Source organism: Xenopus tropicalis, chromosome 4, assembly GCF_000004195.4.
Source record: "Xenopus tropicalis strain Nigerian chromosome 4, UCB_Xtro_10.0, whole genome shotgun sequence".
Lineage (NCBI taxonomy): Eukaryota > Metazoa > Chordata > Amphibia > Anura > Pipidae > Xenopus > Xenopus tropicalis.
This window is the reverse complement of record NC_030680.2, coordinates 49,084,516-49,145,463: the sequence shown is the minus strand read 5'-3', so window position 1 is coordinate 49,145,463 and position 60,948 is coordinate 49,084,516. Positions and strand designations below refer to the sequence as shown.

Below are 60,948 nucleotides of genomic sequence, written 5' to 3'. Positions count from 1 at the left end.
CAGAGCAGCACAGAGTTATTTTTCATTTGTATTTCTATTCCCTTAACATTTTAGCAACTATCTCTAACTTCTGAATACTTGCACTAACCCAAATAAAAGTCTATATGAATGTTCATTTTAACTTTACATCCTGCACCAAACTGAGCTTATAACGACTACTTACCACTTTATACAGGCAGCAACATTTCTCAAAAGGCATTCTGGGATAATAACTTAGGGAAAAAGAGGAACAACAATAAAAATATTTCTTACTATAGTATTTTTTAGTATAAAAAATTATAACAGTTTTGCCCAGTTTTTCCATTTTATTAGAAAAATAAATACAATTTAAACAGACATAGTGTAATGCAAGATGATGTTTAGAAAGAATTTAAAAGACAAAATCCTGATTTTCTTTACCTCTGACTATTTCATTTGAATCAGATCTGTGTCACAGTCATGACACTTTATAGTTACAATATTTATTTATTGAGAAATGCTTCATAGAAAGTTATTTGTACCACAGATTTTGCTATTGCAGATCCATTCAACAGCCTTGTGTGTGAGAGTGATAAGTATACACAGGCATGTTCATTCAAGTTGCTGGAAACCTGACAACTTTGTAGCTCACAAGAATTCAGATAATTGGAAAACTCAAATTGCTGCCCATTATTGCACCCCCGTGTAGATGTGATGATCCATAAGCAAAGGTCTGGATAATATCCTGGGGAAAATAGCTCCTTTTAAACTAGATCCCCTTCCTGGTATAACTGATAACAGCTGTGTGCCACTGTCACAAACATCTATGCCAATGCCATCCTGACATGGCAGGACAGGCAATTGGAATGTGCTCATTGTGCTGTGAAAGGGCTGGCACCTATACATGCACAACTGGTTTGTGTGATGAAAAAATGAATTAAGCATCAGCTGGATTCTGGCACATTATTTCATGAATGCAGAGAATAAATGCAGCCAGACAGAAATGGCATTCTACAGCAAGTACATTTAAGCTACATTATTATGTAGCTTAAATGTACTTGCTGTAGAATGCCATTTCTGTCTGGCTGCATTTATTCTCTGCATTCATGAAATAATGTGCCAGAATCCAGCTGATTAACAGACCCAAGGAATGACTTTTAAAACATTATTCAAGCGTCAGAACCAGAGAACAGAAACTGCAATTACATTTACAAATAATTTTTAAATCTTTGAAAAATGAATGAATGTATTTTGAAAAGTTGCTTAGAATTTAATGATCTTTTCTTGTACAAAAAACGTTTGGGCGCCAAATCTCATTTCAGGGACTTTTTCAAGGTCGCAATTTTTTTTTTTACTCAATAGAAAACAAACCATGCTTTTCTCCCACTTTGTTTAATTTATCAACATTTCTCACAACGTCTTGCCAATGTTTTATCACTCCACTTACAAAAGAATTCTCGAGCTGCTTTACCAGTAAAGGCTATGAAAACTTTAAAGATCTGTATAAATGTCGATTTTGAGGAGTGTTTCTTTATTGAGACACTCCTCCCTTTCTCTGTGCCACCATATCATGCCAGTCACAAACAAACTTTGTCTTTGCTGCTTTCCAAAATCTTCTAGTCAGTCTACTAATTCAGTTCCAGAAAACTATGGGAAGAGGCGAAGGCCTCACGTCACTGTTGGCAAGTGCAGCCAAAACCCAATGTTAATGGATTTTCTCTAAGTGTGCCCATATGGTTTTTCTCTGCACAGTCTACATTATGTTTTGCTTTGTAGTAAGTATGATGTTATATTACTAATGGTCAAGATTTTTTTTGCATTTAAAGTGCCTGTAAACACCACAAGATGGTGGTATTTTATTGCGATTGTGGCACATGCCATTGCCAAAGCAAGCTGCTGATGGAAATCTGCCACATACAGATGAAGCACTGTTAGTTACAGCACAATGGCCATTTTACTGTGTGGCAACAGTGAAGCCAAATATGATTTTCCTTTGTTTAATACACATGCCACATTGGAAATGGAATGGCATGATCCAACCGATTATGACTCTCCATTTCACAGTGCTTGATCTTGAGCCAAAACAATATACCTATGTCTATGAGATATAAATAAAATAAATAAGAGAAAGGATTATGCCTTTCTATGTTTGGTAGCAACAAGACTTCAACAATCTTTAAATGTTGATCCAAAAGAAGACTGGCATGCCTAGGAAAGTCAAGAGGCACATGGAACAAAAAATAATTATTATTTTAAAGATATTAATAATTTATTTTTATATCAAATATCAAGTGATCTCTTTATTCATTGGTAACATGTGTGTGCATAAATGTAATTGTAAACAAAGGGGGCCCATGTACTAAGGTTTTGTGAGAAAAGATAGAATTGTTTTTTATGATTTATAGATTTGCATATGTTGTTTTGTTTTTTTCTCGAAAAGTTCGAGAAACAAATAAGCATTCTGGTTTTATAAAACTTTATTAGACTGGTTTTTTAGTCTGCTAAAAAGCAGGCCAGGTTTAAGCTGCTAAGAGCCATTGAGTCCTAAGGAGGTTTAGAAGAGTAGAGGAGTAGAATAGTCCTTGATAGTGCTTGATGCCTGTCCTTGACACATTTTCAAGGGGAAGTTAATCCCATCATTGTTTTCTATTTCACACATTTTCAAGGGGAAGCTAATCCCATCATTGTTTTCTATTTCACACATTTTCAAGGGGAAGCTAATCTCATCATTGTTTTCTATTTCACACATTTTCAAGGGGAAGTTAATCCCATCATTGTTTTCTATTTCACACATTTTCAAGGGGAAGCTAATCTCATCATTGTTTTCTATTTCACACATTTTCAAGCTAAAAACATACAAAAACACCCTTTGCTGAAACCAAGGTTTTTGTGGATACACACAATCCCAGTAGAACTTTTCAGTTAAAGACAGGAAAAGTCTTTACTTGTGTAAGATACAGTGGCTTTTATGAGACTATGACTCTAACTCACTAAAATTTGTAAGTGCTTTAAACTGGCTTTGTTCTTCAATTAAAAAAAAGTTTGACATGTATTCATATTATGTATTCTTTGTCTAGAACCGCTAGATAACTGGAACAGAGAGCTGAGACAGATGCACAAGAGATATTATATTAGTTATCCCTTTTAGGTCAGCAAATAAATCTGGACATTTGCAAGTAAAGGTGGGACATTTGCAAGTAAAGGTGGGACATTTGCAAGTAAAGGTGGGACATTTGCAAGTAAAGGTGGGACATTTGCAAGTAAAGGTGGGACATTTGCTAAACCAATCGTGTTTTCTTTTACACAAATGTAACATCTATGTTTTAATGCGGGTAAGATCGTATCTTGCTTTTTTCTTCCTTGGGGAGATTGTTTTTTGATTGTTTACTTTCTTTCAAACTTTTTTTGTTTTGCTTAAAACATAGCCATTTTGTTTTCCATTGACTTGAAAAAACAGGTAATTATACTGGCTTCCCATTATTCCTATTCATTGGTCTTCTGTTTTCTGAGAGACCTTGGAAGAACATTATTTTTTAGGAACAGACATTTGCAGAAGTTGTCGCTTACAGAATGGGGCAAATAAATTCCAATGAGGTAGAGAATCCATAAGTTTTTTCCCGCGTAATATTTTACTTTAGGATTCTCAGATATTATGGCATCTGTAATGCTGTCTATGACTGGGCTAAAGTCAGAACAGGCTGTGTCTCCATATTTCAGGAACCGATTTTGGGTTTCTGTGATGTATTCCTCCCCGTATTCCTGGAGTAGTTCAATGGGCAGATTGGCCAACAGCTTTTTGTGCTGGTTCTCCCAATGGATATGATTATCATGAGCACCTAGAAATTGTTAGAAAGTCATAAAAGAGACAAAACTATTAAACAGGTAACATTAAGCATAAAACATTAAATATAACAGTAAACAGTAGAGTCAATAGAAGTAATATTCAGTTGTCTGACATTACAGGAACAGGCTAACATTCAGGTACCTACAGCAGGGAAAATAAGTATTGAACATGTTAACGTTTTTTCAGTAAATATATTTCTAATGGGTCTATTGACATGAAATTTACACCAGATGTTGATAACAACCCAAGTAATCCACACATAAAAGAAATCAAAACAAATAAGTCCATAAATTAAGTTATTTGAATGTCATTACACAGGGAATAAGTATTGAACACGCTTACTAAAATGTATTTAATACTTGGTAGAAAAGCCTTTTTTTGGTAATGACAGCTTCAAGGCGCCTCCTTTATTAAGAAACTAGCCGCATGCATTACTCAGGTGTGATTTTTGCCCATTATTTGATACAAATTTGATTGAACTCTATGAACTCTGATCTTTAATTCTTTCCATAGATTTAAATTAGATTCAAGTCAGGTGATTGACTGGGCAATTCTAGCAGCTTTATTTTCTTTCTCTGAATCCAATTGAAAGTTTCCTTGGCTGTGTGTTTGGAATCATTGTCTTGCTTAAATGTTCACCCTCATTTCATCTTCAGCATCCTGGTTGATGGCAGCAGAATCAAGAATGTCCCAGTACATTTCTCCATTCATTCTTCCTTCAATTATATGAAGTCTGCCAGTACCATATGCTAAAAAAACAGCCCCACACCATGATGTTCCCACCTTCCAACTTCACTGTTGGTATGGTGTTTTTGGGCTAATGTGTAGTGCCATTTCTCCTCCAAACATGGTGTGTGCAATGACATCCAAAGAGTTCAATTTTGATCTCATCTGACCAGACTATATTTTCCCAGAAATTGGCTTGTCCAAATGTTGTGCATCAGTGGAGTCTTGCATCATGAACGTGCATAAAGGCCATGTCGGTTGGGTGCATTACTTATTGTTTTCTTTGAAACAACTGTACCTGCTAATTCAAGGTCTTTCTGAAGCTCTCTGCAATCCTTGGCTCTTGGACAACTCTTCTGATTATTCTTTTGACTCTTCTGTCAGAAATCTTGGAAGGAGCACCTGGTTGTGGGCAGTTTATGGTGAAATTATGTTCTTTCCACTTCCGGATTATGGCCCCAGTGCTCACTGGAACATTCAGAAGCGTAGAAATGCATCTGTAACCAATGCCATCAGTATGTTTTGCAACAATAATGTTGCAAAGGTCTTTAAAGAGCTCTTTGCTATTACCTATCCTGAGATGCTTCTTGTGTGATACCTTGGTAATGAGAAACCTTTATACAGGCCAATTAGGACTAAACCAGCTGATATTAATTTACACTTTTACACTGATAGGGGGCAGGATTGCTTTCTTAATACTGGCAGATTTCAGCAGGTTACTTGGGTTGTTAACAACATCTGGTGTAAATTTCACGTCAATAGCCCCATTTGAAATATATTTACTGAGAAAAACATTGACGTGTTCAATACTTGCTTTCCCCACTGTATATATACTTTACAAAATGTTTAATTGCATTAATGCCATATAATACACATGCACCAAGCAAGGTCTGTAGGAGCGAAGGCCTGCGAATAACACTTAGTTGCCTATTGAGGAAGCTCACTAAAGCCATGTACCTCCAAAAAGTTCAAAAGTGTAATGGATATAATAAAAAGTAAGAAACACTGAATTCTGCAAATAAGAGCTAAAGAAAAAAAAAAAATAGGATGCTCATATTGTCATCATAAGTTAAGCTACACCCTAACCCTACATGCTTACTTTGTCTGCTCCTTGTTTAAGTACTGGGACAGAAAATACAGTATTTATCCTGGTCTGACCAAATAATTGTTTTCTGCACAATAAGCAAATATTGTTTTTTCAATCCTTGGTGAACATAAATAACAAGAAAAAATACACGAAATATGTAGAAAATGATTTTACTGATGAAATAGGTTTAAAAGGCTGCACTTACTGCCAGCAGTGGAGAATAGCTAAAGGTCAATTGTGTTACGGTTACAAAAAAATTGTATGAGTTATTGAATGATGGGTAAAATAACAACTTTTAAATGCTGGTGCAGTGAGTCAGAAGTACCCCCAACCCCCTTGGCAACAAGCCAAGGGGGCTGCCATGTTAGTCCTGCAACGCGATTGTTGCAGGACCTGACTTCTAACAGCAGACACGATCACACTTTACCCAGTAACTTGGTTGGAAACTTGAAGTAGAAAGACAGTGCCTATTCTGGATTCAAAAAATAGTTCATAAAAAGTGAAATATTTGGCCTTGAAATCTAAAGTATGCCGATTTCTGGAGCAGTGCTTTGGAAAGTTAGTAGTGTACTGCCGGGAGTTTTTGACTCCAAGAGACACTGGATTTCAAAATCAGTTGTATTTTTGTGCATAAAATAAATAAATTTTTCTGATATATGTGTTTTTATTATGGAAAATATTATTTTTCTTCATTTATAGACATTTAGAAGCCTATATCTTGTTACACAAAACATCTAGCATATTTTGAAAGTTTAGGTTGTCCCGAAAAAAATATTGTCTATCTAAACTACTTCCTAGAAAGGGCCCTAAAGTGAAAGAGTGCAAAATGTTCAAAAGCGGTCTGGCAATAAAAATTCCGCTTTCACCAAATCGTCTGGAAGTGAAAGGGTTAAACATTAAACTCACTAGGTTTGATTTGCCACCAATATAATAAATCCTGATAATTACATCTTAGTTAGGATCAAGTACAAGGTACAGGTATAGGACCTGTTATCCAGAATGCTCGGGACCAAGGGTATTCCGGATAAGGGGTCTTTCCGTAATTTGGATCTCCATACCCTTAAGTCTACAAAAAAATCAATAAAACATTAATTAAACCCAATAGAATTGTTTTGCATCCAATAAGGATTAATTATATCTTAGTTTGGATCAATTACAAGGTACTGCTTTATTAATACAGAGAAAAAGGAAATCAGTTTTAAAATTCTGAATGATTTGATTAAAATGGAGTCTATGGGAGATGGGCTTTCCGTAATTCGGAGCTTTCTGGATAATGGGTTTCCGGATAAGGGATCCTATACCTGTACTATTTTATAAAAAAAAAAGGTTTTTAGGATCAAGTACAAGGTACTATTTTATATAAAAAAAAAAAAAAAATTTTTTTTTTTTTTTTTTTTTAAAAACAGAATTATTTGCTTGGGTTTTCAGAATAAAGGAATACCTGTATTATTTACTGTCAAACTGGGTTGTTACAAACCTGTTTTGTATGATGCTGGTAGTATCAAAATGACTTTCACTCCCCATGGCATTAGTTCATGGCGAAATATGTCCATAACTCTATTCAGTGCAGCCTTTGATGATCCATATGCAGCCAGATATGGAAAGGAATGTTCTCCTATAAAAGGAAAAAGTTCTATTCAGCCTTGAGTTCAAAGCCCATCACATAACATTAGCTTAACATGAGCTCCGGCATTTCAAGAACACAAAAAAAAGGCTTCCCTCTTTTAAGTTTTAGCAAAATGGAAGCTTTCCTCTCTTAGGTTTTATAGCTACAGTATTTCCTTTAAAGGCATAACATCGAACATTATTCTAATCAGTGTGGGTAACCATTATTATAGGGGAAGTGTCATTGCTATAAACATGCTTCTTTACATAGCCAAGTTGGCTTTCAGTTCTAGCTGTGTTATCACTGCCAGAGAGCTTGGGACTGGAAAGAATGTGCCAAGCATGGTGGCCACCAACCCTGTTGCATTGTTCTGCATTGTGCCCACCAGATACATGGGAAAAGATCAATTTTTGGGAATCGGGTTGGTGGTTGGAGAGGGAGAACAGGGGCCTGTGCAGTAGGGGAGTTAATGGGTAAAAAGCAATAAGGGGGTCAACTTCCCTTTTAAATATAACCTTCAAAAGTCTAATGTAAACACTTCTAGAGCTGTCTAACCTTTAACAAAAACATCTACTTTCAGATAGTGTCATCACCAATTTATCCTCATTTTATAAATTTTGTTGTTAAACGTGCTATATTAAGTGTAGGGCAGGGTGCCAAGTGCACAAAACAGACACAATCTTTTGTACTTTTTTGTGACCAGCACGTTGAAGAATTGCTGCAGGTCAATGTTTTCCAAAACAGAGTGCACAGTCTTGTGTTGCCTCATCAATACAGAACAGAGCAGTCTGTGTCAGTGGCAGTGCTGTATTTATGAGTGGAGAGAGGCACACTGGCATTCCCAATTCTGCCCCTTGGCTTAAAGAGGACCTGTCACCCTAAGAAATAATTCTAAATTGTTTTCTATTGTGTTTGTCAAGTAAAATAAACTTCACATACACTATAAAAAAAAAAAAAAATTTGTAACATCTATTAAACATAATCAGTAATGACAGTTTACATAGTTTCAGTAAAAAAAAACATGTAATATTGCTGTCTTTGATTCATGTATTATTGATAAAGAGGGATACATAGGGATAGGTTAGATGGTTTATCTTTATTTATAAAAATTATTTTAATCTTATTTTCTTTAGCCTTGGAACTCACAATTGCAGCAAGAAGACAGTCGCCATTTTGTGGACACTGTTATTAAGGCAAGCTTTGTATCCTGCCAAAATCTTGTTTCTGTGCCAGTATGGGGGGACCTGATGCTCATGCCTATGCACTGGTTACAAAATTAGATGGTAAGGAGGGAGGGGGAATGTGAGGAGAGCAGCAACATGTAAGAAGTTCTGAATTCAAAGTGAAAGTAAGTGTCTGCCCCGCCTCTATGCCTTAGGCATAGAGGCGGGGCAGGCAATATGAGATTGACAGCTGGGATTTTTAAATGCTTTTATAATGGGTATAGATGTGTTAATAAAATAATGAGTTTGGGTTTCATGTTTAATTTGAAAAGGACTGTTCTTATACAGCTTTTTATGCCTGGGTGACAAGTGTCATTTATATGCGCAAGCTAGGGAGTGCTGGTGGCCGCAGCCCACAGTAGAGCCCATCTGACAATTAACAGATTGTAGAAGCAGTGCTGCCTTGCACCTACCAGTGCTGCACTCTGCATCTAAATGTGAACTTTAAATGAGCGTGATGCATTTTATGCCCTTTAGTGCTCTTGCACTTACACCTGTGATCATGTAAGTGAGCATGTTTTGTTCTGTGCATTTACCTGCTGGACTGCCCACTGTAACAATTCTTCCTTTGGCATAACGGATAAAAGGCAATAAAGCCTGGGTTAGCTCCAGAGTACCAAAAAAATTTACATCCATACAGGCTTTGTAGGTGGACATCAGGGTCAACTCAGCATCTCCAAAGTGAGCACAGTATCCAGCATTGTTAATTAATGCCCAGAGACCTAATAAACCAAGAGAAAGCTTTAGAGCTCAGTTAACAACAATATACCACAATTTGGCAAAACATAATAAAAAAGACATAACCTTAAGTTGCTGCAAAACATTTTTAACATGGCCAGATGGGCTTCCAATACAGTACTGCAATGCCATTGTTTTTTTATACTCCAGTCATTAAGGAAGTTACAGATTTAAAAAGTATTAATTTTAAACAAATAGGCAAGCGCTATTGCTTCTCTTGGGTCCTTATTCCCGCGTGGGCTAGCAACTACAATCAGTAATTTTCTGGGCAGACAAAAAGCATTGATATAAAGTAATTAAAATAATAATTAAATCATCCAATTTCAAGTCTTGTAGGTCCATCTTATAAATTATAGCAGGAGCTTATATTTGGAATTTTTGATGTTTATGTTGTAACATTCAAAGTTTTTTCAGTATTGGTAGCCTGGACCGGGGAAAACGTTGACATTATTCCTACACCATGCTTATATTGCTACTGTGCACCCTTGATGTGTCGATACACTCAAATGCATTCGATACACACATAATTTAGAATCTCATCCACCACAATTGTCTGTTAATAGCACCACTTGTTAGCTATCCACAGATTCCATAGCATATACCTGAAGTAACTTAATTGCTTAGTTCTATGACCGTTTATCTGGGGAGAGGGGGTTAAATAGTCAGAAACCCAGTAAAGCCTAATGGGCATAACATTTTATTGACGGATTCTTCTCACGAAGGTAGCCAAATAAAAAGACGACAATAGCTAATGAATGTAACATATATATGTGCACTCAGTAACAGTATCCTGTGTGCAGGATAAAGACCGGCTGTACATTCACCCTGCTCCATAACTTCACACTCTTTGACACTCACGTATCTAAAGAGAAATCTTATTAAGTTTTGAACTGTTGCCAGGTTTGCCACAGAAAAAGCTGGCAATAATCACATGCATGCTGGCTCACATAAAAAAGGCATTGTACTGTTTATTCCAGGAAATGTTCTGTTATCTGATTTTGGCTTACGTGTTTATTACAGGTTAAGGCTCATGAATCTCCTTTAGAGGAATGCAGTTCTTGTGTGGGAGAGGTGGTAAAATATAAACACACAAGTGAATGTCAAAGATTAATATCTAAAAATAAAAGAAAACACAACAGCAATTTGGCACGTAAAGGGAAACTAGTAAATTATTATGGATATTCTGGACAAAAGTTACTGGACAAAGGACTGGATGTAATCACTGTCTGTTTAATAGAAAAAGGACCAAGCTACTCATATGAAAGACAACCTTTCATATGCACCAGGTATAAATAAGGCATGCCTTGACAGAAAAAAAATGGACATTATCTTGTCCTTCCATAAGGAATAATGAATCGGTTTTACAGTAATAACTGCAGATTTCACACAGCCCGTACTGGCCTGCTCTTCTGTGTCTCCAAAGAGCCAATCCAGGACAATTCCCAGAGGTTTTACTAATGGCATCAAAGCAAAAATCCACCAATGGTATTTTAAAATTATTAGTAAATTCCACAAGTTTTGATGGCATCAATAACGGTGCAACTGTGTTATTTGCTTTGTGGCAATGCATGCAGAGCAGGAAACACGTTAGTGTCCAGTTTATTAAGGGTAAGACAACTACTTGTGTAGGTGAAACATTCAAAGGGAAATAATGCCTTTGTATTGCAAACCATCTGTGTGAACAGTGTTTAAATGTGTTCCTTTTTTCACTTTTCATTTGTGCTTGTAAATAAGCCTTAGGTTTGCACACAGATGCAATGGTTTTTGCCGGATAATGTTATTTATATTGTGAACTTATTAGCAATGTCATATTTCTATTTCTGAATCTAGATCTACGCTTGCAAGTGTGCTGTTAGTCAGCTGGAAGCAGATGCTTTTGCAGTGTCATTACCTGTATCACACGACTATGTCATTGATTTACTCATCTTGGTAACTCTAAAACACCCTGTTCAAAGGTAAACTATTCCTTTATATATTTATTTAGGTTTTGTTTATCACTCTTCCTGTTCACAGGAGAAAGCTTGATACAGTGCATCTCATCGGACAGGGAGCTAAAGTTAAAACCACTAAGAATTATCTCACCCCTTCCAGCTGTGTGCAACTTTGTCGTCTGCTGAGCCTTTTGGATGTCCTCTTGTTTGGTTAGGTCCATTTGTATGATTGTTAGGTTATCTGAACATATTTTTCTAAGTTTCCTGGCTCCTGGGCTTTCGAGATTCAATACAGTAGCAATGACTTTAAATCCCATAGAGTCCAGTTTATGAGCGGCAACGTTTCCAAATCCTGAATCACAGCCTGGAAATAAGCAGATTTGATCATTTGTAGATAAGGAAATCTTCATGTATAGTTTTTAATACCATTTACAGTTTAGGAGAAAAAAACAACTCCCATGAATTTCCATGTCGTTCAATTTACCCCTCGGTTATGCTGGCCCAAAGTAGTTGGAAATCTTTTTCCTGACCATTCATTAAATATCAAACTGGAGAGTCCTGAAGAATTAAACTGCCAATGTCATCATTACCACTCACTTAAAATACTTAGGCATCATAAATCTGTTCCTTAATTTGAATTCCTGGTTCCACCTAAGAACCCCAATGCATGAAGCCATTCTTTTATGTTTCTCTGAACTATTCCAGTTATTCTGTGTCTTTCTCCTTAATTGTCTATTTAGCATACATTAGACATTATTAATAATAATAATAATAATAATAATAATAGTACATTTATTTTGTGCTGTACAAAAAAAAAAATGGGTGTATGCAAGGAACGTAAAGATTGCATAAAAAAAGCAATCCATAACTGATACAAGAAGTAAAGAGGGGATTCTCCAAAAGAGTTGACTTCAAATGTGTGGTCATTATACATATAAAGATAAATGCTTGCATTCTTTGAATTTGGTCTCTTCACTAAACTGGTAGCAGGTCAGGCCATGTGGGGAACCAGAACTATCACTTTCCATATGTGGAACCATAACAGTCACTCTCCAAATGAGAATCTGATCTATCTATAAAATCAGGCCACTGGATGGTCTATGTGTTCTGATCTTTGGTCCAGGAGTCAATATTTTAGATGGGCCTTAGTTGGATTTAATTTAGACCTGAAAGTAAATATGCATGTTCATTGGGTACAGTGGCACACCTCGCAGTGCTAGCTGCTACACTACGGTATAAAGAGGATAGCTGAAGATAGAGTCTATGCTGGGCTCGGAGAGGTAGTGGCCTGAAAATGTGGAAGGCTATTATGCCAGACAGCAACATCCATTACTGGGGCCCCCTCAAAATGATCCAAACTGGGCCCCACACTTGGTAAGATTGGCCCTGTGCAGGTGATCATTGTTCAGTTTAGTCTTTATAAGGGTAGTTAATCTTAAAATTAACTTTTAGTATAGTGTAAACTAGTGATGCACCAAATCCACTTTTTCGGATTTGGCTGAATACCATACCAAATCCGAATCTTAATTACCATGTGGTAATTAGTTTACAGAAGGGTTAAACCTTCATTAGCATATGCTAATTAGGGTACGGAAAGAGCATGTCAGTTGGGGGAATTAAGGTTATTGCCGTCTATTTTAGACACTTAAAATATATTCTTAGTTCTTTCCTTTAACAAAGGGCAGACTTTGCCTGACAAATCTGGCTCTTTGCCACAGCAGAACTGGTTAGCAACCATGCTTTAAGTAAGCTTTGGCATGCCTGTAGAAAAATCTATATCCCTGAGGCATATATTATATATATATATATATACACATACATATATTCATACACACACACACACAGGTATTGGACCCCTTATCCAGAAACTCATTATGCAGAAAATTCCAAATTACGGAAAGGCCATCTCCCATAGACTCCATTTTAATTAAATAATTCACATTTTGTTTCCTTTTTCTCTGTTTTAATAAAACAGAACCTTGTACTTGATCCCAACTAAGATATAACTAATCATTATTGGAGGCAAAACAATCCTGTTGGGTTTAATTACTGTTTAAATATTGTTTTTAGCAGACTTTAGGTAGGAGTCTTATTCGGAAAACCCCAGGTCCCGAGTATTCCGGATAATGGGTCCCATACCTGTATATATATATATATATATATACACAGTATATATATATATATTATATATATATATATATATATTTATAAATATATATTTATTAAACTGAGTTAAAACAGTTGGCTCAGTTATATAAGCATATATATTTACATATTTAAAACATATATGGTGTTGAGATTTTTCTATTTGTGGTGCTGTGTTTTGAGGGACAGCAATGAAAACTTGTTAATTTTATGCTAGGGGTGTGTGGAAAGCCTTATCTTGTCTATTATGGTATTGAAATGACAACCCTCTTCTTCTATCTAGTAGCCCAACTCAGAACTTGATGCAGATTCTGTCACAGACTATTGGTGGTATGTGATTAAACCTGAGAAAAACTGAAATACTATTTGTATAGAAAAATACTACTTTTAAATAAACAAACTGTACATCTAGCCAATAATAACAAAATCTGCTGATGCAAATACAATCTGTTCTGTGCACTGGAAATATGCTGCTGAAATATGTATTAGCTTTGGCAAAAGATGCCACCATTGCAGAAAAAAAGGAATATTTTCAATATTGATTTTAAACTGGAAAAATCATTAGGCTACGGTGAGACAAGGCTGTTTCTAGGCCTACAGATAAACGCAGGCCGACAAACAGTCTGAACACTAACCTCTGCTCCTTGTTTTTTGCACTTTCAGCCACTGCTTTGGCCTGGGTGCAGACACACAAAGCAGATTTCAGGCAAAAATACATTTCTCTAGCAATTCTGCTCTGTTTCCCTGCCTGCATTTCTCCGCAGGCCAACAAACAGGCTGGTCTGACTTTATATGTTCCTATGCTGACCAATGAAACAGTTCCACTATTAGTTGTAAATCTGTATCTTGAATGCAGACATGGCTACAGGTCTGATAGGGAAATGTTACCTTGATGTGTCTAAATGAAATGAAATGTGATAGTTATCTCCTAATTCAATTTCAGATTTTCCACAGAGCTAAATTCCATTCAATGAGAAAAACGTATCTCACTGGTTATGGGAAGTCTATAGGAAAAAGTTTAAAACTGAATTAGAAAAGTTATTTTTCCTTAAATTGAATCTTGTCCATATGTTTTAATGCAATAAACCATAAAATGTTGTCTTATGGAATTGAATCAGGCCCATTGAGCAAATGTGTATTTACATCACCTACATTTTGTTGGATAAAGGGGCTGATTTACTACTAGTTTTTTTTGGCCTTCAAATCGACATGGTATAAATCTGAATTAAACTTGATCATTGTTGTATTTATAAAATGTCACAATAATGCTGTTATCAGTGGTATGAAAATTCCATGTTTACATTAGAAAATCACAAATTATTTTAGCAGAATGTATAGTTAGCATTCAAAAATTTCAAATTTGATGTAATTGCAGCTGGGCGTTTTAAGCAGTTTCCACAATTACAGACAGAATTTGGCCTGCACAACCATATGCTGTTTAGGTTCCTACAATTACGACATGCACTTAACGCACAATTCTCAGGTAATGTCCCAGATATAACGGTAACGTCACTAGAGCGATACCGGAGGCGCCTTGACCTCACTAAACAAGTGAGCTGGTTCTACACTATTCTCTTGCAAGATGACTTTGACCCACACAAGTATTTCGCCCGCAAGTGGCAACAGGACCTCCCACACTTAGAGAAGGACTCCTGGAAAGAAATCCTAAACCAAATACCAGATACCAATATCTCCTCCAGGGATAGATATATACACACTAAGTTTCTCAATCGAGTCTACCTGACCCCTCACAGGCTGGCCCAAATTTACCCGGGCTACCCAGATATATGCCCTAAATATAACTTCGAACAAGGCACATACATGCACGTCTTCTGGGACTGTACTGAGATCCAAACATTCTGGTCTGAGATACTGAACTACAGTACTGCAGTTTTAGGACTCCCACATATCCGCTCCCCCACTTTATGCTTACTCGGATGCACGGAAGGACCATCAATTAACAGATATGAGGAACTATGCCTCCTCCAAATCCTACACTTTGCCAAAAAAGCAATCCTAATGACCTGGAAGGTGACAGTCCCCCCAACTTTGGGCTTCTGGAAAAAACTCATCAACGACACGCTTCCCAGTCAAAAGCTAACATACTTGGCCAGAGGATGCCCAGATAAATTTAACAAGATATGGGGCAACTGGATTAAGGACATACACCAACCCGGATTGCAGCCATAAACTACACACGGGACAAAACGAAGAAACACAGAATCACAGATCCAAGACAGAGGAACAAACAAACGGACGCAAAAATAAAAAGCGGACACTTGATTAGTGGACTAAATATTAAGACTCTTTATTGAAACAAAATATCGGGCCATGGTGCAAATACCAAACATAGACAGAATGGAAGCCCAAAACCCTCCCCCCCACCTACACCTCCCTCTCTTCTTACCCCCTTTCTCTCATTGTTATATGTAACTAATTGGAAAATGCAATAAAGAAAATCTTTTAAAAAAAAAATGTCAACGTCAAACGGACATTCATTTCAATGAATCCTCTTTATTTTTCCCAAATAGGAATTGCTCCAGCAGCCATTTTAGATGCATTGCCACTTGGAAAACAATAATGTGTTTAAGTTTCACTTGAAACTGGGTGAAAGAGAAAACAATGATGGGATTATCTTCCCCTTGAAAATGTCAAGGACAAGCTGTCACTGACTATTCTATTCCTCTACTATACTAAAGGTGGCCATACACGCACCGATATTATCGTACGAAACCTCGTTTCGTACGATAATCGGTGCGTGTATGGCATGTCGGCGAGTCGACCGATATCGCAGGAAGCTGCCGATATCGGACGACTCGCCGATCGGACAAGTTTGAAAATTTTGATCGGGCGCCATAGAAGGCGCCTGACCAAAATTCTCCCTTCAGAGCTGAATCGGCAGAAGGAGGTAGAAATCCTATTGTTTCTACCTCCTTACCTGCCGATTCAGCCCTGAATGGTGTGTGGCGGATCTTACGATGTTTCGTGCGACCGATGGTCGTACGAAACATCGTCAGATCGCCACGTGTATGGCCACCTTTAGCCTCCATAGGACTTAATGGTACTCGACAATTTTATATTTTTTTTGCACAAATTGTCGCGCTTTTTGTCGCAAAGTACAAAAAAGTCGCACAATTTAACGAATAAGTCGCAAAAATACGCACAGTGTGAAAATTTCTAAAAAATACAATTTTTTTTGTATTCAGAAGCGATCATACTTTGATAAATGGGCCCCTTAGTGTATCCATGAAGGTTTAGATGAGCTACATTACATTGTAAAAATAAACTGTTGAAGAAGAGCTGGCATCTTGAGGGTTGACAGATGATAGTGGTTATGCAAACTTTAGGATAAAGCCACTAAACCTGGGTGCCACAAACTGGCCCTTATTGTGCTTGGTGCTGCCAGAAGATGTGTATGTTCAAAATTCAGGAAAAGACAGCTGGTTATACAAACAAATGATTTTTGCATGTATGTATTGGAAGGCAGAGCTAACAATCTCTGCATGCTAAAACCACTGTTTTAATTTCCCTATTTTGAATATTGGCAAGTGGCACAGAATAATATTATGTATAATATTATGAAACATCCGACCTAGATGGAATTCAGCCAAAGAATTCAGAACAGTTGCAGCCACAAGCTTATATTTAGTTTTAGACTTCAGGAAAATGAAACACAAATAAATTCCTCCTAACTCTATAAATATGAGACTGAACTTTTAATGCATTGTGGTCGCTACAGCACATCTACAACAAAACGGGTTCCATCCATGTATCAATTAATGACAACCTAGTTTTGGTCTACACCTGCACACTCTAAACAAAGAAAAGGAGAAGAGTCAGACTTTAGTTGCTGGGCAGCTGGTCTACACATAATCTTCCAATGAATAAATTATACTTGCAGTGTCTCGCAAAAAAACTATGCAGACTCCTGACAAATTCTCACATTTTATTGAATAGCAAATCATAAACTAAGGGGGACATTTATTAAGGCACGAATGCTCCGAGCGTATTTTGCACAACAATATCGTACCTTGTGCAACAATTTTGTACGACAAAATCTTATTGCCGCGCAGAGTACGAAAGTTTCGGATTCATTCAAGCTTCATTATCGTGATGTTCCTTGGACCAGGTTGGAGCTGCAGAGTGCCATTGATTCCTATGGGAGGCTTTCAAAATCATGCACAGAAGGATCAAAGTCAGAAAGGTTTTCCCGCTGTTTACAATCGCTCGGTACGAAAATTTTGGATCGCCAATACGATATTATCGTGACTAATACGATTTTTTCATAAGCATTTTCGTGATATTTGCGATCTTCAGAAATTGTATCCAATCTGAATTTTTCCCATTCGGGATTCAAACTCGTGATTTGATGAATGTAGCCCTTAATGTTGTTTTTATACAAAGCATTACATAATAAACATAGTAAGTGTTAAACAAAGATCTGACCCGGCAAGCAAGCTATGCAAGATCCCTCACTGGAGTACTGCAAATCCCATTAGCAAATGGACCCTAGTAGAAGTCTTCTATTTGTGTCAGATATAAAGAGAACATTTATATACAGTGGTGTGAAAAACTATTTGCCCCCTTCCTGATTTCTTATTCTTTTGCATGTTTGTCACACTTAAATGTTTCTGCTCATCAAAAACCGTTAACTATTAGTCAAAGATAACGTAATTGAACACAAAATGCAGTTTTTAAATGAAGGTTTACGTTATTAAGGGAGAAAAAAAACTCCAAATCTACATGGCCCTGTGTGAAAAAGTGATTGCCCCCCTTGTTAAAAAATAACTTAACTGTGGTTTATCACACCTGAGTTCAATTTCTGTAGTCACCCCCAGGCCTGATTACTGTCACACTTGTTTCAATCAAGAAATCACTTAAATAGGAGCTACCTGACACAGAGAAGTAGACCAAAAGCACCTCAAAAGCTAGACATCATTCCAAGATCCAAAGAAATTCAGGAACAAATGAGAACAAAAGTAATTGAGATCTATGAGTCTGGTAAAGGTTATAAAGCCATTTCTAAAGCTTTGGGACTCCAGCGAACCACAGTGAGAGCCATTATCCACAAATGGCAAAAACATGGAACAGTGGTGAACCTTCCCAGGAGTAGCCGGTCGACCAAAATTACCCCAAGAGCGCAGAGACAACTCATCCGAGAGGCCACAAAAGGACAACATCTAAAGAACTGCAGGCCTCACTTGCCTCAATTAAGGTCAGTGTTCATGGCAGATTTCCAAGGCGCAAACCACTTTTAAGCAAAAAGAACATTATGGCTCGTCTCAATTTTGCTAAAAAACATCTCAATGATTGCCAAGACTTTTGGGAAAATACCTTGTGGACCGACGAGACAAAAGTTGAACTTTTTGGAAGGTGCGTGTCCCGTTACATCTGGCGTAAAAGTAACACAGCATTTCAGAAAAAGAACATCATACCAACAGTAAAATATGGTGGTGGTAGTGTGATGGTCTGGGGTTGTTTTGCTGCTTCAGGACCTGGAAGGCTTGCTGTGATAGATGTAACCATGAATTCTACTGTCTACCAAAAAATCCTGAAGGAGAATGTCCGGCCATCTGTTCGTCAACTCAAGCTGAAGCGATCTTGGGTGCTGCAGCAGGACAATGACCCAAAACACACCAGCAAATCCACCTCTGAATGGCTGAAGAAAAACAAAATGGAGACTTTGGAGTGGCCTAGTCAAAGTCCTGACCTGAATCCTATTGAGATGTTGTGGCATGACCTTAAAAAGGCGGTTCATGCTAGAAAACCCTCAAATAAAGCTGAATTACAACAATTCTGCAAAGATAAGTGGGCCAAAATTCCTCCAGAGCGCTGTAAAAGACTCCTTGCAAGTTATTGCAAACGCTTGATTGCAGTTATTGCTGCTAAGGGTGGCCCAACCAGTTATTAGGTTCAGGGGGTAATTACTTTTTCACACAGGGCCATGTAGGTTTGGATTTTTTTTCTCCCTAAATAATAAAAACCCTCATTTAAAAACTGCATTTTGTGTTTACTTGTGTTATCTTTGACTAATAGTTAAATGTGTTTGATGATCAGAAACATTTTGTGTGACAAACATGCAAAAGAATAAGAAATCAGGAAGGGGGCAAATAGTTTTTCACACCACTGTAATTCAATTAAAATGGTGTTACACCCCAGACAACCTGTTCCACTTGTATCAGACAAGTGAGGGAGGAACTGTAGGGAATGGGGGTCACTCACCCATCTTATGGCACTGTCCTAAAATCACCCCCTACTGGCAAATGGTACATAGACTACTACAAAGGGTACACTATTGTAAACAATATTGAACTAAACCCATGGATTTATCTTCTGGGGAACCTTTTCCCACAAGAGATGGTTAGCAGCTACTCAACCACATCCTCTCAGCAGCCTAGAGACTTATAAGTCTCAACTGGAAACAGCAAGGGATTCTCTCTGAAGCCAAACTACAGGACAAAGCCAGGAAATAGAACGGATGAAGCACCTATAGGCCTTTCACAATAACACAAAGCCTAAATTCAACAATGTCTAGAATAATTGGACATACACCTTTCCCACAACTCTCTAGACCTATTAATACTGACTATATGTTGACATTACCATTAAGCTGCTGCCCATTATTCTTATTTTTTTCTAGTTTATGTTATGTAATCTGTCTAAAAGTAATACACATCGATTGCCTTGCTGATTTAATCTCATATCGTTAAAAGTTATGTGTATGGAGACTTACCAGTAACTTAACAATAAAATTTGAGTAAAAAAAACAAAGATCTTAATGTATCCAATCCCCAGACTTTAATATTGTATAGAGCTGCTACCAGCGTTGCACACTGGCAGGGAGTGATTTTATCCCATTCTTCCAGGCAGATTTGGCCTAGGTTGTCAGGTGACATAAATTACCTCTATTTGAGAATAATGAATATTGGTGGTGCACTCCTTTTTAGTGATATATACTACAGTCTAGTGATACTCTACATGTTTTAAGTGGGCAAAACACATAGGGTATTAAGTAATAATATAATAATTGTATTTACTACTTTGAAAACCTCTATTTAAGTATCTGAATGCAAGCACAACAAGTGCAATACAGCTTTCTCTTCATCGCAAATTATATTTTACATTGCATTTTTTTTGTTTTTGTTTCCACCTTTATGTTAAAACAAAATTCAATTTGTAATCCTGCCTTTGGGATTCAATTCTATGTACAGTATTCATGTTTCCCATTTATTTAAAATTTCTTGTTATATTTACTTTATTTGTATTAAATGTATTTTACTTTATCATTTTGCATTGGGATGGTTGGCTTAACCATGAGATCACAGAATACTTTGCAGGTGTAAAATCTAATATACAAGCAAATTAATCCAGAGTTGTCAAATGCTCCAAGGTAAGTATAAACTGTTGAGGCACCAATGGGTATCCCTTCTTTTTCCCCCTGTGCAGTGTTATTGATTCAAAAGTGCATGGAACCCACAAATGGTGTGTACATTATTGTAAATTACTATAGCATTGCCGATGGTATACAAATTAATTGTAACAGACATTTTGGGGCCTTTTTACAAAGGTTTTCTGGGAAAAGTTTGAATTTTTTTAAGTTTTATTTTTTGCAAGATTTATGGATGTGTTTTTTGGTTTCTTTTTTCGAGTATTTTCTCAAAAAATTTGAGATTGAGATTTATAAAACTTTTTGTGATTTTTTTAGACTGACAAAGTATGCAAGGTTTAAGCTGCCAAAAACCATTGAGTCCTGTGGAGACTTAGAATAGTAGAGGAATAGAATACAGCATTGTCCTTGACACATTTTCAAGGGCAAGTTAATCCCATCATTGTTTTCCATTTCACATTTTTCACAGTTAAAAGTCAAACTTAAACACATTATTGTATTCCAAGAATGAGTGCTAATGCTCCTAAAATGGCTGCTGGAGGATTCATGGAAATAAATGGGCATTTACATTTCTCTGTGATTTTTCAGACAATAAACTCAATATTTTTTTGTTTACAAAGGTAGTTTCTTGGTGTAGGCATCTACCAATTGTTAATATTGTACGTTATTCTGTATTGTTTTTACTTTGGAGTTTTTTGGGGTTTTTTTTAGAAGTTTTCTGTTTTATCTAGTTTTAGGATTTAAAGTAAAGTGAACAGGGGGTGCACCTCCACAGTGAAGTTGTCTCCATCCTCGGTCAGTGCTCTTTCTTTGAAAAACCAAACAGCCCAGTGTATATTTATATAGCACACAGCAGCACTATATTCTGCAATCTCAGGTGTACCTTTAGCTTGGCCAAGTAAAATACTACTGTTTTGCCAAAAGAAAAATCTGTCTTTATTTTTGCTTTCACTGCTGCCGATTGAAAATAAAATCAACATTTTCTTAAACAATTGTTGTAATCTAAATGATTTTACAGGGACTGGCCACATAGACTAATGCCATAATGCCATTTAAACTAACAGGCCATATCTACTGGCCAAATTCCTGCATAAATCAAGTATAGACGATTATTTTAAATGAGATCTCTTGAACTTTCAAATAACTTTCCTGTTAACTGAAACTTTCATTTTAAAGGCAGCTGCTTTCTAACTTCAACTGCTGAAAGTACATGAAGTGTGACACCACCAAGAATAACCATGCGGTCTGGCCAGAACTTTAGATGAGTAGAATATTGTAAAAATATCAATTCAAAAGTAAAGGATCAAATGCAAATATGGTATCTTGGAGAATTTGAGGGATTATTTATGCACAGTTATATTGATGCAAGATGTACTGCAATGTATCTATTTGTAAAAGTGTTCCAGGAATTATATTACAGTCTGGCAGCTATGAAAGATATAAGCATGTTGTTTCACAGTTGTCCTATTTCAGACATTGCATTTTCCATGCTTACAGATACTGAAAACTTACTATGGAAAAACTTCAGACATGTGCTGCCTTTGTGTTTTATAATTTTATTAATGTTTATTTGGTGCTGATTAAGCATGTGCAAACCAAATTAGCAGTTTCACATGTTTTTATCCTATACAGCAAACAAGATAGACTACAAACTTTTTCCTGGGTAACCTGGCTGAGTCTCTTTATTCCGCTGCTATAAAACAAATTATAGGAAAAATCCTGGATGCCATATTTTCATTCATTTTCAAGTAAGTTTATAAACCATGACTGTGCAAAATTGCAGAAAATATGTAAACCTTCAACTTGCTTAAATAATAAAGATAACAAAATTGCATTAAAAATGTGATTTTGAGGTATTTTCACACAATTTGCAGCACAAGAGCACTTAAGACCGTTAAGGACCATTTTTAGAAAGCAGGTTATTTTCTGTTTTACAAAAAAAAATCATGCCCCATACAGTCAGTTTTAAACAAATAATTAACTTTTTTAAAGCATTTTCTTTTTATAATAAAATATTGTACATGATTAGGATTAAGCAGTGCACATACATATACTACTATTATATTACTATTTCTCTGCAGGATACTGCAGAGCAATTTGACAAAATTGGAAAACTTGGCAGCAAACTGAAAAAATTAGGTTTAAAGGAGAAGGAAAGGCTAATAAAGAGTTAATCTCAAGCTGCAGGCATACCTTCAGTTGTCAATAGTGCCCTTAAGTCTCCCTATATTTCACTTGTTCAGATGATCAGAAGCCAAACAGGAAGAAAAAAACTCTGAGCTGTGTAAAGAAAGTTCCCATAATGCCTTGCTCCTGCACAGACACCCAGACCAAGTGAACATGCTCAGTTAGTTAGAATGTGAGTCAGCTTCCCCCAGGGCCAAACGATCGGATTATTTTTTTTTTTACCTAAATGCTCCCCGATATCGCCCACCCGTAGGTGGGGATATTGGGGGAAGATCTGCTCGCTTGGCGACATCGCCATCTGCTCGTGTATGGCCACCTTAAGGGTGGGAGTGAATTCTTAGCATTCTTGAGGGAGGGGGGAGCAGGAGAGAGGAGACAGCAGAGAGCTGCGTGTCTCTGGCATATGAATTACAGACACAAGAAATCTTTTCACAGAGAAGTCAGTGCAGCATTTCTGTGAGTGCTTATGGCTGTATTTACATAGACCTTTCTGATAAAGCTTACATGGCTACTACAGCAAAAAAAAGTACTGTCTTGCATTATCTCACGGGATGAATATGCCTCTTTATGTATCTCTGCTAAGTCCTCACTTGAGTATGCATAAATATAAATAATAAATATGTATATAGTAATATATAGTTTATATATGTGTAAGCCAGATAGGATTTCACACTACAAGTTATATACAATATCTGGGTGCATGCAGATTGAATAAACCTCATATTTGTTCCATCTATCTGTTTCAGTTCCACACAGGAACCTTTGTGAGTTTATAGATAGAGTGGTATGAATCTGTATATACAGTATATGAGCACTGGGGGTGCATTTGGAGGGGTTGAACTAGATTGACAATTACTATGGGTTAAAAAACCATGTAACTATGTAATGATTAAAAGTTTTAGTAGACTTAAGTGATGGTGTTACTTGTCCAAAATTACATTTGGAGCCACTAATGATTATACACCTCTTATGTAACCAGCTCCAAAACTGTCATAATAAGTCTATAAAAACAATGATTTAGGACCAGCTTCTGCAGCTTAACAAGTTGCTACAATTTGGTTTATATTAATTCAGGCTGGTAAGGCGCGACAATAAATGGTTAAATTATTTTCTAATGTGTTGGTCTTCAGTATTTTGGAGTTTGTAATCTGGAATTTTATGACCACACATCTGTGACAGAAAAAAAACACATAACTCATCACTGCCAAATGGGAACATTGCACATAAGACAGATCCATAAGAATGATACTTTCAAGAATAGGTGCCAGCTTATTCATAGTGCCATCTGTCAGTCTCATGAGGAAAAGACTGGCAGAACTAGCTGTACAACAGGTGAGGCTACAATGGTAAAACAATCCAAAGTACAGTGAGTACTTATTTTTGCCTCCACCCTAATGTTCAAGGTTGGGAATTTTAATGACATGTATCATTAGGTGTGGCATAGAACAGTTGTTCCCAAACTGATGGGCTGCCCTCCCTCATGCCTAGCAGTGGAGAGTTTTAACTTGAAGGCTTAGGTGGAGATTTAGGAAGTGTAGATACACCTGAAAAATGTAAGGGTAATATCTAGTCTGAATATTTGTTTGCTAAACGGCTAATACAGCTTATATATATTATATATATATATATAGGGAACCCTGATTAAAATGTTAAACTCCAAGGGTGGCTTAAAAAAAGAAGTTCATAAACCACTGAAAACAAATGAGATAAAACAGATTAAGAGGCCCCTTTATTTATAGAAAGGTTGTGTGCAAAGTGCAAAAATCTACCTCATTCAACTATTTTTTTTTTTGCACTCCATTTTGGAGAACAGAGACCGGCAGCTACCTGATAAATATATAGCTGCATTCATGTACTTCTGCCCGGGGAGATTTCCAAGGCATTAGATATACCATGGAACACAGTGAAGACAGTCATCATCATATATGTATATATTTGTTGTTTTTTGCACTCACTTTTTTTTTTTACTTTTGTCATTGTTTTGTTCATTTCTAGTTGGTTACAGTGGGGCCAATGCTGTGTATTGGTGCCAGTGTTTTAGTGCCAGGGCCTAAATATCTGCCATCTGTACCCACTGCATCTTGCTGCATATAATGTGCTTGTTTTGTAAATACAGACTGCATCTTACTGTGTATAATTGCCTGGGATGTCAGTTTTCCATGCAGGCCCTTAACTATTCATAAATAGCTGATAAACCATTAAAAATAAAAGAGGACCGTTTGCAAATTGTCTCAGAATATCAATGTCTACATTATATTAAAAGTTAATTTAAAGGTAAACTACCCCTTTAAGCTAACTGATCACAAACACAAATGGATGGAGAACCCCTCACAGAAGTGCATGTATGGATACTTTTACATCCTAATCATTTTAGGGTAAAATAAAGCCCTCCCACCCGCACTTTTGCGCAGTATCCCTGGAAGTCAGTGGGACCGCAAGAGGTAGTTGGGAGGTTAATTTTTTTACACCAGCAGCGAATCCACATTAGCTTTAGGCCCATCTTTAACCTCGCCAAACAAAAAAGTCACCCTCCGCTTATTTTAGGGTCTCTACATGACGAAAGGAGGACAAATGAGAGTTGCCGTAAAATCAAAGCTCTAAGGCAGTTTTCAGAAATTTGCCAGAAATATATATATATACCTATTTAAAATCAAGAGGCATGGGGCTTTCCAAATTATATTTCTGCATGTATAATAAAATCTATTTTTGGTAAGAGTCTCTTAGGCTCTTAGACTCTCTTAGACTGTGTGCTGCCATATGGACTTTTGACTTTTTGACTTTCAATTTTAATTGCAAGAGGGCACTCACTTTGCATTCAAAAAAACAACAATATAGATGTCTGGTGCAAGAAACCCAAAAGCAGTACCCCCATACAGGGCACCAAAAACAGTAATTTTAAATAGGATGAGGGTTTGCACACAAGAAACATAAGCACAGTGGTAGTATTAAAAAATATAGTCCTTTATATAGTATACAAAAAATTTAACAGGAGTCAATTTTAATTGCAAGATTACAAAAAATAATACATAGATTTATAAGATAATACATACCACAAAATGTGCATAGGCAAAAGAAGACACACAAGTTAGGGGATACACTTGCCAAAGATGAGAATTGGGGTAATTCTACTATATAAAGGACTATATTTTTTAATACACACTAAAATATACACATAGATATACAAATTAAAATTCAAACATCTAAAACAAAATGAAAAAGAGAAGGGAGAAGCAAAATATATATTGTTTGAACAGGTGCAAGGAAAACGGGTTATCTGGAACCTTTTTAAATAAACAGAAGCAACTATGCCCCTGATTGTACAGGCATTCAAACAGCAAAATAAACTTTGGAAGCAAGTAAAAATAAAGATAAACCTTCCTATTGTTAGGTATTAGGTCTGACCACTATAAAGAATACACAGAACATATGTATATTTATGTGCTCCACTGGTTAGTGCCCAAAGGGGCGACTTCCTATAAGGATTAAAGCTTTATTTGGTGCACATGAGAAGGTCAGATATACATATAAGCCCAGCTTGCTAGTTCTGCCTAATAACACATTGGCAATTCTGAAAGAATCAGTCTTACTTGCATCCTGTGGGCAATATTCTGGGCATAATATCATTTTAAACCTTGTCTCCTACAGCAGTTTAGCTTGTATATAGCTTGCCTCCTTTGGCAGTATAACATGCCTACTATAGCTTGTATATACTGTAGCTTTTGAAGCACTAGAACAATATGTGCTCCAATATAGATCTGTGTAGCATATTTTATGAACACAAAATACATGTTGTTTCAAAGCTATTTGCCACTGTTTCAATACAACTCACAAGGAGAGGGAAACAAATGGGGGATAAATGGAAGAGTACTAGTTTTTCATTTAACTGATTTTGTAATCATTCTTATTTTAAACACCTCACATCTGTTTTGTAAATTAAAGTTGCAGTTTGTAGATTTGTGTGCGTGTACTTAAGATATGTTTTAATGGTACGTACACATGCATCAACGTCATTCTTATATTTAATTTTCCTACGTCTTTCATGTTCTACAAAGTGAAAAGTTGAAGATTATTCTCTGTTCAGCAGTGATTGCATTTTCACACTATTGATGCCTGGGATGAATATGAATCCAGTTCCTAGACAGACTACACTTTGGAAATGCTCCAGAACACTGAACAAATACAGCGGTTTGGACACAAGCCATCTAACTCCTAACCATAATGATTCAGCTTTTACACACTGCACTGGCTCAAGGAAACATTTTCACAGCTGTGTTATGCTGCACTTTTATTGCTCTCATAAGAAACCAGCTTATTAGTCCAACATAGTTATGGATCTAAAGTCAGTCAAAGGTACCAAAATGTCTTAATTTAGAAAAGTTACATTGTTTGACAGTGATAGGTCACATGTATTATATAATAAATCTTAAAATAACAGATCTTGCAGATATATTTAAATGTGTTCTGAAAAAACATCATGGATATACAAAGGTATAAGAAACATATTGTATTGATTCCCAAATGAGTATATCAGTGATGTGTCCTGTTAGTACCGCAACTAACTCATTATTGCAAATGCCTGCTCTTAATCTAATGAAGCAAAGTAAATGTTTGTAAAAGTAAATGTAAAAGTTTGGAATAGTCTGTGTGTGTGTGCAATCTTTTTCACTTTTGATCCAGATCATAATGGGAGCTTAGATAGACTGGGCTGCATAAGCTTCCTGATTTTCAACCACTTTCTATGGATCATTTGTAAACATAGGTGCTAAATAGTATAAATACAATTATCCATAACAATCGGCCATTTGCATGCAGTCTGCTACAAGTTAGAAAATAAAAGCACAGATCTGATTGGTTAGAGAGGCAATGAGGTTTAGTGTGCACTTGGAGCCAAGTTGAGACAAGTAGAGGCCAATTTATCAACATTCCCATTTTCATAGTTTTCAAGGTTTTTGAAACCACAAAAAATCTAATTTTCTTTGTGTCCCCATAGAATGGGGCCAGTGTCGAACTGGCCCACAGGGATACCAGGAAAACGCCCAGGTGTCAGTGGGCCCTCCTGCCTCTTATCATTTGGCCTAAATTATGGTCATTCCCTATTTCTCTATGGAAACAAAGAAACTAAATATAAAGAAGAATAGATTATAGTATGTAAAGACAAAAGACTAGGAAAATAAAGAGGTTGTGTAAGGAGTAGATGAAAAATAGTTTGGAGAGTGGGTCCATGATCTAGGGTTGTCTGGTGGGTCCCAGTCATCCCAGTCAGACACTGAGTGGGGCAGAGTTTTCAATCCAGAAAGGTAACAGAAACCAGGGTAAGATATGGAATAGTGGCATGAAAGTGGTTAAGTCACTTCTTAGGTGTATAACCTGGTAGCTGTATTTTCTTATGGCTATGGCCCAAGAGTGTTGACAGTGTCTGTAGGAAAATGCCAATCAATAAGAGAGCTACAAAAGTCAATGTGTGACATAATAAAGGAGTTAATTGAATAGTTTTTTTTTCTGTAATTTGATCTCTGTACCTCAAGTCTCTAGAACAAAAACATTTAATTAACCCCAATATGAATTTATGTCAGCTTTGCTACCATGGAGTACACGGTACTGATGTATTATTTTAAATTAAAAAAAAAAAAAACTTATAAAAGGGGATCAAGCAAGCCTTGATCAAAAATAAAAAAACAATTAATTGATTTAGTGATTTTTTAGATGTTCTGTATTGTGTTAAAACCCTCACATGCAAAAGAATTAAATACAAAACATTACATTATTCTTCGATAATGTGCATTTCATGTATTTCCTTTATTGGATTTAAATTTAGGAACTGTTTCTTATTATGAGATTGGGGTTTGAAAAAAAGAGGATCACCACTTTTTCTGGTATCATGAAGTATAAGGAGGGGCTTGATTGATCAAAAAATTTTATGGAACAATTGTAGTTTTCAAAAGTGTATTTCTAAATTAAATTCTGGTTAAGTTAAGAAAGTTTCAATTTGATCAATACTGACTGAATTTACAGAAAATAAAACATTTAAAAAATAGAGCATTGCCCAAACCTTTCTATGGGATATGAGACCAATTTACTGACTGTAAGTGGAATGGTGGTGGGTGTACATGCCTTACCTGCGCATCATTCCAAGGGTCAAGAAAAAGAACCAGTGGTTGTAGGGTGCACAGGAGCCCTATATTTTCTGCCTTCTCCTGTGCCAATAAAGGTGCAAGTAGTACAATGGACTTGCTTAATTGCGATAGTGTAGAGGTGCAATTACATAAAATGTCATTTTACGGTGTCATAAATTAGCTTTGTCTATTTAAATGTCACCTATCTAGTAACCAACATACTGTAAATACATTTTAAAAGGATTTAAACCACTATTCCTTTTTCCGATTTAGGAAATTCTCTCTTCTTTAAAGTGGGTTATCATTAGGATAACATTTTAATACGTTGTGGTGAATGTTAAAACCATTTTATAACTTACATCAAAATGTCAGTTCAGCTGCTATAAGGTTCAGTTTGGCTGTTAAGAAAAATTATGACAATCTGGGAGATAAGTAGAGCTTTTTTGTGAAAATTATATATTGTGTTTTTTCTTTTTTATTGTTCTGTGCACCAGTTTTCAGTTCAGAATCATACAACTTTTAAAAGTTTTCAATTTTAAATAATTTGGGGTTATTAACTCCATTTAAACTTCTGTTTAAATTAACAAAAATATTATTTAATTTTTTAATTGATTATATATAAGATTGTGACAGACCCCCCCCTTTAAAGTTAAGAGTTAAATTTGGTATTATATGATTTTCTGACCTTAACATTTTTGCTCTACTTTAACACCAATTTAAGCCTAACTCCACTTTTGTGGATTCTCCCATGTCCACTGTATTTAGAATTTTCATGACATCTTTCTGCTCTAGTCTTTTTCTAGATAACTTGGCAATCTGTATGCAGAAAGAGGTTTGCTAGTCTTAAATAGATCTAATCTAAGTAGTCTTGGCACCTCAGGAGATATGTCCAGACAGGATTCTTTCTGGAATCTGCAAGCAATGGTGCATCTTTGTAGCACTTTCTACAGAGCCATGCATCACCTCCAGAACATACACAGCTCTTCTGAAGCTGCAATCGGGCAGCTGGTTAGATAAGATTTTACAAGTCCACAGCAGGACTGCACAGACTCTCTAGGATCTTCCTTTTCATTGGACCAGTCCAATTCCTCACGTACACATGTGTAGAGTGCCTTTAATTCTGAATTAATTGGTCAGTTAGTCAGCCCAGTGCACTTATATGCTCAGGGCTTACATAACTATGCTGACTCCACTTGGAAATCACTATAATTGTTCAGCTAGTATTTTAGCTGTATTGTGTGTGTCAAGAGCTTGCAAAGAGTATAAGAACTTTAAGCAACACAAATCAGGAAGGTGCAAGGCTGAGGAAGCCTCAAGGTGAACCCGAGGAAGGGATTTTACCCCGAAACGTTTTGCACTTTCCTTTTTTTAAAATGATTGTGGCTATAAGCCTTGAACCTTCCTGGTCTGTGTTGCCCCAAGTTCTCTTTGGGTGTTGAACAATTTTTCACAGCAATACTGAAAGCTGTTCTGATCTGGTCTGGGAGCACCGGGAAAAACAAGTAAGGAAGGTAGGTTTTTTAGGTGTGCTTTCCATACTTCTTTATGTGTCGGGGGCATGACCATAGGTAGCCAACTCCTCTGCATCAGCAGGCATATCAGACAACACACTGTTCCATGGCCTTTCACCATCAATATCAAGTAGAACTTTTTTACGGTATATCTCTTTGTGGCTTTCCACAGAAACATTCATTAGGACCCTAGCAAAATCTTGCTGCCAAATAAAATATTTCCCCCACCCCTTTAAGATTTGTTATATGAGATCTACTCTTGGGGACATGGGCCCCACAGCAGCAACCTTTCTGGAGATATGTCCCAGAGTAGGACACCACTGACATCCCCTTCACATCACCTTTGAAATCCAAAGTTGCGCAAAGTTTCCTCCTGCAGGAAGGGCTTTCCCCCGGCGATTCCTATTGATGCCAGTGAAAAGCCTTTTCGGAGCGGTTTGTCGCCCATGATAGCAGAGATCTATCATGGGTGACTCAACTGCTCTCTATGATTTTGTGATGTTCTGGTAACCTTTGCTCTTTTTAAATTTGCTTGTGTTTCAAGTTATAAACTCCAGGTTTTTATTTTTCCTATTTTGCTGTTCATGTATTATTTTGGGTTGACATACTTACTAATGGTTTTAACATAATTTGTGGTATAAAGTCATACCATTGGCTTCATACTGGTAGATTTCCAGCATACACTTTAGAAGCCAAACTTCAGTATAAATAGATTTCCTGTGGGATGCATTAAAGTTCCTGCCTGGGAAATCCAACTAAATATGTCTGCTGACTTTTCTTTATTAAGCCCTTTTTTATCCTGCCTCTTTTCTGGGTTATACAAAAAAAAACCTTTAATTCAGTTGAGATACACAAGTTATGTAATTGTGAACAGATCTTTCAAGAATGCTTTTGAGATTTATTAAATATGAATCTAATATGTTGCAATGTTTTACATCTCAATAATGTAGTGACACATTCCAGATTTTTTCATAAAGTATAGTCCTAAGCAGCAATTTGCTATGGGAGGTCTTGTGACCAGGTGGAAAAACTGTGCTTAGTACGGTTAATTAGTAGGTTTTGCTACTTAAATAAGGGGTAGAACGTAAGGGATTTAAAAAGCAATTGTTACATTTTGGAAAGAGAAAATGCAAGTGATTTGGTTTCCACAACAGGTAAGAGCCATCAGAGAATCGGGCAGAGAAGGAATAGTGGGAGTGATTGAGGTGCACAATGGGGATGTTCCAGCAGATAGCAAGGGGTGTGGCATGATGGCAGAAGCAGTGAGAGGTGGCAGTGACACAGGAGCAACAGGCAGAATTTGGAAGTTGGATCAACATTGAGGAGGGCTAAGGAATAACACAGCTTCACCCATTCTTATATTTTCTGGGTGGGAAAAAATCCATATGATGCATCTACAATATAATTTAAGCATTAAATCGGATTGGGTTGCCTCCAATATGGATAAATTATATTTTATATGGGATCAAATACAAGGTAAAAGGAAATATTTTTAATTTTTTTTATAATTTGTTTAAAATTGAGTCTATAGGAGATGGCCTTCCCTTAATTCTGAGCTTTTTGGATCATGGCTTTCCAGATACATGGACGTTAGGCAATAGAATTGTTATTTCAATAAAGATTTTGGCTTTTAACTTTTTTGGTAACCTACCTAGTTTTAATAAGTGCCTAACTCCATCAACATGTTGATAAATATGTTTCCCTGCTCCCCTTGCTGTGGGCCTGGGGATAGTGCACCTAGACCATGTCTTACATTTGGCCAGTTAATTACTGTGAATGGGTCTCTGGGTGCTGGCATGTAACATGTATTCACCATGTTGTAGAAGAAAAGGGCTGGTGGCTTTTTTGACCCAGTGTAATTGATGTTGTTGCAATTTAAATCATTTTTAATAATTTATTGTTATGTATTAAGTTATTTTCTCATGTTAATTAATAACGTGATGACCACAGGGAATTCGCAACCTCCACTCCCATCCAGTGCACAACCTGCCTGTTCCTATCTTCCTCATTTATTATGCAAACACTGGGGTGGGGGAAGGGTTCCTGGGCCTCGTTGATGTGTTGCATGAGCACTACATTTAAAGGTGGTGGGGCCCCAGCAGTGTGTGTGGTGGGAGCCCCATGTTTGGGGGTGACCCGGTATACTTAGTCAGGCTCCTGACTCCGTTCTCTTCCTATCTCTGTTCCCACACCCCTAACCTATCTCTTTCCATTCCCCTCCCATCTGTTCCTTCCGCTGGTGCGTTTGCCTTTCTGTCTCCATTCCTTTTTCCTCCCTGGAAGACCTATGTAAGAAAGCCATTTTCCAGCACTGTGGAGGATAAATGGCTTATGGAGGGGGGGTACAGATGGGTGGTGCTACCAACCAGAGCTACAGCATGGAAGCTACTGAGACCAAACTAAAATGGCAGCTTCTTATTTAAACATAGGGAGCTTCTAGGGCGGTTTACTCAAGTATGGTAAAGCTTTCTGCAGAATAAATATAGCGTTCTAGCTTACACTAATGTGGATAATCTATTGGCTGTAAAATGCCAAAATGCCTTTGTGGTTGAACTTGATGGACGTATGTCTTTTTTCAACCCAACTTACTATGCTACTATGCTTTCCTTCTTTAATATCCTCATATATAACACAGTACTATGATACACGGTCCTTATGATACACAAGTTTTTATGTTGTTCAGGGTTCTGTTACAATGAATGTTATTTTAAAATTCAAATAGGAAGCACAATATATGTTAATAGGAAAAAATATATATATAGCTTAAATCTCTAAAATATGAGTGGTAAATATAAAGTTAAATACATCAAGCAAGAAGGATACAGAAGAGGAAGCTGTGAGCAACTTGCTATCTTACTAAAATGAGGACACACATCCCTAAGGAAATATGTATATAAGCTATTGAATTATTGGAGAAGCTATAAAAATTGTGTCCATTTTGGTAATATGTGGACACAATTTAATAAAAGAAATGTTATTTAATCACCACCAAGACTTAAAATATTTATCACAATCAACACTCAAGCTTCAACTTCTTCATACATCACAAATGAAATTACAGCTAGTTTTATGCTATATCCATGTTTAGAAACTTTGATATGTAAAGTTAGCTTTCACTATGCCCTTTCCACTTCTACTTTACGTTTGTGTGCTCCTAAATTTAGGGAAAGGGGACTTGGTTCACAAAGTAAAATTGGGAATCAAACATGACCTTAGCGAATTACACCATCCAGCAGCCACTGGTTTAGCTTCCACTACTGTTACACCTCTCTACTTTCTCAGACTCCTTCTTTCATTTCCTTGTATGCTTACTATTATGTTTGTATAACTGTGACAGGTAAACATAGGTGCAGATATAAAAGAGGACTGTTCATATACCGATGTAAATGAGGGCACTGATCTGGCCTAAGTGTAGCTAAATGAGCCACAAGTAACCATGGCCGTGTAAGGTTCAAAAGGGCTGCTGGGCCCACTTCTCAGAACATAATACTTAAGCAATACCCTGTAAATCTTTATGCACTGCTTTGTATTCCTGGTACAAAACAGGCCTTTCTCCAGAGCAGAATAATGCCACAGACTAAGATGTGATTAGCAGTAACAGTGCACAGTCTTCTCCCAGCTTACGTGCATCTCCAATCCAGCATCTCTCTTCATACTCCCATCTGACAACAGGCTATTATCTGTTTGCTGCATTGGGTAAAGAGTGGGTAAGCATCCTGACTGGATGTACCAAGAGTTCAACTGTTGCAGGGGGAACCTTACCAGCAGAGATATAGCTACCCTGTGCTATAAAGCTTGTTGTGGTGGGAGCTTAAATTTGTATCTGTTGTTTAATAGATTGGATGTCATTAAATTGATTTACTTTCGCTTAAAAGCTTGTAACACGTGGTAATATGCTGTGTAATCTGACTGACAAATTGCAATGTTCCATTTATTTGGCATTTCATTTGCAAACAATGAATGCCAGACAGTGAATACTGATAATGGATAAAAAGATAGATAAATACCAAACATGTAGTGTAAAAATCATTTTATCCTGTAGTTCTAAGATTTTAGCATGCAGTATAATTTTTGACACAATAATTCATTAGCAACCACTAATATTTCCTCTTGTTAATAACTTTTCAAACCATTTATATTATAAACTCAGTGTTCTCCCCAAAAATATATAATTCACAATGTGCCTTAAACCTGCTCAACCTTTTTATGGCATTTCATAGAATCTGGTAGGACTGTGCATTTCTGCAAATGCAATGCATAACAAAGTGGTCCTATGCTGTCAAAAGTGTTCTTTTAAGAGAGGTGATGTTGGGGAAGGCTGAAGTTCTTAAACAAGTGTTAACTGCCCTTTTCTGAAAGTGTTGTCATTTGCACTGTAAGCCAAACATATATTTAAATTAATATTTTCTATTGTACAGGTTGCTATTCGGGGGGAGAATATGCCCTCCAAGGGTTAAATGTCTGCATGCTAGGGTTAAAAAGAAAAAAACACTATTTACAGGTCTTGTGAAAAGAAAATTGCTTTTGTTTCAATTAAAGAAAAAATTTGAATTCACAAGAACTCCAAGTGTAGTGTTTCTGATGTTTTATAATGTGAGATAACTCACAGCCCAGCAAATTCATTTTTGTCCCTGGTCATCTATCACAAAACCCACAAACCTCTGCGTCTGACGCAAGAACCTACACACAGCCACTTGGCTCATGGTACTGGATAAAATACTCCTGACCGCTTGCTTTCCTGGGGCAGGTGGAAAGCTGTAAGCGACATTGGCACAGTCCCACATGCAGGGAACCCCAAGCGAGACTATTCCTCTGGTTTCCTTTCCCACCACAAGAGACTGCAGTTTCCTAAGCAGGTCACACCTCCTGCAGCAGTCGTGCAATTGGTGGAGATGGGAATACAGAGAACCATGTGGAGTTTGACTGTAATGAACACGCAGTGTGTATAATGTGCATTCATCCATGCAATGGAATACAGAAACTTCAAAGCTTGCTAAGGCACATGTAGTTAAATATATGTATGTGTGTTGTGTGGAGTTTATATAAACGTACCCTGCGGGAGCGGGTCCTATGTGACGAGCGACCACTCACCTGTGATGAAGACCACCTTGCCTTCTACTGGCAGGGTTCTCTTTGGGGAGACGATGCCCAAGACATACCAGCATGCTGAGCTGAGGAATAGGATTCCTAGAGCGATAGGAAGATACAGGTGGCAGAGCCATTCGATAAGTACCAGCACCACTACATAGAGTAGCAATGCCGGGCTCAGCACCATATCAGAGTTGGAGAACCTTAGGAAACCCAAAAGGAGGAAAGAGAGCCACACAGCCCCGTAAGCCCAAAGCGACGGACACGCAGCGAGCTCCATTACAAAAGTACAAGAGGGGTTGTGGAAAGGAAGAACAAATATAGAAGCGAGGGCTTTAATTGAGAGAGAAATAGAGCAAAGCTCAAGATTCCTGCACAAAGTCCTCAGCTTGCGCCTATTTATAATCGCCTAGCCAGCACGGGCGGGGGGCGTGGCCAGCTAATGTGCACGCCAATGACCTGCAAGTTCGCCTTTCTCCCTACAAACTTCTCTGGCAGGCGCTGTGGCTGGGAAACTCGCTCCATCTCCTGGCAACTTCCTGGTGGCCAAGTTGGCAGTATGCCAGGCCAGGCACGCACAGGTGGGGGCCAAGAAGACGAAAGCAGCGTTGCTTTTTCAGCACCTGACAGGACAAGCAGCAGGGGGGTTTGCTTTGTTGTATTTCTTTGGTAGCAGCGCCTTGGTTCCTGTTGTACATGTGTGTGGGACAGTCTCAGGCTGGCAAGAAGTAAGCGCGCCATGGGCGCCAGGGTGAAGCCATAGAGGCCTCGGGTTTAACTGGCAGAGGAGTGAGATGCACATTTTGCTCCACACGCTGTTATTTTACTCTTGTAAAGGAAAGACGATGGATCTGCTATATCCTGAGCGCGTTTGTGTAAACTTTGGATTTCTTCCTTGAGGAGCCGTAGGAAAATGATTGGACTTTATTACTAATTTCTGGAAAACGGCACAGACATGGGGATGCCTTGACTAATATGTTGGCTGGGCTTCTGTAACTTGCTGCCTAAACTCGGTATGCAGGGATTTTTGCTGACACACACAATGTTTAACTGCTGGCCTCTGTCACCTTGACACAGAAAATAAGAAACCAGAAATGTAAAAACTTACATTTCTGGGATTAAAGTTAAAGAAGTTTTAAAGTTTAACATATAAGTAAGCAAGAAATGCTACACATATTTTAGGTTCATGTACCAATTAGGACAGGGATCCCCAACCTTTCTTACTCGTGAGGCACAGAAAGTGCACCACAAGCATCATAAAAGTTCATGGAGGTGCCAAGTAAGAGCTAAGATTGGCTATTAGTCAGCCTCTATGCACACTATCGGCTTACAGGGGTCTTTATTTGGTAGTAAATCTCATTTTTATTCAACCAAAACTTGCCACCAATTCAGGAATTCAAAAATAACTACCTGGTTTGGGGGCACTGAGAGCAACATCCCAGTGGTTGATGAGCAACATGTTGCCCGCGAGCCACTGGTTGGAATCACTGATTTAGTATGACTGGATCGCTTGAAAATTCAAAATTAAAATCCAATCAGGGGTGCCCTGCCACATGTATTATTAGATATGTATCTGAATTTTCAAGTGATCTGGTAACCCTAGTACCATTCCAAGGTGACCACAGGTTTTTAGCATTGAAAAGCGGTGTCATTAGTAGCTCTTCACTCATTCTGAGCTGCTATCTCCTCCCTGACCTTAGTGACCGACTCACAATAAACAGTATATACAGAATAATTAGTCATCAGTGTCATCAACTTCTATGACAGGCAACCCTAGTTTTTGCTTGATTTTCCTACAGCCTCTAAGCTTAGCATCTCACCAGTTGCACAGAGCATAATGACAAGTGAGTGTCACTAGTTTGCATTGGAACCAGGGGGCCAAGGGGATCCATGGCCTCTTCTCCCCCCCCCCCCATTTCCATAAGATAATGTGGGCAAGCTGGACAGGGAACCAGGGTGGCAAGAAATGTTTTGCGCCTTGGCGAAACCTCCCCCTGGCCCATCCGTCCAAAATCTTCCATGGCACCTGGTTCACTGACAATCAGAAGATGGTGTAACAATCATGAGATGGCAAGCTCCTTTGAACAACTTTGAAGGTCTGTGTCATTACTGATAAAGGGCTGCTGGATGGTTTTTTTTTTTCAGTTTTAAAACTTTTATTCAAGATTTCACAATGTATACAAGGATGCAGTATATTGAAAGGATTATGTTACAGCATATTTTCATAAAATAAACTAATGTTTGGTGACCAATCTTTATGTCTTGCATCTTTTTGGGCTGCTGGATCTTTTAGCTGATTTAGCAGGTTCAACATATAAAATACGTTATTTTTAGCCTTATGCATTGTTTAGTCTTTACTTCTGATTAAAAAGTAAAGGCAAAGATTGTGACTATTAAAATAAATATGATGGTTCAGTTAATACATTTAATAAGGCATCCATCTGACTGAGAAACAAAGGCGCACAAAATGTAAAAGGCCATTTAGCTGATGCAAAAATAACACTATGTTTTAATTTCCTGCTTCTTTTAAGGCTATAATGCAGCATGTGATAGGCATTAAGTGTTCCCTCCAACCTGTATATTTATGACTAGATAGTTGCCATTGGATGAAAAGATGTACCCTATTGATTTTTTGGAGAGTAATAGAAAGCTGGTGGTGATGGAGGAAAAGCAGTGTGCATACTTTTTAGTTTTTGCAGAAACAAGCTCCACCCCCCATACACTAGTGTGTAAAATAAAGTGTGAATTTTTGCCACATCTCTCTCTACCTGTCACTTCTATACGTTACTCATGTCTTCACAAGGATGCAGCCTGATTATGGATACCAATAATCAGAATGCATAATTTGCATCAGGAGGGAGTGGTTTACCATATCAAATGCATCTGATAGGGGTTTTTGTAGATAACAAGTTGTCTAATTCCAGGCAGTGTCATTCTGTGGCTACTAAAGCAAATAAAGTGCTGTCTTGTATAAAAAAGGGCATTGACTCAAGGGATGAGAACATAATTTTGCCCCTTTATAGGTCCTTGGTAAGGCCTCACCTTGAGTATGCAGTGCAGTTTTGGGCTCCAGTCCTTAAGGATATTAATGAGCTGGAGAGGGTGCAGAGACGTGCAACTAAACTGGTCAAGGGGATGGAAGATTTAAACTATGGGGTTAGACTGTCGAGGTTGGGGTTGTTTTCTCTGCAAAAAAGGCGCTTGCGAGGGGACATGATTACTCTGTACAAGTACATTAGAGTGGATTATAGGCAGATAGGGGATGTTCTTTTTTCCCATAAAAACAATCAACGCACCAGAGGTCACCCCTTTAGATTAGAGGAACGGAGCTTCCATTTGAAGCAGCGTAGGTGGTTTTTCATGGTGAGGGCAGTGAGGTTGTGGAATGCCCTTTCTAGAGATGTGGTAATGGCAGATTCTGTTAATGCCTTTAGGAGGGGCCTGGATGAGTTCTTGAACAATCAGAATATCCAAGGCTATTGTGATACTAAAATCTACAGTTAGTATTAGCGGTTGTATATATAGTTTATATAGGTGAGTGTATAGATTGGTAGGTGTGGGTTGTGTATGCTGGGTTTACTTGGATGGGTTGAACTTGATGGACTCTGGTCTTTTTTCAACCCTATCTAACTATGTAACTATGATTGCAGAAGGTTAGTATAGAAAAGTGACCTTTGGCTTTGGCAGTGTGAAGATCATATGAAATTCTGCACAATATAGTCTCAGTAGAGTGCGCAGTCCAGAAACGACATTGCAGTTTGTCCAACAGATTATGGGTTTTAATAAGTTAGTAATACGGGAGAACACAACACAGTCTAGGATTTTAGAGGCTATTGGTAGAAGGGAGACAGGACCGTACAGCATGGCCTTTTTAAGAATAGGCTTGACACAGTCCTGCTTGAACAGAGAGAAAGAAGGATTGAAGATGTGAGTAAGTTCAGCAACACAGTGTTTAAGCAGCGAAGAAGGCATAGGGTCAGGAGAGCAAATTGTGAGCAGAGATGACAAGAGAAGCCGGGAGACTTTGGAGGCTGTTACAGGATTGAAAGAATCAAGACATGCAGAAGAGGGCTCATGAAGGAGAAGCTAGTTTGTGTTAGTAGAGGAGGGAATATGATTGCGGATGGACTTTGCGTCATGGGTTGCATTTGTTATTATTTATATGGGTGGTTTGGTCTGTTAGTTTGGTCTTTGACAAGGTATATTTGAGGCATGACAATAGGAATTTATAATGGATAAAGTCTTTTTGCGTACAGGAATTTTTCCACATACATACGCAGACCTTGTACAGGAACGTAAGAATCTGGTTTGTGAATTCAGCCAAGGGTGTGGATTTTGAGCTTGAGTACACTAAGGCTGAAGGGGTGCAAATGAGTCAACGGTGAAGCTAAAATGTGGTTGTACTCGCTAACCAGGGTATCTGGGTCAGACATTTCCTTAAAGGAGGAAAGATTAGACCTGAAAGAGTGGACTAAGGCCGGGAGGTCTATGTCATGTGTATTCCAAATTAGTACAGTGGAAAAAGGAGCAGGTTGGGAAGGAGAGTGCAAGGCAGAAAATGTAACCAGATGATGGCGGCCATCATTATGAGTTGGAGTGTTTGTCAACCGTTGTAGTTCAAAGGAGGATGCTAGGCGGAGAAAACAAGTGGGCCAAGGATGTGAGGGATCATCGATATGTGAGTTGAAATTCCCAAGAATGATTTCAGAGGGACAGAGGAACAGATGTAGCCAGGTTTCAAAGTCAGAGAGGAAGGTAACAGAGGTGGAGGTTGACGGAGGTCTGTAAATGACAGCCACCCATACAGAGAGAGGATGGAAGATCTGAAGGGCATGAACCTCAAAAGAGTTAAATAAAAAGGCTATAGGAATAGGTGCGAACTGACAACAAGAGGAGAATTCCGACTTCCCCACTGCGTCCAGTGGTCCGGGGGTGCAAGAGAAAGAGAGATCACCCTGAGAGATTGCAGCCTCTGTAAGTACAAGGAAATTAAATGATTCAGAGCAAAACAGATCATGGATGAATGTGGATTTGTTAGTTAAGAAGCAGACACAAGAAAATAGAAGAAGGTTTGAAAGAGCAGAGGAACAAAATGCTTTGAGCAACAGGACAGAAAGTCGAAAATGAATATAAGTAAGTATGGAGAAGGGCCCAGGCTTTGGAGAGACATCCCCTGCAGCCAGTAAAAGAAGGAAAAAGAGTAAGAAGATGTGGGAAGAGAATATGAAATGACTGCACCTCTGTGTATTGGCAGTAACTGGAAGACTAAGGAGTTGTAAGTATTTGTAAAAGAAAGAACTGGAGTATGTAGATGAGCGCAGATATGTGAAAAGAATACTGAAATACAATAGGAGGGTTAACCCTTTCCCTGCCAACGATGTAGCTCCTACATGCTGGCATAAAAAGATGTTAAGTGCCAAGCACGTAGGAGCTACATTTTCTTTATCTTGCGCTCATTCTCTGCGCTCGCTGCTTAATCTGAGTGCAGAGAACGAGCGCAGGGTAAAGAACCTCCTAGGGAGCGGAGGGGGTAAATAGTGGCCCCTGGGGCACGATCGCCATGGGTCCCCATGGGAAAAGCCTGACACCTAGATTCTACGTTTCAAAGCCTGACACCTAGATTCTACGTGTCAAAGCCTGACACCTAGATTCTACGTGTCAGGCTTTTGCTGCTCTCCCCCCACTTCCTAAGCTCCCCCATCACTTCCTGTACCGCCCACACATGGACCCGACTGCTGCTGCTGTGCCTGTCATCTTCTGTGTCCCTTCTGCGATCTCCAGCTGTTTGTGCCCAGGTTAGTGCCAGATAGACACACAAACATACAATCACACACTTATTACACTAATACACACTTATTCTTACACTTATACACACACACTCTTACATTTTGGGGGGGTTTCACACATTCACAGCACTTTTTTATTGCATCGTTTTTTTTCTTGCCTGAAAAAATGTTTTATTGCCATTGCGGATAGCGTATCCGCTAACCGCACTGCGCAATACCTTTTGTGTATTATTTTTGTGTTTTTATTAAATTTTCTGTGATTTTGGTGCATTTTTAGTCATTTTATTGCATTTTTAGCCATTTTATTGCATTTTCAGTTATGCATAGTTGTTGTTCGCTTGACTTTGTCTGTAAAAAGTCCCAAGCCCAAGCCAAAATACTCAAACTGTGATTCTGACTGCAGATATCACCAGGAAAAAAAAAAACATTGATTTTAGGTTTTTTTGGGGATTTTAGCAATTTTACCGCATTTCACATTGTTCTTTGTTACTTGTCTTTGCACATGGACATTTTGTCTGCTGTATTTCAATTTGGCTTCCCCTGTACCCCACATAGTTTGGTAAATCTATGCATATAGGGCATCAAACTGTTCAGTAGACCCCTGTCATTCATATATGAGAGTGTTTTATGTTGGTATGTTATGAAATGTGGGGGAACATAATGGGGCAAAATGCAAGCTTTGTGACGATTTTCAGAAAAGTTATAAAAACCGTTCTGTTTAGCATAGCTTTGTAGTTTGGTAGTTTGCAGTAGAAAGATGTGTTTACCCATTTTTGTTTTGTCAGAATGTGTATTCTTGAAAAATGTATGGTTTTCTAGGGTCTCCATACTGTTAGGGGCTCTTATGGCACATAATACACATACCGGGTGCAAAAACTGCACAAGCCGTTGTGTCATTTGTGAAAATTCATATGCACTATTTTTATTTGGGTGCCCCTGTACGCCACATAGTTTGGTAAATCTATTCATATAGGGTATCAAACTGTTCAGTAGACCCCTGGGGTTCATATTTAGAGTGTTTTATGTAGATACGTTACAAATTGTGGGGGTACACAATGAGGTAAAATGCAAGCTTTGTGACGATTTTCAGAAATGTCATAAAAACCGTTCTGTTTAGCATAGCTAGTTTAGTAGTTTGCAGTAGAAAGATATATTTACCCATTTTTGTTTTGTCAGAATGTGTACTTTCGGAAAATGTATGGTTTTCTAGGATCTCCTACTGTTAGGGGGTCTTATGGCACATAATACACATACCGGGTGCAAAAACTGCACAAGCCGGAGAGTCATTTGTGAAAATACATATGCCCTATTTTTATTTGGGTACCCCTGTACACCACATAGTTTGTTAAATATATGCATATAGGGCATCAAACTGTTCAGTGGACCTCTGGTGTTCCTATTTGGGGTGATTTGCCTTTGTATGCAAGAAATTGTGTGAGATAAATGCGGAAAATTGCAACATTTTTAGGCGATTTCGATTTAGGAAAACTTTGCAGATTGGTACTTTGGTTAGAAAGGACTCTTTACCCATGTTGGATTTGTCAGAATGTGTACTTTACAAAAATATATGGTTTTCAGGGGTCACCCTACATTTATGCAGTTTCTATCCCACATAAAACTGCCATGTGGTTATGAATTAGGTAAAGGTAAGCCATGAAATTAGTGTGCACAAGGTATATTTTGGGGTCTCTAAGTGCCATGTGCTTTGATAAACCTATGTACAGTGGGCATCAAAGTGTTCAGTAGACCGCTGGGGTTCATATTTAGGGTGTTTTATCTTGGTACCTAATGACCTATAGAAAATAAGATGCTGCATATTGGAAGTTTTGAGGTGATTTTTGGAAATGTCATAAAAATCGGCAAACCTTTGCGGCTTGGTACTTTGGAGTAGAAAGACATGGGTACCCATTTTAGATTTTGGGAAATGTGTACTTTCCAAAAATATATGACTTTCTGGGGTGAGTGTACTTTTTACTAGCTTTATCCTACATAAAATGATGTAAATGTGTTGATTTTGCAGAAGCTGAAATGACAGAAATGGCAGATCATATGGGGTATGTTCACATTGGGGCCCCTACATACTTAGGTAAACCTATACATATTAGGCATCAAACTGTTCACTGGACCCCTGGTGTTCAAATTCAGGGTGTTTTACCTTGGTACCTAATGATACATGGGAGATAAGATGCTGCAAACTGGAAGCTTTGAGAGGATTTTTAGAAATATTATCAAAATTGCCACATTTAGGAAAGCTCTGGGGCTTGCTACTTTGGAGTAGAAAGACATAGGTACCCATTTTAGATTCGGGGGAATGTGTACTTTCCAAAAATATATTGCTTTCTGGGGTGAGCGTACTTTATCTAGCTTTATCTCACACAAAATGATGTAAATGTGTTGATTTTGCAGAAGCTGAAATGATAGATTATATGGGGGTATGTTCAGATTGGGGCCCTTACATGCCACATACTTAGGTAAACCTACACATATTGGGAATCAAACTGTTGAGTGGACCCCTGGCGTTTATATTTAGGGTGTTTTCTCTTGGTACCTAATGATATGTGGGAGATAAGATACTATAGACTGGAAGCTTTGAAGAGTTTATTAAGAAATTTCAAATTTTGATAAAAACCAATAACTTTAGGAAAGCATTGCAACTTGGTAGTTTTGAGTAGACAGGCAGTTCTACCTGGATTCCCCAGAATCTGTTCTTTCTAAAAATGTCTGGGATAAACCTTTCTGTTAGTGGAATTTTTGGCCTTGAAATCTAAAGTATGCAGCTTTCTGGAGCAGTGCTTTTGAAATTTGGTAGTATACTGCTGGGAGTTTTTGACCTATACAAGTGAGAAATCTCCATAAAACTATTTTTTTTTATTTTTTAGACATTTAGAAGCCTATATCTTGTTACAGAATTGGAATTACACAAAAATTCCACCATATTTTGAAAGGAAGAGACTATCTTATGGATAACTGTGCATGCAATCAGTACAAATGTAATAAGCTTTGCCATTAGCAAGTACGTTGCAGTGGTATATCTTCAGAGGATAGCTATGGCAGGGGGGTAGGTTCCTCAGAAATGCACCAGTAAATCTTTAGACATTTTACACAGTCCCCAACCTTTTTTACTCGTGAGCCACAGTCAAATATAAAAAGACTTGAAGAGCAACACAAGCAAAATAAGGGCTAAGATTCACTATTAGGTAGCCTCTATGCACACTATCAGCTTAGAGGAGGCTTCATTTGGTAGTAAATCTTGTTTTTATTCTAACAAAACTTGCCACCAAGTCAGGAATTCAAAAAGAACTACCTGGTACATCCAAGAGGTTGGTGAGCCCTGGTTGGGGATCACTAATCTAGACCAACAGGGCCTTGACAACCACACAAGTATGCCTTGCTCCCAACAGTGATGCAATCTTTACCTCAAGGTGGGTCTATTATAAAAGATCAATTGTTTGGCGACTTTGTTTTTGCTACACACATGCTACACACATTATGGGCAGTTATGGGCACATATGGGCAGTTATCTAGATAAATCTTCAAAGAATACACCCAATTTAGTAAAGTTTATATATATAGTGTGCTAACACAGTTTAATTAAACAATTTATAAAAGGGGTCAAAGTTAAAGACAAAAATCTTTACCTAAAACAGGTGTTGACCTGGGTGTATATACCCCAGGTCCCCCGCCAAATATTTCAAATGCTAGTACACATGCAGTGAAGATCACATAAATACACACACACACCGATGCCGAAATTTGGTTCTGGTGCTTGGAGCCCCAAACCCGTAGCCCAAGGGAGCAAACTCAAATCTCTGAAGAAAGCGGCCCGCAAAGCACCATGGTCAGCCAGAGAATGGATAAAACTCGAACTTTATTTACATCCTTAAAAACCCAGAACGCCTGACGCGTTTCGTGCGTACCCGCATTTAATCATAGGCTGTTATCTAGGACAGAAATTAGGAATTATTGTAAAGTCTCATCCTATTTAGCCTTCAGACACCATTTATGGATAGCCCCACAGTTTGGGAGTCACTGGTGTACTTTTTGGAGTAAAACAGTCTCATTTTGTATCTTGTCATTTATTTGTATTTATTGTTATACTTTGTATTTATCTATTATCTTAATAACCCCCTGTTTGTATTACTGTTTTCTACTGTACATCGCTGTGCACATAAGTAGCACTTTATAAATAAAAATATACATACATTTTATTTTGGATGTTTTCCTAAAACCTGCTGGTAATTGCTATTACTTTATTTAACTCCAAGATCTTATAGATGTCTGCTGCCTGTGTTAGTGCTACACCTAGGGGCTAATTTATCAGCGCTCAGTTTTTAATATTTACCGCAATTCAAGTTTTTTTGTGCTGAAATTCACAAATTTGAATTATAACTTCAATTATTTCTTACGCTAAAAAAACTTGAAAAACTTAAATGTAAAACTTTTGCATCTATAAGCTTGCGAGGTTATGTAAAAGTCAATGGAAGCTGTCCTATTCTATTCAATTTTTTCAAGTTTTTTTGTTTTGAGCTTGTAAACCCACAAATTTGAAGTATTAGATTTTATTCCACAATTTTATTAAACTGAGTTTCTTATATGAACATATTTATTAAAAATAAGAATTTATTTACAGAATGAGCGTGAGCTAATGGCTGTATTTAGGTCTCCCTCTCACAAGAAAATTGAGAAATTAGATTTTATGTGCAGATTTACTGAGACTGGTTTGTTAAATGGAATGTACATATGTGGGAGGTATGTGAACTGCAGTGGTTTCTTACTGTACACTGGCATATGAGGGGAATATTTCTCTTGAAGTAATATCTAAACTGCCATAAAGGATTCAATCATTCAGTGTATTTACGTATGTGCCCTCATTGTTATGCCTATGAATCAATGCAAGATTATGATAATTACCTTTAAAGATTCACAAAATAATTTATGGTCGAAATGTATTTTTATTGTAATCGCATCTGAAACTATTAAGTTAGAAAAACAATATGGCTAAAGATGGGGGCACGCAAGGGCCGGTCCTGTGTCCAAGCATTTACATCTCACAGTCATGTATATGGATGGACAAACTGCAGTGGCCCGATGCAAAAATGTACAGGTTTTCTGATGATGCCACATATGTTTAACAACTAGGGCACTCTGGAAAGGTGTAAAACTTTTGTTAATTACATATTCAAATGGCTAATGTTATAGTGATCTTAGAACAGTAAAAACTCCATTTGCACTCCATTTTCAGCTGTTTATTGATATATAAACATAATGGTTCTGTTGATGCTTTCTAGTTAAATGTTTGTTTTAAGGCATATGCAATCCAGCCCCTAACAAGCATGCCCATGAGCCGCAGATGTGTGCAAACATCTATTCAATTAGGTTTTTATCCTTAATAAAGCTTTTTTTAATTTTATATGCTGTCCTGAAGTCCGACGAGTGCATGCTGTTTTGTGCAGGCTACTGAAGTTGAATCTCCCTCTGGGGCATGGCACCCAGGACACTAGAACGAAGCGGTGAGTGAACATCCTGCATTTTGAATTTACATATGAGCACATACTCCCCAGAACGAAGAGAGAAAAAATTGATAAGCGAAAGGTTCGGGGCATAAGCACCCGAACCTACTACTCAATTGGGTGAGCGTGAGCGCTAATTGAAATATAGATCAGTTTCTTATTTTTAGTGGGAAGGACTGTGAGCCCCCAAACAAACGAATAGTACGGGCAAACATCTGTTCAGAACTTTTTTCTAAAATGTACTTAGCAACCAGACTAGCAAATCAAAATTTCCTTGATATTGTCAAAGTATTGTCTACGGAAAGCAGTATTTCTGAATCTGTGTTTGTAACATTTGCCAAGAGGTGTTTGCAAATACCACAAGGCAGATTTTTTCTCAAGCCATTATTTTGCTGCCAACTCTCAAGACTTTTGTTTAGTAAACACAGAGTAAGCCTGCAATCAGTCTGCTACTGCTGCTCTGTAACCAGCACTTGTTTACCACTCATGGTTGCTGCTTATTATCACAGCTTTAAGCTGGCCATACACGCACCAAGGTTTTGTATGATAGTCGGTGCGTGCATGGCAGCTCGAAGAGGTGACTGATATCAAAAAAGGCTGCGGATATGGGTCATATCACCGATCAGCCAGGTTAAAAGATTTTTGCGCCATGAGTAAAATCTAATTTTAAGGCTGAATACATAGGTGGAGGTAGAATTTATATTGTTACTACCTCCATATCTGATGATTCAGGCCTATATTTCAGTGGAGGGTGGGAACAACCAATGGTCGCACAAAAGATTGGAAATGCTAAGTATATGGCCATCTTTAGTCTAATGCCCCACAGAGTTTAGATTAGTCACCCGTAATAAATCTCTGCTACTGCGGGCAACTAATCTCTCAGATATGCCTTTCCACTGGCAACAAAGTGAATCACTGGTGGAAAGGCATATGCGTTGCATAGTTTCAGAGGAAACTTTGCACAACTTTGGAAAAACTAAGTGATGTGTATGCCTTTCCACTGGTGATTTACTTTGTTGCCGGTGGAAAGGCATTCCGGAGAGATTAGTTGCCTGCGCTGGCAGAGATTTATCGCGGGTGACTAATCTCTCCGTGGGGCATTAGCCTTAGCCAATTGGTATACCTACATAATCAGAGAGAAGGTATCAGTGGTTTACTTAGGGAATTGCATTGAAAACTAATCCTAGCTTGTAACTGTGCCTTGTACCACTTGTAACTTAGTTCTGTTAGTAATTGGACACTTTGGAGATAAGGATATTTAAGTAAATATTAAGGCTAATATCAGACATGGTGTTTTCTCCACTGGTGTAAAAGTGCTAACAGATAAAACACCATTTACTGATACCACCAGTGCAGACTGTCATTAATGGCAGCCACAAGTCAATGCACACACATGACAGATTACAGGTCTAAAATACACACAGGTGCTTTTGGGTCAAAGTCTGCTCCATGTGTGCAGTTACAGGTTGCCATTAAAGGAACAATAACACCAAATTTAAACTAAATCCTCTAAACCTTTCTTCAGCATCTGCAGTTTAAATATATGTTCGTATCATTACCTGTTTGAAGGAAAAAAAAATTAAACTGCAGATGCTAAATAAAAAGCTTAGGTGATCGGTGCAAAGCTGAGGAATTCAAGTTGCTGTTGCCTTTTCGCCTTTCTTCTATGAGGCACTTTGCAAACCAAATTTGAGCTGAATATTTAAAAATATCTTTAAAAAAATCTTTAAAAAAGTAAGCTTTAACTATCATTATAGCTGTTGTGGGGGGAATTAAGTATTAAAAAATTTGGTGTTACTGTTCCTTTAATGTCGTAGTCTGCCCAGTGTTCAGCATTATTTGTGTTTCTAAAATAATACTGCATGTGAAATTAGCCTTAATCACGGTACTTTTAAAATACACATATGTACCTCAGTACATTATTGAACAGTTCTTCAAAAATAACATAACATTGCTCAGAATAACATAATTAAGGCAATCATGATAAACTTGTGGGTATTAAGAAACAAACTGAAACCTAACTCTTGGTAAACTGTCTTTTATAGAGCTGACCCTTCTACTAAAAATACTGTGTTAATTCTGGTCCTCACAATCCCCCCCACCATGATATTTCATTTTTTTTCATAGCCCTATTACACATGTATTAAAAGGCACCAAGTTTTCCCAGGCACAATAACCTGCAGCAGTGAGTAGGATGTTTGCTTTTAAACAGTAACGTTAAACAGTAACTGCTACCCACTTATTGGTTGCTAAGGTAACTATACAGTAGCAAACTATGCACATTTTATTACATAACCCAATAAATATGATAATTCTAGCCCATCTAACAGCGCAATGGCAGTTTTTGTCGCAACATATCCTTTGTTAAAAGCTCATTATTCTCTTTTTATATTCACACTAAAATTTTCTGCCCTAGTGACTTAAATCACTGGTAGATCCCTGATCACCAATAGTTTTCATCTTTATGCACACCAATAGTTTCCATCTTTATGCACACGCCAGCCTTTTTTTACCCTATGATAGGGATGTAAGTGCAGGCCAATTACAATTTGGGAGACTGCTGAAAAGGGTATAGTGGAAAGATATAATAAGCTAAATGTGAACCAGAAAATATTCCAGAAATCCCAATATTTTCCCAAGCCTAGATATTTTGAATTCACTGCTAACTCAACACTAACTGATTGCATAGGCAAAATGGGAGGACAAAAGACCCTGAAAGACTAATAACTACTTTGGTACTTTACCACTTCAGAATGAGTTACTAATTAAATGCCACTTTTAAAGCCACACACTGGCCTATTTTCTTCAAAATCTAACCTATTTTTTCTCTAGGCTGAACAGACAAATAGGGAGGGGTATTTATTATTTCTTTTTATTCACGATTTGTGAGCCAAAACTCAAATTTTTCTTGTAAAAAAACACATTTATGTTATTTATTAAACGTAAAAACCATGAAAAACACTAATGTAAAACATTGCCCTTTAAAAGCTGTCAAGGTCATATAGAAGTCAATGGGTAGCTGTCCTGTTTCCAATTGAAAGATCTTCTTTTGCTTCATGGTATTATAGGTTTTCATTTGAAAAAAAAAAAACAAAACACATTTTTCACTTGTTTTTTTTCCTGCTTTTTTTAAATGGATATTTTAAGAAATTATTTGGCTTTCTTGGTTTTAGAGAGAGGGAGTTTAATTGTGGTTTTAAAAAGCATGTTAATGAATGGGCCTCTATGTTTAAGGGGCAGGTCTGGACTGGAAGGCAAAATAGGCAGTAGTTTTCAAGTACAAGGCCTAAACAGCCACCCACCAGGCCAATTAATAGCTACTGTCTATGGCATTTTACAGCAGCCCCTCTGGCATTTGCCATAATCCATAAATTATGCCTTTCTATTGTTCCATGTCCTGTCAAAACAGTGGTGTGGAGAGTGAAGAGGAACTATGTTTTTTTCTCCAATTCACTAGCCAACATATATACTGTATACACTTATTTATACAGATATATACTGTTACAGATATACTGTATGTGTGAAATGCACATGAAAGTGCTTTTATACAACAGTTATAACCAGTAATTGTATAGGGAATTTATTTACTGATGAAACTACTTTTAGTAATTACTATTTTATATTTGTACTAGACTCAGGCATGTTCTTATCACAAATAAACTAAATAAAGTTTCCTTTTGTAAAAGTATTTCTGTCACACCTTGTTTATGCTTGTTTAAACTAATGACCATAATGTTCTATAAACAAGGATTGGTGCAATGTCAGTGGTGTATGAAGTAAGCATTAGGCAGAATGTGTTTTATAATGTATATTTCATTTGATTTCTCTTTGCATAAAGAAATTCTCACCTATTTATAAACCTGCTCTTCAGGTTGATGACAATAAAAATGTCCCATTCCATACAGGTACAGACAGTTCTAGTTATGTGTTTGTAATGATGGCAGCAACCTGACAAAATTAGGTCAAAGACAGTAGCCTAATATGTTTATTGAGTTTCCCAAATACAGGTACCAGAAAACAGAAACTCTCTATACAGAACCTCTAAAATATAGGAATGCCAATTTAAACAGTTCATTTCTATCTGATTTGCTTTGTTGATGTTTATTAAAGAGACAGTCAGAAAGTGGCTAAGTCAGAAAAAGCTAGTAGGTTTGTAAACATGCTAAATGACAACTTTTTATTTCAGGTGGTTCAAGAACCTACTAGGAATGATTCTATTTTGGACCTGGTAATATCTAATAATAATGAACTCATCTCTAACATTTGTGTGGGTGAGCATTTGGGGAACAGTGATCACAACATGGTCTCCTTTGAGATAATGCTGCAGAGACAGCTCTATAAGGGAGTAACTAAAACGCTCAATTTTAGACGTGCAGACTTTGCCAGTATAAGGGCATCTCTGCAATGTGTCAACTGGGAAAGGCTTTTCATGGGGTTAGACACAGAAGGAAAATGGAACATCTTTAAAACATTGCTTTGCAGGTATACACAACAGTATATTCCCCTTGTAAGTAAGGAGAGGCATCGCAAAGTAAAACCTTTATGGCTGAATAAACGTGCTTTTAAAGCATTCAAGTTAGCTGGGACAGCGGAAACTTTCATCAGGTACAAGGAAGCAAATAAAGCATGCAAAAAAGCTATCAGACAATCTAAAATAGAGATGGAAAGGGATATTGCAGCTAGGAGTAAAAAGAATCCAAAATTATTTTTTAATTATGTGAATAGTAAAAAAATGAAGCAAGAAGGGGTGGGAACTTTATTATCACGGGGGGTACGTTGGTTGATGAGAACGGGGAAAAAGCAGAAATTTTGAACTCTTATTTTTCATCTGTCTATACATCTGAGGAGCCACCTAATGAAGGCTTCCCTTTTAATATACCCAGTTCTAGTAATTTAGCTACTGACGCGTGGGTCACTCAGGAGGAAATTCAAAAGAGACTTGAACATGTAAAGGTAAACAAAGGTCCAGGACCGGATGGGATTCATCCCAGGGTATTAAATGAGCTGAGTGCTGTGATTGCCAAGCCTCTTCACATAATTTTTCAGGATTCGTTGAGGTTTGGCATGGTGCCGAGAGACTGGCGAATTGCTAATGTGGTGCCGTTATTTAAAAAGGGATCTCAGCCTGAAAACTATTGGCCTGTTAGTCTGACATCAGTAGTAGGAAAGCTTCTGGAAGGGGTAATAAGGGATAGGATAGTTGAATACATTGCAGTTCACAATACTATTAGTTTGTGCCAGCATGGTTTTATGCGTAACAGATCTTGCCAGACTAATTTAGTTGCCTTTTATGAGGAGGTGAGCAGGAACCTTGATGCTGGAATGGCAGTTGATGTCATCTACTTAGATTTTGCTAAAGCGTTTGATACAGTACCTCACAGAAGGTTAATGATCAAATTGAGGAATATTGGGCTAGAACATAATATTTGTAATTGGATAGAGAACTGGCTGAAGGATAGATTACAAAGAGTGGTGGTAAATGGAACATTTTCTAATTGGACCAGTGTGGTTAGTGGAGTACCGCAGGGGTCAGTCCTTGGTCCTTTGCTTTTTAACTTGTTTATTAATGACCTGGAGGAGGGCATAGAGAGTAATGTTTCTATTTTTGCTGATGACACTAAATTGTGCAAAACTATAAGTTCCATGCAGGATGCTGCCGCTTTGCAGAGCGATTTGACAAAATTGGAAAACTGGGCAGCAAACTGGAAAATGAGGTTCAATGTTGACAAGTGCAAAGTTATGCATTTTGGTAGAAATAATATAAACGCGAACTATCTACTGAATGGTAGTGTGTTGGGGGTATCCTTAATGGAGAAGGATCTAGGGGTTTTTGTAGATCACAAGTTGTCTAATTCCAGGCAGTGTCATTCTGTGGCTACTACAGCAAATAAAGTGCTGTCTTGTATAAAAAAGGGCATTGACTCAAGGGATGAAAACATATTTTTGCCTCTTTATAGGTCCCTGGTAAGGCCTCACCTTGAGTATGCAGTGCAGTTTTGGGCTCCAGTCCTTAAGAAGGATATTAATGAGCTGGAGAGAGTGCAGAGACAAGCAACTAAACTGGTTAAGGGGATGGAAGAGTTAAACTATGAGGTTAGACTGTCGAGGTTGGGGTTGTTTTCTCTGGAAAAGAGGCGCTTGCGATGGGACATGATTACTCTGTACAAGTACATTAGAGGGGATTATAGGCAGATGGGGGATGTTCTTTTTTCCCATAAAAACCATCAGCACACCAGAGGTCACCCCTATAGATTAGAGGAACAGAGCTTCCATTTGAAGCAGCGTAGGTGGTTTTTCACGGTGAGGGCAGTGAGGCTGTGGAATGCCCTTCCTAGTGATGTGGTAATGGCAGACTCTGTTAATGCCTTTAAGAGGGGCCTGGATGAGTTTTTGAACAAGCAGAATATCCAAGGCTATTGTGATACTAATATCTACAGTTAGTATTACTGGTTGTATATATAGTTTATGAATGTGAGTGTATAGATTGGTTAGTATAGGTTGTGTGCTGGGTTTACTCGGATGGGTTGAACTTGATGGACAATGGTCTTTTTTCAACCCTATGTAACTATGTAACTATGACAGTATACACCTAAAACACCTGCATTTTTAATTGCGTACACCTAAAACAGGTTTCAGGTTCCAAGAATTCCTGATAATTTTCCCTTGAGCCACCATTTTGTGATGGCCTGAGTGCTGCCCTTAGAGACAACCTGACCAGAAATAATGTAGCTCTGTCTGTAACAGGAAGAAGTGTGTGAGTAAAAGACTTTGAAAGACAAAGAAGAACTTTGTCCATTATGAGGCTGATGTGACCTAACATGTATGTATACCTTTGGTTTGTTTGTGTAAACTGCGCATTGTATGATCTCAGAGGGCAGCCCTTAAAAGAGAAGGAAAGTTAAAAATCGCTGGGGGGTGCCAAATGTTAGGCAACCCCCAGTGATTGTAATCGCTTTTACCTTGGGCTGGTGCTCCTGTTAGGAGAAAACCGCACCGGCCCAGGGTAGCTGCAATCCAGCAATCGTCTTTCTTCGCTCTTCAGGATTCCAGGGCCTGCGCATGTGCGTTGGAGTGAAAAAGCCAGCTTAAGTTTGGCTTTTTACTCTTTACTGTTTTTTTACTGTTTTGCTCATTGTGTATTGGACTTGAACTTTGCCTGTTTGACCTGCCTTTCGGATTTTCCCTCTGGTACCTCGCTTGTGCTTTGATGTGGTTGCTGACCCCCCCCCCCGCGCTCCAATTGCAGACTTACCCTTTTGCCTACTGCATTGATTATACATACTCCTGGCTCTTGATTCTCTGTTGCTGACTTTATCCTGTCTGACTGCACCCAGCTGACTCACACTTGATCCATGCAATACGCTTACTTTGCAAGTTCCCCAGCAACACCACGCTTCTCATTCCTAAGAACTTTTTTGTACTCTACTTCACCTTCACTTTAACACCTCGTTCTCAGTCGAGGGAGTATCAATGGGGAGCTGTAAGAGTGGTCATTCTCGGCATTTGGGTTCCCATGTCTGGTAAACCTAATAGAATGTCAGAGCCAAGAAAAGTGGAACTGCCTGGGGAGACTAGTGCGTTAGAAACTAGGGATGCACCGAACCCACTTTTTTGGGTTCGGCCGAACCCCCGAATCCACCCTGAAGGATTCTGCCGAATCCCGAACCGAATCCTATTGAATCCTATTGAGTAGATAGTAAAACATTTACTTAAGCTACAGAAAACATTGGAAACATATGTAGAGCAGGGCTAGTGTATTACAGAAAGCCAGCCTTTGCCTACAGCTTGTTTAATTGTTGTAATATATGGTACACTTTTTAGTTGCAAAAAATAAGAATGTATGTGACTAACTGTAACTGACTGTAATTTTTATATTATGCTATACTTTAAAAAATAAAATAAAAAAGAGAGATGCTTGATGTGTTACTGCTGCCTTTTTATTGCTTGAGGAGTTGTAGAAGACATATTGAATTGAATTGAAAAAGTCCAGAATTCACATAGACTGTACATGCCATACTGAGTTGAAGACAGTTGAAGACTGGACTGTTAAAGATAGTTCTAATAAAGGCATCAAGCATAATGAAATACTAGTAATACTATACCAGTAGTAGTCACTTAGTACAAGAAAAGCTTTGCCATTATATGCACATCAACATCATCATTTATACATTAAAAGCAGTAAAACTGTCAAAAGGGTTAATTGCATTGCATTTTTGCATAGCTTGAATATGTGGAATTCCTCCTGGTAGTGGCAAATTGGCAACTTGAACTAATGATAACTAACTTAAACTTAGTGACACTCATCAGAAAGAGACAGACAACATGCAGCAGTCACTTTTGCACAGTCACATAGTAGTAGTCTATGTCATAAACTTAAACCTAAAAATAATCATGTTCACCATCACTAATACCAATTAACAATTCACCAGTGTAACAATTCACATATATACAAGTACAGCAACCAATAAATAAATATAAATTAGATCATAAAGCATTAAAGTTTAGGTTCAGCAACACCTTTGAGGCACTGATTAAGTTAAAAGAAAGATTATACTGTACTATATTGTACTGACCTATCCTATACTAACTGTAGATATTAGTGTCACAATAGCCTTGGATACTCTGCTTGTTCAATCTGCCAGAATCTGCCATTACAACATCACTAGGAAGGGCATTCCCCAACCTCACTGCCCTCACCGTGAGGAACCCCCTACCCAACATCCCCCGGCAGGGCATTCCCCAACCTCACTGCCCTCACCGTGAAAAACTACCTACTGTATGTTGCTGCAAATGAAAGTTAATGGTGATGGTGGCGCAGCGGGAAAGATCCGTATATGTATTTATTTGGCACCAAGGCAATTCCACATAAAGTAAATAATTCAAGTAGCACTAGCAAATAGCACATGTCCTGCCCCCTTACTGAGTAAATCTACCAGCTAGCACCTATCACTGCAGCCCAGTATAAAAGAGGGAATAACCCTGGTAGGAATAGGATTTACACTAGTAGTAACAATGGGAATGTACAAGGTTACATTTGCTTTGTATCTATAGGTTTTCATCTCTGCAGAAGTTGCCATGTAACCTCCAGTATAAGACCCCTCTGTTCAGCTATACCAGCAGAATGGAAACCTGACTTCATTTACTTTAACCTTCTCATCTGTGCAGTTTGAAATGCGGTGTGTATGTCATAATTGTCAAAAGTCGATTCAGCTGTGCGTCCATGGCTGCCCATGGTGGCAGGGCCGCCATCAGAAATCATGGGGCCCCTCACAACAAAATTTTCTGGGCTGCCCTCCCCCAGGGCCCCTCCCATCAGTACAGGACACACAGACATAAAAAGTATTAGGGCCACCCTACCACAGTGCCCCCTAACACTATGCTGGCCAGGCCCCCCTAACGCTATGCTGGCCATGGCCCCCCCGTACAATTGTCCCATAGACAGTACCCCTATACACTGTGCCCCCAATTGCCCCATACACAGTGCCCCCATAGACAGTGCCCCCCACACACAGTGCCCCCAATTGCCCTTAGACGGTGCCCCGAATAGAAAGTTCCCCCATACACAGTGCCCCAATTTCCCCCATAGACAGTGCCCCCAATTGCCCCATAGACAGTAGCCTCCACACACAGTGCCCCCATAAACAATGCCCCCAATTGCCCCATAGACAGTACCCCCCATAGACAGTAGCCCCCACACACAGTGCCCCAATTGCCCCCATAAACAGTGCCCCCAATTGCCCCATAGACAGTACCCCCATAGCAGTAGCCCCCACACACAGTGCCCCCATAGAAAGTACCCCCAACAGACCAAGTCATCGTCGGCTGCTCCTTCTCTCTTATGCTGCAGTAATAGGCGCTTCTATAAGGTTGCGCCTCGTCGGTGACATGTGACGTCATACACATGGGTGCAACCTTATAAAAGGGCCTGTCGCCGCATAAGAGAGAAGGAGCCGCCGACGATGACTTGGTCTTTTGGGGGTACTTTCTATGAGGGGGCACTCTCTGTGGGGCAATTGGGGGCACTTCCGGGTTCGGATTTGGTTTGGCTTAGAACAAGGATTCGGCCGAAACTGAATACCTTGATAAAAGGCTGGATTTGGCCTGAATCCCGAACCGAATCCGGGATTCGGTGCATCCCTATTAGAAACGCAACAGATTGCCGCTCTTACCTGACCATCCAGGACCTTCAGGTCAGTTGTAAAGGTATCCAGTCTTGGCTGGCTGAATTACCTCCTCCCCATTAACTGCAGTCTCCGTCTCTTTCTGTAACTGATGCATCCACTGGTTTTTCAACTCTGGTCCTAGAACCTAAGATTTATTTGCCAGACAAGTTTTTTGGAGATTGCAAGCAGTTTTGTGCCTTCATGAATGGCTGTAGGTTACTATTTTCCATCAAGCCCCTAACTTACGCTAATGAAAAGAATAAAGTGGGGACTGTTATTTCTCTTCTTCAAGGGAAACCCCAGACCTGGGCCCATTGCCTTTTGGAACTGAATAGCCCTTTGTTAAAGGACATTGAAACCTTTTTCAAAGCTATGGCCTCTCTCTATGATGATCTCCAGAGACCAGCAACCATGGAAGCCGCTATCCAGTTTCTTACTCAGGGTAAATGTACCCTGGGAGATTACACTGCTGAGTTCAGAAGATGGGCAGTTGACACTAATTGGAACGAACCTGCCTTAAAGGAGAATGCAAGTCAAAATTTAAAATAGTCCTCCTATTGTTTAGTAAAACGCCACACTTTTGGTTCACCTAATCAAATATTTACTCAGTCACACTTACTTCACATTTTCTATCTGTTTTCTTGAACAGGCAGCCATCTTTAAAAAGGTATTCTCTGTTCCTTTCCCTTCTTGCTTCATACTGCACATGTGTTTCATTCCACCCCACCCCCCGGCAGATCCGCTTCTGATTGGCTGGTGGGCATGTGTAACTCTGAACAGGAGACAGGATCACACACATGTGAATTGCTACTGAAGCAGCCTACAGGAAGGGGAGACAGATTTCAGTGATGTCACTGTAGTCTTCACACTGCTGTAGGCTGCAGCACCATATCTCAGAGAAGCAAGCAGGGAGTTTAGATATGAAGTAAGTACTTAAAAAGAATGCCTTTAGACTTCATTTTAATTTTGGACTGTCTGTTCAGTTGAAGGATGAATTGGCTCAAGCTGGGGTTCGTATGATCATATGACAGGGCAAAGGTTTGTATGATTCTCTAATTTCTACTGCAGATTTATTCAAAACTTTTCTGGAGTTATCAAATCCATCATGGACTAAACAAAAGGTCTCCACAAGCACAATCAGCTTTTGATAAGCTGAGGAAGGCTTTTATGTCAGCTACTATTTTGGTACATCCTTTGCCCTTTCCACCATTTATTTTAGAACTGGATGCTTCAGAGTGTGCTGTGGTCTCTCAGCGTACTGTTCCACAAGATCTTCTGCATATGGTTGCCTCCTTTTACAAAAAATTATCAGAAAGTGAACAGAACTATGATGCTGCAGACGGAGAATTGTTAGCTATCAAATTGGCTTTAGAAGAATGGCGACATCTCTTGGAAGGGGCTTCACATCCTATTTTAGTACTAACAGATCAAAAGAATCTGGAATACCTTCACTCTGGTAAAAGACTTAAGCCTAGGTCCAATCCTTTAACTTTTTACTTTTCCAACCTTCCTTACTGTGTAAGATTAAAGAATGTAACAGTTGTAGTACCTCCTTTGTGAATACAACCTTAGTTTTTCATGGTGGCTACTACTAATTCAAGGACAGACTTTTTGTTCCTACAGCTGCTTTGCAAAGTGTTAATGATTCTTCACTGACATTTAGGTCTGTGTAAAACTTTGGACTTAGCTCCAAGTTAGGTGGTGATTGTGCTAAATTTGTACATGAAATGTAAGGGAGTTTATGTGAAATGTAAGGGAGTGACTACTAAACCTTTAGGACATATTTATCGTTTACCAATCCCGGATCATCCTTGGGCATACATTTCACAGAGTTACCTTGTTCAGAAGGTTTTTCAACAATATTTATCATCACAGACTGTCTTACTAAGATGGCCCATTTCCTCCCTCTTTGATATTTCCTGTTACATTTAATACCTATCAATATAAAGTACAGTACTGTATAAAGTGTGTTATTTGCTCAGTAAATATACTTGTACTTTCAACATAAGGTAATATACTTGTCGTACAGCAGGTTGCTCCAGGGCGGGAGTCGGCTGTAGTTACCATTGGCTGTCAAGTGACCACCCGGGCCAGTAATTTTCTTCAAAAGTTGACCCCCACTGATGATGTTGAGGCTTTCCTTACCACATTTGAGAGGAATGCTGAGCGAGAGGGGTGGCCCCGAGACAAATGGGCTGGTCTAATAGCTCCATTTCTGTCTGGAGATCCACAAAAGCATATTATGACCTTGAACCAAGTGATGCCATGAACTACGATCGACTGAAGGCAGAGATCCTATCCCGACTGGGGGTAACCACGGCGGTCTAAGCCCAGAGGGTGCACCGGTGGAACTACCAACCCAGTAAGCCGCCAAGGTCACAGATGCATGACCTCATCCAAGTGGCTACAACCTGAGGCTCTGTCTGGTCCCCAGATGGTGGAGCGGGTCGCCACAGATCGGTATCTTCGGTCCCTCCCTGTTGACCTACAGTGCTGGGTGAGTCATGGGGACCCCAAAACTGCGTTGCAGTTAGAGATGGTTGAGAGGTACACTGCAACTGAGGAACTGCTTACTCCCTACACCCACCGACAGAAAACCAACTCGCGTCAGGAGAGAACCTTGCTGTCTGGGAAAAGTCTTCCGCAGTATCCTGGAGCCAGCATGAGAGAAAGTGGAGAATCGACCTCACCCACCCAACAGGGGGCACAACCCGATTCATCCTCCCCCCATAAGAGGGACCATGTGCAATGCTGGAGGTGTCAATCCTGGGGGCACACTAGAGCCCAGTGCCCATGGGAGGAGGAGGAGACCATGCAGTGTGGGGCTCTCCAGAAACTTTCCTGTTATACTACAAAGTTTACACTGCACACCCTGACTTATCTGAGGGGCAGTTTGAGTATATTGTCTTTATCAATCAGGTCCCGGTCAAGGCTCTCCTGGATTCCGGGAGCATGGTGACCCTTGTACTGGACAGTGTGATCGGTGAAGTCGGACCTGCCACCAAATCACTTCGGGTGGTTTGCATCCACAGAGATACCAGATCCTACGCACTAGTCCCAGTATTGCCAATCCCAATTGCCATTGCAGGTGGGACTGTTGTGCACAAGGTCGGGGTGTGAGTAATCTGCTCTACCCTGTTATAGTGGGACGTGACTTTCCTAAGTTTTGGGAATTGTGGGAAAGTGTGGGGAAGAGAACCACTAACTTGAGGGTTGAGTCTGGGTCCCCAAACCCAAATGATGTTGTCATTTAATATGCCAAGTGATGATGAAAGTGATGTAATGTATGACTGGCAAAATGATAATGTGTCACCGCCCCAACCTCTGAAAGAAGGTGAAACTGTAATTGACAGTCCCAGTCCAAAGACTGAGCTGCCCTCTGAGGGGGGGATTTATCTCCATTACAAGTAATGCTGGGTGAGGATGATGAGGAAGATTCATCCCAGCCTGTATGTCCTGATCTGGATGTGTCAATGGGAGCGTTTGGAACTGTCCAGATGTGGGATCCCACTTTAGTTAATGCCAGGGAGCAAGTTGGGGTAATAAATGCTGTTCCTCAGGACCCCGGGGCAGATAAACGGTGGCCCCACTTTGGTGTCAATGATGACCTTCTTTATTGGGTCACCAAGGTCCGTGAGGAAGTTATTGAACAGCTGTTGGTTTCCCAGTCCTACAGGCAAATGGTATTAGTTCTGGCACATAATGATGCTCTTGGTGGACACCTAGGGGCAGAAAAGACCAAGGCGCGAATTATGGACTGATTTTACTGGCCAGGTTTAAATTACGAAGTGAAAACCTACTGTGTCTCCTGTACTACCGGCCAGTTAACGGCTCCGTCCTTGCTTTTTTGTAGCCCATTGGTGCCCTTGCCCATTATCGAGGTACCATTCAAGCGTATAGCAATGGATTTGGTAGGCCCCCTGGTAAAATCTGCCAGAGGTCATC

The 60,948-nt window shown here is 38.5% G+C and overlaps 1 protein-coding gene across 1 annotated transcript; it reads right to left on the bottom strand.

Annotated features, from left to right (window-relative positions):
• Positions 1 to 290: 290 nt before the first annotated feature.
• Positions 291 to 36,446, bottom strand: hsd11b2 (hydroxysteroid (11-beta) dehydrogenase 2). Its single transcript, XM_002937320.5, has 5 exons — positions 35,548 to 36,446; positions 11,265 to 11,477; positions 8,981 to 9,166; positions 7,093 to 7,230; positions 291 to 3,794 (listed from the first exon to the last, which is right to left on the bottom strand). Exons 1-5 carry the CDS (start codon positions 35,822 to 35,824, stop codon positions 3,442 to 3,444), a joined length of 1,167 nt encoding a protein of 388 aa, XP_002937366.1. The 5' UTR covers positions 35,825 to 36,446; the 3' UTR covers positions 291 to 3,441.
• Positions 36,447 to 60,948: the final 24,502 nt, after the last annotated feature.

Coding starts and splice junctions, on each gene's coding strand:
- hsd11b2 (XM_002937320.5), bottom strand. CDS start 35,824: ATGGAGCTCGCTGCGTGTCCGTCGCTTTGGGCTTACGGGGCTGTGTGG. Junction 9,167..11,264: donor GTTGCACACAGCTGGAAGGG/GTGAGATAATTC, acceptor TTGGTTTATTAG/GTCTCTGGGCATTAATTAAC. Junction 7,231..8,980: donor TACAGTGGGCAGTCCAGCAG/GTAAATGCACAG, acceptor TTCCTTTTATAG/GAGAACATTCCTTTCCATAT.